The 70,519-nt window shown below is 42.6% G+C and overlaps 5 protein-coding genes across 7 annotated transcripts in view; 2 read left to right on the top strand and 3 right to left on the bottom strand.

Moving 5' to 3' along the window:
• The window catches only part of TMEM52B (transmembrane protein 52B), a 3,310-nt gene extending 1,467 nt beyond the window's left edge, over positions 1 to 1,843 (bottom strand). The window contains exons 1-3 of the mRNA XM_009965459.3: positions 1,796 to 1,843; positions 1,093 to 1,136; positions 351 to 389 (exon numbers count right to left, since the gene is read on the bottom strand). Of these exons, the coding sequence (XP_009963761.2) occupies positions 351 to 389; positions 1,093 to 1,136; positions 1,796 to 1,843 (131 nt within the window). The remainder of the gene's footprint in view (positions 1 to 350; positions 390 to 1,092; positions 1,137 to 1,795) is intronic.
• Positions 1,844 to 30,348: 28,505 nt separating this feature from the next.
• Positions 30,349 to 38,815, bottom strand: LOC104355687 (natural killer cells antigen CD94). Its single transcript, XM_032995615.2, has 6 exons — positions 38,627 to 38,815; positions 36,015 to 36,113; positions 34,698 to 34,784; positions 34,253 to 34,407; positions 30,815 to 30,927; positions 30,349 to 30,469 (listed from the first exon to the last, which is right to left on the bottom strand). Exons 1-6 carry the CDS (start codon positions 38,751 to 38,753, stop codon positions 30,349 to 30,351), a joined length of 702 nt encoding a protein of 233 aa, XP_032851506.1. The 5' UTR covers positions 38,754 to 38,815.
• A 2,414-nt stretch (positions 38,816 to 41,229) lies between these two features.
• On the bottom strand, positions 41,230 to 51,720 carry LOC104364417 (C-type lectin domain family 12 member A-like). Of its 3 annotated transcripts, XM_032995565.2 has the most exons (8): positions 51,638 to 51,720; positions 51,464 to 51,556; positions 48,030 to 48,128; positions 47,182 to 47,325; positions 45,917 to 46,071; positions 44,324 to 44,439; positions 43,299 to 43,493; positions 41,230 to 43,205 (listed from the first exon to the last, which is right to left on the bottom strand). In XM_032995565.2, the coding sequence occupies exons 2-7, from the start codon at positions 51,552 to 51,554 to the stop codon at positions 43,328 to 43,330; spliced, it is 771 nt and encodes a 256-aa protein (XP_032851456.2). In that variant the 5' UTR covers positions 51,555 to 51,556; positions 51,638 to 51,720; the 3' UTR covers positions 41,230 to 43,205; positions 43,299 to 43,327. The 3 variants fall into 3 exon arrangements, with proteins under 3 accessions (XP_032851456.2, XP_032851464.2, XP_009969334.3); XM_032995573.2 differs by having other exon boundaries at positions 41,230 to 43,201; positions 51,464 to 51,690; XM_009971032.3 differs by having other exon boundaries at positions 43,299 to 43,433; positions 51,464 to 51,690.
• An 11,422-nt stretch (positions 51,721 to 63,142) lies between these two features.
• Positions 63,143 to 63,649, top strand: LOC122153685 (histone H2A-beta, sperm-like). The gene has a single exon (XM_042795141.1). The coding sequence runs from the start codon at positions 63,143 to 63,145 to the stop codon at positions 63,647 to 63,649; it is 507 nt and encodes a 168-aa protein (XP_042651075.1).
• Positions 63,650 to 67,663: 4,014 nt separating this feature from the next.
• The window catches only part of LOC104368791 (olfactory receptor 2A12), a 9,277-nt gene continuing 6,421 nt past the window's right edge, over positions 67,664 to 70,519 (top strand). The window contains exon 1 of the mRNA XM_042795391.1: positions 67,664 to 67,675. Coding sequence (XP_042651325.1) covers positions 67,664 to 67,675 — 12 coding nt within the window. The remainder of the gene's footprint in view (positions 67,676 to 70,519) is intronic.

Genomic DNA, 70,519 nt, shown 5'->3' with positions numbered 1-70,519 from the left:
TAGACGTCCAGCAACTACCATCCTTTTTAATCTCATCCTGCTGAGAATTACTAAGGAATCAGACTGAAATTACTTTAAAAATGGGCCTTTTAAAAGGCGTATTGTGCCATGAATGCTGTATTAATACCGTTCATCCGACTAAATGAATATGTGGAAGAAAAAAGGAGGCTGGCAACTCAACATTTGTTAAAGACAATGTGATAACTAAGGGGCTGCCTTGCTATTGTAGAGCATTATAGTATCCCAAGGGAAAGTAGGGGGTGGCATCACACTTGAACACGTCACATTTAATCCCATTCTCAGCTACTGGAATTGTCTAGAGTATTTAGAATAAGTGTATGCCATCTTACCAGATATACCACAAACGGTCCCACTCTGTACCTGCACAGCTGAGGAGAAGACAGTACAAGAAATATTTAGCCACAGAATACCAAATAAATGGGAAGATTCCCACTGTACCCTCTTCCACCTCCCCTCACGCCTCTTACTTACTGTCCAGCTGCTAAATGGCACAACAATGAGAAACTCGCCGTGCTTCATGCAGGATACAGTTGACCAGCCTCATCAGTCTCCCTGTTAGGTGAGTTTCCATTTTGTTTGGCTTTATCTTTTTATTGTTCTCCTGATATTTGTGTCTGCCCAATTCTGTTTGCAAAGCTTAGGGATTTGCATTCACGTTTGTTTTGTCTTTTTTTGTCAGAAAATAATTTCTGTTATTCTTACAAATGATATCACCAAGAGTAATATTCCCCAAAGCAATTTCAAACTGATATTTCAAACCAATTTTTCAAGGAAAGGACAATTCTAAAGTCATAATCTCAGTCAATCAAAATTACACCAGAAAGCTCTTAACAATTGCAGTTATCCAAATAGGTAGCAGAAACAGTACCACAAGATCAGTATGTCGATCAATAAAAATAGTAACTAACACGCTTCACATTCAAAGCAACGGAAATTTTATGTGAGTTTTCAATAGTTGCAATTAAATAAGCTTTTCTGGAAATTGTCAGCTACCACATTGTAACACTGATAGCTACTACTGCTTTTGTCCTTCACTGTCCTGTTAAGAGCACAAGGTTGACAAATACTCACAGTTCAGCATTGAGGCAGGTTTCCTCACCTCTCACTTGGAGGAACTAGGAGCAAAAAAATGAAACAAGACACAGCTAGAGTGAATTAAGTCTTAATTAAGCTAGAGTGAAATAAGTCATATGCAACTTTTGTCTCTGTTACCTGGACTATTGACAGTCTGAACCTCCTACGGTAGGGACTTACTGTTACCTATCTTCTTTTGTTTCCATCATATATTCTGCTGCAGATTTGAAGTTACTGTGATATCAACTGCATTGTTTCATATCTTAACTTCCCACAGTCATTAAAATCCTACTTAGCATCACTGTTCCCATCACAGACCCTGATTTACTTTCAGCCTCACCACAGGTTTCCCTTTTCCCACCACGAGCTACAGATGTAGTTCCTTCTCCGTGCTCAAATATTAAGAAACCTTAAATATCCTGTTTCATATTATACCCACACTGACTTGAATTCTGCTCTGTCCCTCCAGCACTCCTACTCTTCTCATTCCTTTTCCTTGAGTACTCTGACCTCTGTGTTATCATCCCTGGAATAGCAGCAAATATTCTTCTCTTCTGCGTGTCTGCCTTTTATGTGTCCAGTTTTTTCTAATATCAGGGAAATTATTGTGACTATCAATTGCTAGTGCCCCAACAGCTTTCCAAGGTAACTCCTTAGCTGAACAGAAACCCCATAAAAAGGAACCTGAGATGTGACTTACCCATAAGAAACACACTAAACCACAGCAGATCATGACTGGGCTATGCATCCCCCTAGGGTGGTTCTGTGGCCTCTTGGTGTCTCAAGCTGCTCAATGTCTTCTTGTCCTTTTGAGATTCAGTTCATCCTCACCAGTACACTGACCAGAAGAAGGAGCAGATTCCTTGGGCGTTGAATCCAATTTCTTCTTCCTGCTCTACCTCTTTCTGTCCTCCTTTGGGTCTCTCCTTCTCTGCCCTTCAGGTTTTTGCTCTCTTTCCTTCTTTGTCACTGGAAATTCCTATTTGTTTCTGACTGTCTCCTTTTGTTATTCTCTTAGCCTGCTTCTCTTCCTCCTTTGAAGGGATTTCTAAAGCCTTCCAGTTAGATCAGGAGAAAAGCAGTGGCTACAGGTTCTTACTTCAGATATTTAACTAGTTCAGTGAAGGACATCATGACATCTCTGCAGACCTGACCCTTCCCTTTTGTGAGCAGAAAGGGTCTCTGAGTATGTTCATTACCAATTATTCCTCTCCCCGCCCCTACCCTGAGGGGGGTGGGTTGAAGGTCATGTTATTGACCTGCTTAAATGGAGTTCAGATTCCTCTCCCTCTTCCAGTACCTTTTCTGCCCCTGCACTCACATTGTCCTACCTCTGTGGAGCCAATCTATTGACTTTAGCTCTATGATCAACACCCAGAGTGTATGTTACAAGCAAGATGTTCCTGCTGAAGTGAAAGCATTTGCAATCTAAGAATTATATACAGCAATGTTTATATATATAGATAAATGTATATGTGTATATGTATATAAATGCAACATATATATAGACACATATATATGTATACGCAACACCTTTTGTATCTCCCATTTTAAGGCTCTGCCACCATCCCTTTTACCTGGAAGTCTCCTGCCATGTCAGTCCTGAAGCTGACAGTCTGCTCGCTTACAGGTCCTGCTCCTGAACTTCCTCCATGGCCAAACATGTCCCCCCAGATACTTTGCATCACGGGGAATACATGTTGATTCTTCTATTCTGGATACTTTTTGTTCTGCAGCTGGTAAAATTAGGAGGTTCCATTCAACAACACACTAATTTTTTTCCCCTTTGTAAAACTGCTTCAGATTTCTGTTACTGCTTGTGGCTATTCAGAATGTTATTACATGCATAAAATTGTGTTCAGATTCTCCTACTCTTTTGAATAGCTGAGATGATAGAAAAAAATACTCTGCAATAATGTGTTACTATTTGTGTTTGGGAACCACCTGGGACTGGTGCATAAATATATGTTAAGGGCAGGATAGCAATTAGAGAAACTTGTTGCCCCATGTTGCAATCACAATGCATTCACATTAAACTGGTCAATCATTAGCCTTGGTGATGCATATTAGAGTTGCAGAGCAGAACCAATGGATTCATGAACACAACGCATTCTCCCAAGGCAGGCTAAAAACCATTTAGCATTCTGTAACTCTAAAAGTAGTGGTTCAGAATAAACATGCCTTAGCATGAGTTTATGTATGTATGTATGTATCTGTCTATCCATCCACCTACTACTGGAAGAAGGCTTCTGAGTCTCAGTAGACAAATAAGAAATGTAGAAACATGAGCTATTGGCTTTGTATTTACATGGGAATTATCCAATATTTTTTTTCTCTTTCTCCTTAAATTCTTTTGTGTATTATAGGAGTTTTAGAAGAAAAGACCTCGCAGAACTGTAAGATAGCCTTTCTTGTATGCATGGCTTTTAAGACTGGTGGGATTCAATGTGGAAAAGAAGTGCAAATTACCAATGTTTTTAAGGGACTTTTTATTATGATCAGTGTGATAATTCAATAGATTATAACTTGATTTTTAACTGAAATTCAGTCTCATGAGAATTTCAAATTCTATAAGGATCAAACTGGAGAAATATCAGACAAACTGATAAAAATTTTCTCTAAAGAAAAAGCAGCAGTGTGACAGGAAACAGTGACCCCTCCAAAAGCATATCATAACTCATTCTTGCTGAAACTTATTGATCTGTCCTTTTCTATTTCTATGGCATTTCCATCAGTACTGTGTTTCCAGTAATCCACCTATGGCCCTGTCATTCAACAGTGGTTTAAATTTCTCCACATGCCCCTGCTATTTTTGATTCAGTTATCTCAGTTTTTTTTGTTTGTTTATGTTACACTGAAGTGACATTTCTCTTTCATATTTCCCCCTTGCCACCTTTTGAAAAGTTTTAAAAACGTGATCAGACTCTTACAGACCTATTAAAACAAACATATCCCATCATATCTTTTTTTCTGTTCTTTGTGATTGTTCAAAATCTAAGGGTCCTTTCCATACTAAGCAATGTGATTTGAGCATACCCTTCCTTAGATGCTAGAGAAAGCAGACTGTGGTATGGACAGAAAATACTTATGTCCTGTCTGCTTCCCTGTTCTGGTTGTATCAAGGGATGCATCTCAAGCTTGTTCAAACTTTTATTTCCTAGGTAGCATGATCTTAACTGGGAGTAAAACTTCTTAATGTGCTGCATAAATGCTGTTGTACTGCTCTTAGAAGTTGTTGAGAAATTGCTGCTTGTTGCCTGTTAGTCTTCAAAGGAGTATTCCACTAGAGCCAGCTTGATTAGTTATACCCAATACCTCTCTATGGGCATTTAGAAATATAAAATATGGGAACGCATTTGGATCCCTGGAACACAAGGACCTCTGATACTTTTGCAGGTGTAGTAAGACATTATCTAAGCTTTCATGTATTTTACACTGGATGATGATAATCCAAAAGGACCCCGTTGCTTGTAAAACAAAACCAGACCATTTTTTAAGGAACTGCACATAAAGAAGCAGAACAGTTCCATCCCACATTTCATCCTCTTTCCACTGAGGACATGAAGGCTGTTACCTCCCCTTCACAGAAAATGTGACAGAGAGTTCAAAAGCAGCAGCTCATTGGAGACAGGGTAGGGTACTCCTGGAAAGTAACATTTTTTTGTCTATATGTTTCTGCCCACTGCACTCAATTTTTTCACTCTAAGATAAAAATCTGGGAATGCCTTCTGCCCTGTGCCCAGGGAGCTTTGATCTCCAGCAGCCTGGTGTTGGCAAAGCCCCCAGTGAGACAGGGTGCTGGAGGATTGTAGTTTGTGCTACCTGGTGCTCATCCTTGTTCCTGAGTTAACAGCTGGTGAGATCAGGAGTTCTTGGCCTGCGTGCAGTAGAGCCATACGAAATAAAACTGAAAAATCAGATCTCATTCCTGTCACTTTGCCAGCAGACCTAGAAATACCAGGAAGTGTCGGACCAGTTAAGTTTCTCCATCTTATTCCTAGTGCCCAAAGTTTGAGAGAACATTTTCATAAGTGCTCAAGCTGACAGGTCACACCTCCTTGGATGCAGTGGTGTTCTCTGATAATCACTCTTGCTAAAAAAGCAGCGATTGTCACATGTGACTGTGCCGAGACTGCTTCCAGCCCAAAGCCTGTCCAGTAGCACAGCATCATACTCTGGTACATGAATTTTCTACCCAGACTCCCTGTTATTTCAGCAGGTTTATTTGGCTCATTGCCTTCTACGGTGCAGACATACCTGGAATGGCAGCTGGGAAACCTGGCTTCATTTCTTTGTGTCCTAGGAATGGGCAATGACTGTGACAACTCAGTGTGTTGCTCTGTCAGGACAAGCTCAGTGTGCTTACATGCAATAAGCAAAGGGGATCAGTATGTTTCTCACTTCATTTTACCTCCAGTCCTTCTGTACCACTTGAGAGACCGAAGAGCCTTTCTGGCTGAATTTGCTCAAGATTAATCACTGTATAAAAGCCAGGAAACAAACTCCCCTGCTGCTGAAAAACATCAAGAAATGGTTTAGACTTAATCCAAAATTAATGTAATTTCCTCTTCACCTTTCCCCTTCCTTCTTTTTCTTTCTACAGAAAGGATGTACCCCCAAACTGGGTAACTCTATGCATCTGTTCCAGGAACCAGGAATTGTGAGATTTCCATGACCCATTGTATTTTTGCACACATGGAGGAGATTTAAATACTGTTATGAGAGTCTGCTGCACGTAAACAACCCCCCAGTATTGCTGTGTCATGAAATCCTTTAGTATGAGCCAAAAATCCTTCTGACTTCTGACTGAATCACTCTGTTAACTCCCAATGACACTTGTTTGTTTGATCCCAGACAGAACCTTATCCCTGTTTCTCCTGTGGGAGGAACCAAACTTTTGAATTCTCCTGTAACCTTGCCAGAAATGACAAGTGAAGATGTGATATATGCAGACCTCAGGTTTGTGACCAGAAGCTCCAGACTACCAGAGAGAAAGGTAGTGGTGGTGTTGGGGGGCAGCTGTCTCCAAGGCAAACTTTTACCTTGGAGAACAATTTTATGTGACACTCAGAGGGGGATGTCACCTACCAAGAAGCATCTCAGCTTCTGGGAGCCCTTTGGACTCAAATCTTCTAAGAAATTGGAGGGAGAAAAGAAAAAAGGCAGGAGGTTAAAGAGAATGGAAGGGTAAAGAATGTGGAAAAACTGTCTTGATTTGAGAGGAGGGATACAATTAAAGTTGTGGGATGAAGTTAAGTAAAAATAAACATGTTCCAGTTAGGTGTTAAGTGTCAGCTTCTGGAATTTAGTGAATTAATTTGCCCTAAAGAACCTTACAAAAGTCTTTCTGCTTTACTCATTTAAGTATGACTAACTGAACGAAATAAATGATAGGGAAAAAGTGTGTTTTCTCTCAAGGAAATGAATAGATGGACAAATACCTTTTTGTACTTAAAACCCATAAAAATTATGCTACATAGCTTCACAGAGGAAGGGAAGAATGTGGCTGATCCCAAATCTGTATTGTTTAAGCTATGCATTTTTTAGTGCTTTAGAATCACGTTGTGTGAAAGGTAGTAGTAAAGCAAAGAGATGCTGTGTTCCAGCCTGACTAAAAGTGTGGAGATGAATTTGATAAATTTGATAATAATCTAATATATTGAAGAGCTCTTTCTGAAGGGGATTTCTCCTTATTGTCTAGCCAGTGATTATTTCATTCTCACTTTTAGAGGTGTCCTTGAGTTATATACTCAGAGCCTGAAGCTGAACTCCCAGTAATCTAGTAGAGTTCTTCTTAACTGTTTGGTTAAAGAGTTAGGGTTCACAGGGGAAAAGGCAAAAGGCAAAAATACCACAGGTTGGTATGACAGTTATTTCTGTTGGTGACTTCAACGTAAGTATTCCCATGGAAATTTCATGCTGGAGTCTAACAAAAGAACACAAAAGTCTTAAATTGGAAAGAATCCTGTCCTCTGTGTTTTGGAGCTCTGTGTGTATTTGCATGGGTGTTTGCATCTGCCAACATTGCAAGAATGGGTGTGTGAATTTCCAAGTGTGAGACTGTGCTTCTGTGCAACTGCAGGTCTGAGGTTTTATTCACATCTGTATGCCCTAATTTCAAATTATTTTACAGGGACTTGGCTTTCATTCATGGCTGTTTCTGAGGTTATTTTCTGAAAAGGTGAATTCATTTCCAGTTTGGCAGGTTAGGCGTTCAAAAGTGAAAATACCCCAATACCTGGCTGCATATGAAAGTTTCAGCCATGTTGTAAACACAAATAATTCCTTGATGTTCTTTCCCCACATGTGAAATTCTGTGCCATTCAGCTTTATTTGTCCCATTTGCTTTCTTTTACAAGCTCCTGGCTAAGCTAGTCTCCATGGCCTGCTCACTTCCCAGCCCCCAACTCCTAAGGAGGACTCACCATCGCCAAAGGATGGGACAATTTCCATAATGTAATACCACACACCGGTCTGAAACTCAGCAATTCACTGGGCAAACTGCTGGTCACGTTGTCTTGTACAACGTAGGAGCTGCAGACAAAAAGATGAGAGGTTCCTGTTCTTGCTGCGTTTCCTTCTTTTTGTCTGTCTCGGATTCCCCCAGTCCATCTTCCTGTTGCTGACTGGCTACAGTGGCGCTTGGGGTCTTCTGCTTAAGTTCTGTGGTGGCTGCAGGAGTCGTGACTGCCAAGTGTAAGTATAGTCACAGAAAGGGTGCTCAGAGTTCAATGAGCAATTAGAAGTCTAGCTAGGAAACTAGTTAACAGAAAGGATTAGCCTAGGGGATTAATGATGCAAAAAAGTGTCCCTTGCTGGAAGAGTTTACCCACTCAAGAGATTTCCCAGGCTTTGAAATTTGGATATATTATGTCTTGCTCATACGTGTGCACAATCTGTCTGTAGGTCAAGTATATTCAGTCATGGGGAGGTATGTGTGTCTCTGGTAAATTTATTCAGGTTGCATTGAGCAGATTAGCTTTAATGATAAAGGAACAATTTCATTCTTGTTTCGTTGTGATTCAAGTCATCCTGGTCTGCCACCTTGTGTGTGAAAGGGATGAAAACTTTACCCTGCAAAAGGCAGTTATGGAAAGCCTCAACCAGCAGCCGGAGCTCTCCAGGCTCAGAATTTGACCTTGACAGAGACTATAAAGCAACTTGCAATCTCCAGAGGTACATACTGGTGGGAAGATGGTGGTTCCATCGCATTGTGGTAGCCACTGATTGATTTTTCTATGAAGCACATTGGAAGTAAAATTCAAAATCCCTAAAATTGCCCTGAATTATTTAATTTAAAAAACAGTTTCAATTGAGTCCATCAAAAGGTTTCATTTCCATTTTGATAATTTTTTAAGTATCAGACTTTTTGAAGTATACTTATTGAATTTTTGTAATGGAGCTGTTTTATAACCTGAAACATACAAATTCAGAAAATACTATGATGACACCTTTTTTTTTTTTTTTTTTTTAAGAAAAATGTGTTTCTAAGAGGTAAATTAATTGATGCTACCATTCCCTCTTTCACAGTCAGTTTCAGTGACTCCTCAAGACAGCTTCATTCTGCTATACAGTAGTGGATGCAGCAGTGGAAAAACTGCTGCTCTCCACCCAGTGGGACTGTAATCACTGCAATCACTGACAATTTACAGATTATATGCTGAGGGTGGTTTTTTTTCTTGTGCAAAATGCTGGTGTGAAACTTTAATGCTAGGTAAACCGACTATGCTAGATTTTCATCCAGCAGAGGGAAGAAAATCATAATAAATTAATGTCATACAAGAGAGTGGCAAGGTTATTATCTCTGAAAATGTCTACATTTGAATTTAGCACAAACCAGAAGCTGCCTGTAAGAGTCAAATGCACTGTGCTGTGCTATCTATTGCTACCCAGCATTAAGTCCTAGCATTCCCAGCTGGCACTGGTTTGTTACAATATAAAATGGTCATGGGAACTATAGAACAGTGAACCTGATTTGCCCAATAGTTGGGATTCAGTTCCTAGAAATCTCCAAAATATTTTATCTGGCAGGTCTTTTCGCTGCTTGTGATTATTTCAGTTTCCAACTGAAAATGGAGTTCCCTGAATGTTGCAAGAGTGAAAGAAAAATCTAACATTTCAAATTCTTTCTGGCTTCAGTATTATTCAGGGTCCCAACAGGCAGCTAACAGAATAATATGGCAGAATAAAGTCAAAATGCAGCCATCAGAAAGGTATTTTCTCTAACAACAATGAGCTCATCTTTCACTTTGGCTGGCCATCACTATAGGATGTCTGCATACTGAATCCTCAGCAAGTATGGAATGATACCAGGAAAGTTAAAGTATAAATTGTATTGTAAAGCATATAGCAGGAAAGTGCTGGGCCCAATGTTAACAAGAAGTTAAAAGTAAGTTCACATGAATAGAGATATACCCATATGACTGAAAGTCAATGTTTCCTTTTACATCCACCTAGATCTGTGTCTCTGTGAACATACCTCAACCTGCCAAATTTTCCTCTATTTGTGTTTTACTAACACCTTCCAGTTTTGTTGGCCAGGTTAAAAAACTCTTTATTATTTGTTTTTCTGATTTTTGTTTAGAAATGTTTTTTTTCTGGTCTTCTGGCAACTGGATTTATTAAGTCTCCAATGAAGACACTAATTTAGCTGCAGAATGAAGGAGGAATTGTTGCTTCTCTGTGATAGACTGTGCGCTGCTCTGGAGATCCTGCAGGGATCCACTAGACCACTATACACTGCTGTCACTGACAGACCTGATCAGGAGCTCCTTTGTTTTCAAGGACATGAATGTATTCTGTCCTGACAACTGGCTACAGTATGGGGAGAACTGCTGACACTTTTCAAAGGAATGGAAAACTTGGCAAGAAAGCAAGTCTCAGTGCTCTGCTCTGGAGCCCAGACTTCTTAAGATAGAGAGTAAGGAAGAGCTGGTAAAGATGATTTTTTTTTTTCTCTCTCTCTCTAGTTATACACTCTGCATTTTACTGTGGGCTGAACAGTCACTTCATCCACCCAGCAGTGCAGTATGCTATGGTGTGCATGTGCTGGACTGAGTGGCAAAACCTGTTCATGCCCCTTTGGAGACCCTCTACCTGGGCTGTGGCTGCACCCTCCCTGGTGCATCCCTGCTGACTTCAGGGGGGGTTAACTGAGACACACCAGCTGGGCTCTATATCTAGGTCCTCATCCCACCTCAGGGCAAATATACCTGAGCTAGTACTGGTTGGCAACTCTTTTGTTGTCTTGCTGGAGCAAACTATCTAGCAAACATCGGGAGCCTAGCCTTCAGCTTCTTGCTCTCCACAACGAGAAATCTCGCTGTCCTGGCTTGCTTCCTGGCATTTTCTCCCACATGAGCAGAAGACGATCTGTATCTTTTTCTGACTCCAGAGCTGTAGATGAAGCAGGAGATAAAGCACAGACAGAAGAGCTCTTTGCTGTGAGGGAATTTCTAACCTCCTACCCTTAATGGCAATGGGAATATGTCTTGAACTCTGTGGTTCTGTTGCCTTTATTTTGAATTTCCTGTGTACAATGATAGCAAATGATGCAAAGGCCTTTTCCTGCCTGACTTATGCAAGCAGCGTGTTGGAAGAAGTCATTATCCTATGCCCATTTCCCAGATAATGTGCAGGCTTCAGTTATCTCAATTGTCATTTTAGATGAGAACTAAAGAAATCTCTCAGCAGGTTCATTTTCCCTATCTCCAAAACAGCACTGACTGCCAGGAGTAGGAGGCATTTCCCAGATTCACCTGCAAAACAAAGTCTGTTATGCACAGGTGTGAGCAGGCTGCTTTCATTTGCCTCTCTCCTTTTCCAAATTATAGGCCGTTATGAGTGAAGCAGGGATGTGATTCACAGGGTTTACATTTATTTCCATACAGGACTTTGTAATGTGATTGGCACAGTCTGACGGTTCTTACTCTTGTCTTGCAATGGAGCTGGGGGGCCCTGGGCACGGGAGGATGGATCAGCTTTCTCCCTTGATCTGAAAGTCACTGCACAGGTAGGAGCAGACCACATCCATACCTATTTGTTATGAGCCAGAAGCAGCAGCCTTTAACCGCCGCTCAGTAACCGCCTGTCCCACTGCCTGTTTGCCAGCAGACGGTTTACCCACCACTCGCTTGCTTATCAACCTAAGCAAGCCCCACCAGAGAGCTTGTATGCTACTGCGGGTCAAATGGGTAGCAGCAGTCAGGAATTTTTATACCAGCCTGTGACTTTTTCCATGAGGTGATGAATATCTCTACTATTTTTTTCACAGGTTTCAGATCCAACGAGCCAGCTCAAGTCCTCTCCTAGAGTGTGTGTGGCTTCAGGGTGCAAACATAGGCACTGCATGGCATGGCAAGTACAAGTTTTACATCTGTGAGAAATTGGTGGATCCTGTGGTGGTCGAGCAAGTGACCTACTCAGACAGACACTAGTGTGCAGAGCTCTGCAGAGAGCCCTGCCCTGGGTTACACCACTGTGGGAGCAAGTTCTGCCCCAGGACTTGTAATAGAAAAAACGAATCTGAGCTCAGGTTAATGTAACATCAGGGATAATCTAAGCTTAACTTGTCCTCTGCTGATGCACACCAGCCATACTCCTTCTTGGGCTTTTTTTTTTAAAAACGACTTCATTCCCTCTTTCAGCCCTTGCATTCTTGTGTAACCACTTCTATCCACTTCTCATAAATTCCTTTCTAAATTAAACAAAAATAAGTATATGATTCCAGAACTCTATTTTAAAGATTCATACCTATCTCCCAGAAACAGGAATCGATGACCATTTGTAAGAGCAATGCATCATGTTTCCCAAATCTATCCTTTGGGTATTCCCAGATGTGAGCTCCCAATTTACAATAAATTTCCAAATATTTGATTTAATTTTACTCCTCACCTGCTGATAACTAGAAAGTGTAACAGAATCAGAGTCTGCATTAAAAGACAAATAAAATGATTTCTAGTTCTCCTCATTAGAGAGAAGAGCTTTCAAATGGGATTGTGTGCCCTATGGGCTCAAAAACCGTAAGGCAAATACACAATGCATATATATTGAAGAAAGTCAGCAATATTTAATGCCCAAGAATGCCAGTCCAGCTACTAGTGTTCTTCTGCATTGGGCATTGTGGGAGGAAGGTGCATTCCTCTAAAAAATCTGTCTTGATAATGATCTCTGTCACACCTGATCCAGTTCTTTGATTTCTTACATTCATTTTCCATTCTGTTGCAGAATTTCACAACTGGAATAAACACTGTTGCTACTGACCTTTTCTGTAGTGTATCTTTTTAGTAAGTCACTGCACACAGTAGGCTCAAGAACCATCAAATGCAGGGCCTTTAATGATGCAAAGCCTCCTGCCATTTGGCTGCTGTTTACGAGGCAGTTCAAAGAGAAGACTGCACATCTCTTCTATGGTACTGTCAAACAACAGAGGTCTTTGAAATCTCGCACTATCAGTCAAGTTTATGGTTGGGGCTTCTGGTCCTATGTGTATTTTGTACTAATTTGAGCCACTCAATTAAAATTGAACTGTAAGTTGGGGAAGGTGGAGGTATTTAGGCAAGCTTCTAATTATGTTTATTTCAGACATAATGCCATGCATCAGAAGTCTGCAGTAGCAACAGCCAACAAGTGTGCTGCATCCCTCACTAAATGATTGTTTAGCAATATGGCAATTATCTTAATTATGGATATGAAGAAGTAATTTAGAGAAGCAGGGACAACAGAGAGTGTCTTGCCACACAGCTATCTCATAGTCGGGAAATGCTGCATTTTCTAAGTCTAAGCATGGGGCCTCAGCAGCCACGGAGGTACTACCTGGGCTCCCAGGCAGGTCAACAGGGAATGTGGGTACAACGTGGATGGTGGGAGGGGTAACCGTGCAGGGCTGTTGTTCTAACCCATCATATAACCCTTGATAATAGAAGAGGGTCTTAATGAGCACATCATGAGGAAGCAGGAGAGCCCTTACTGCAGGGGCTGGTATGAGGAGGAGCTGGTGAAGAGCTGAAGCAGGGAGCAAACTGATGTGAGCGAACTGGTGTGATGGCCGTGGGGTTGGTGGACCAGTGAAGGGAGCAATAGTTGATTGTCGGGGCCTGTCTGAGAGAAAACTGTTGCATGTGAAAAACACATTGGTATTATGGGCTATTGCTGGGAGCAAAATGCTGCAAAAAATGAAGGAAGGATATGTTGAATGGAAGTCTGCTGTTCTGTATTACATTTGGGAGGAGAATCCATTAACCTGTCTTGCCACCCCTGGCTGCTGAATATTCATAAGCTCAGGAACTTATAAAACAAGGGTTAAGTTCCTGATCCTCATTGCTGTCTGGATTTTTTCATTCTATACCACATCTTCATGTCTCAATGACTTGTAGTTAAAACTGCTGCATGGTGAGCCAACTTGCACAGAATAGAAGGGCACATGGCAGCCAGTAATTGCCCTGAGATGTGCAGTGTACAACCTGTTATTGTGTTTGAGTAACACCTAACCGTGAATCTCCTCGATACGTAGTGTAAATCTGTTCTTGTATTTTGGCTTAAACCAGGAGAGAAAAATATATTTTGTCATATGAGGTTAAAATGTTCAGAATAAAGCAATTCAGAACTAAGCAATTTCATGCACATATCTTCTGCACTTTACCCTTTCCCATAGCCACCTACACACACTAGATCATTTTCTGAATCAGTCTCTGTGTTCTTCATGAAATTCATCTTAACTCCCTTTGAAATGTCCTCTTTGGAAATCTTTCTCAGATTGCCCAGGGTCCATTAAACTAGTTGGCTCACAGGAGTCTGTTCTGTGCTGCTGAGTAAAGGGAATATTCTCAGTAAGCAATGAGTTAGAGAAAGTTTTTCCAAACAGCTTTGAAAATCATGCTAACCCTTGAATTTTGCACAGCTACCCATGAAGTCTGGTCCTTCAAAATTACCATAATTTCAATCTTAATTTATTTTAAGAGCGATGTCATGTCTGCTGTCTTTTGGCTGCCGAAAACATTTAAAACTGATACAGTTCAAAAGGCACCATGCAATCACACCTTTAATCAAATGAACCGAGTTATTTCAAGTCATATAATGCTCATAGGCAAAACTTTCGGTTTTGTGGCACACTGGAAAAGACAAAGGGTGAAAATCCTTTTTGATAGCCACCACTAGATTAGTAATTAGGTGCTGTCAGTTGTTGCCATAAGGATTTATTAGCACAGCCAGTTCTGTATTCTTGGTAGTATGCTGTTCACAGGGATAAAAAAGCCTTGAGTCTATAATTAGACTTTTCAGTTCAATACAATGTTATTTAAAATCAGAGTATAAGCATCGTACCCATGCCACATTGTTACAAAACAAGCCTTCAGCCCACAAGCTACCCCCAGTGCTTCTTGGCAAATAAGTTCCCTGCTGTTCCCAACATGAGCGTTCATCTCAATAGATCTACCAAACTCATAAACATTTTTCTTCATAGTGCCTATGTGTTTGAAAGACAAATTATTCTGTTTACTTAGTTTCCTTAGTGCTTTCAGTTGTGTCATATTAACATATAGCTGCACAAGTAACTAATTTCTTGGCAAAGCTCAGAGATGCAACCTTGGATGGAGTACATGGCTTTACTTTTTAATGACTTTTCTTCTCTGCATTTTCATGCTCTTTACCCTTGGTGGCAGACAGTCAGTAAACCACCTGTGTTATAAAAACTTAAATAAATCCAAGTGGGGCAAAATGTTCTTGCAGCAACATCCCAATACTCATAATTAGCAGAGAAAATACATGCATGTCTGATTCATGTGGAGGCAGAACCTGCTGCAAAATATGCTGTCATTTTTCAAGTTGCACAGCCACAGGATAGATAGAAAATACTGCCAAATCACATCTGTTAAAGACTGCTAAGAGAACAAGGAAGCAAGGAGAGAGGCACAATGATTTACTGAATGTCACAGTAAATGCAGCTGCATATTGGGTGCTTCGAGTGAAATATTTAATTTTTTTGAGGCTTCCAGTTTTGTTTAAAATGAGTGTTCATGTCCTATACCTAAAATCAAAGTTAAAGCTGGGAGAGGTGGTCAAAAGAGGGTTTTTTGGTGCACTTGGAAGTCTGCAGACAGAGTCAGGATTTCGGGAACCTACTTTTAAACCTATGCATTCAAGCTTGTTTAGTCTAATCTTTTGCCCTCTCTAATCTTTGATTCTCTTTACATCAGCATCTCATCTCTAACCCTTTTGGATAAAATAGCTAGTTTTTATACTAAAAAAAAAAAAAAAGAAGTAAAAAAGGAAATGTTAGTCATCCTCTATTTCTTTGGCTAGAGTCATGTGGGGATTTCTCCTTTTGCTAAATTAAGATTCCTATCCTGTAAATTTTGAAAAAAAAGAAACTTGTGATTTTACAGTTGAAAACTAAAATACAGAGTTTGTCTAAATGCTTCCAGAGAAGTCTATTTCTATTTCTGTTTCAGAAATTCAGAGTCAGTGGTTTGCAATTGCACATATACCTGCTCTCCTGAAAGCTTACCTATTCTCACTACTCCTCACCATTTTGGGGGCCCACCAGGAAACTGAGCAGGAAGAAATGCTCACTCCTTCTGTAGAATGGTTACCCTTTTGTTCCGATTTGAAACAAAAATATTCAGAGTTGTGAAATGCTCTTTGGCAGAGAAAGACCATATCAGTCCAATGAAACCATCAGCAACAAAGTCAGTATTTCCACCCTATTCCGTGTTTCCTGTATTTTATTCCTCTCATTCTCTAGATTTTTGGGGCTTTTTTCAGAAGAACATAGCTAGTAACAGTGGGCACATGAAACAAATGAACAGACTCAAGTGACATATGGAAATGGTGCACTCATTTGGAACAGACTTAAATGCACAAGATGCACAGGTGGCCTTTGTGGGTAAAACCTTTCCTGGAGATGGACAGTCAAGTGACCATGCTGAAGTCATATTTGTTTCTATTTATAATGTCAAATTAATCTGCAGGTTTGTCCTAGCACATATTGTGGTGCAGATATTTAATAAGAATTTTGTAGCTGGAAAACAGTATTTTGTAGTGGAAAGTAAATAAATATTTAACATCAACTTGCCCATGTTATGATGGCAAAAGTCGTATGCATTTAAAAAAATCTGCATTTTGAAGCACAATATTAAAACACAAGGAAAGGGAGCAATTTCTTCTGCTGTATAAGCAAAACTATATCACAAATATCACACTTGCCTAAAGCAAGACGTGCTGTTGATGAATGTGGTGGTCCCAGTTGCATCTCTATGCAAAATGCATAAAGAAATATGCATCAAATTTCTAGTGGACATAATTTATTAAGTGTCAGAAAAATACATAAAAATACCTTTTCCAATTTGTCCATTCAACTCACTTTTCTGACATGAAGTAAAGATCTTAGAGTCACTTTCAAACCTGGAACGATAACGGGGGGATTTTTGTAATCAGCGTTCCTACTAAAAAATGGCAAGTAGTATTAAATTGAGCACCTGATTTGAACATGGATACATCAGTATCACAAAGAGATTTTATTCACTAGTGCCTAAAATTTGAGTTCTTGAAAAAACACAGAATCACTGAATGATTGAGGTTGGAAGGCACCTCGGATCAGAGGGCTGGAACAGCTCTCCTGTGAAGACATTCAGGGTTCAGCCTGGAGAAGAGAAGGCTCTGGGGAGACCTTCTTGTGGCCTTTCAATATATAAAGGGAGTTTATAAGAAAGATGGAAAGAGACTTTTTACCAAGGCCTGCAGTGACAGGACAAGAGGCAACAGTTTTAAACCACAAGAGGGCAGATTTAGATTAGACATAAGAAATAAATTTTTTTTATGATGGGGGTGGTGAGACACTGGAACAGATTGTCCAGAGAAGCTGTGGCTGCCCCCTCCCTGGAAGGGTTCAAGGCCAGGTTGGACGGAGCTTTGATCAACCTGGTCTAGTGGAAGGTGTCCCTGCCCATGACAGGGGGGTTGGAACTAAATGATCTTTAAAATCCCTTCCAACCCAACCATTCTGTGATTCTATGACCTCTGGAGGTCATCTGCTTCAACCCCCCCTGCTCAAGCAGGGCTACCTAGAACCAGTTGTACAGAACTATGTCCAGATCACTTTTGAATATCTTAATTGCAGGAGACTCCACAACCTCTCTGGGCAACCAGTGCCAGTGTTTGGTCATCCCCACAGTAAAAGTGTCTCCTGATGTTCAGATGGAGCCTCCTCTGTTTCAGTTTGTGTCCTCTGGTCCTGCCACTGAGCACTACTGGAAAAAGCCTGGCTCCATCCTCTTTGAACTCTCTTTTCAGGTATTTATATCTATTAATAAATTACCCTCCAGACCTTCTCTTCTCCAGGCTAAACCATCCCAGCTCTCTCAGCCTTTCCTCATAGAAGAGATGCTCCGGTCCCTTCATCATCTTCGTGGCCATTCACTGGATACCCTTTGCAGTATGTCCATGTCTCTCTTGTACAAACGAGCCCAGCAAAGGACCCGCCACTCCAGGTGTGACCTCACCAGTGCTGAGCAGGGCAGGGGAAGGATCACCTCCCTCAGCCTGCTGCAAACACTCCTCCTAATGCAGCCCAGGATACCATAAGCCTTCTTTGCCATAAGGGCATACTGTTGACTCATGGTCAGTGTGGTGTCCAACAAAACCCCAGGTCCTTTTCTGCAAAGCTGCTTTCCAGCTGTGCAGCACCCAGCATGTGCTGGTGCATGGGGTTGTTCCTCTCCAGTTGTAGGACTTTGAACTTCTTATTGAACTTAATGAGGTTCCTCTCAGCCCATTTCTCCAGCCTGTTGAGGTCCCTCTGGACGGTAGCACAATCCTCTCGTGTATCAGCCACTCCTCCCAGTTTTGTGTCATCAGCAAACTCTGCCCTATCATTCAGATCATTAATAAAGGTGTTGAACCAGGTCAGATCGAGTGTTGACCCCTGGGGTACACCACTACTGACTGCCTTCCAGCTGTATACTTCATGCCAAAAATTACCACCCTCTGGGTCCATCAGTTTAGTCAGTTTTCAATCCACCTCATTGTCTGATCATCCAGCCTATACATCTAACAGCTTCTCTATGAGGATTTTATGGGAGAAAAGGTTGAAAGCCTTACTGAAGTCTAGGTAGATAAGATTTATGTTCTCTGTCTACTGAGCCAGTCATCTCATCAGAAAAGGTTATCAGGTTGGTCAAATATGACTTTGCCTTGGTGAGTCCATGCTGGCTACTCCCAATTATCATCTTCTCCTTCATGTGTCTTGAAATGATTTCCAGGATTAGCTGCTCCATCACTTTCCCATGGATCAAGGTGAGACTGATCAGCCTGTAATTTCGTGGGTCCTCCTTCCTCCCCTTATTGAAGATAGGAGCGACATTTGGTTTCTTCCAGTCCTTGGGCACTTCTCCCGGTTGCCATGATCAAAGAGTATCGGGAGTTGCCTTGCAGTGACATCTGCCAGCTCCCTCCACGCTCATGGGTGCATCCCATCAGGGCCCATAGATCTGGGCGTGTCCAGCTTGTTTATGTATTCCCTGACCTGATCCTCTTCCCTCAAGGATACATTCTCCTTGCTCCAACCTTTCCCTACGGTCTGTGGGATGAGGGGTTCCTGCAGGTAGGTCTTGCTAATAAAGACTGAGGCAAAGAAGGCATTCAGTACCTCAGCCTTTTCCTGTCCCTGGTCTCATTCAGCAGTGGGCCCATGTTTTCCCTAGTCTTCCTTTTGTCACCTATGCACTTGTAGAAGCCTCCCTTGTTGCCTTTGACACCCCTCCCCATATCCAAATCCTTTTGGGCTTTGACTTTCCTAACCTCAGCCCTGCATGCTCAGACAGTGTCTCTGTGTTCCTTCCAGTTTACCTGTCCCTGCTTCCACGCTCTGTATGATTCCTATTTGTGTTTTGTCAAGATCAGTGTGTTCATCCACATAGGCCTCCTGGCATTCCTGCCTGACTTCCTAGTCATTGGGATGGACTGCTCTTGAGGTTGGAGGAGGTGATCCTTGAATATTAACCAACTTTCTTGGGACCCTTTTTCTTCCAGGGCCTTATCCCATGGTGTGGAATCATTTTTGGGGGAAAATGGCCACATTGGACAGGAGCAAGACTTTGGCTACATTGCAGAGGGGATGCAAAAAGAGGAATAAGAACTGAGAGTGATGTACAGCTGGTGAATGATGAGAACATCTTGACCTTCGTTGTCCAGAAGCCTTGGGAGTAGCAAACAGGAATGTAGAAAAACAAGATAAGGATGCTGAGCTTTGCCTGAAGAAAACATGCCAGGCTACGGTTAATGGAAAACATCTGGCCGTTTCTTAAACCGTGGAAAGTTTTCTACCTTGATCTAAAAATGTATAGAACATTGTGTTTGTACTTGTAAGAATTAATTAACCAATAGTCTTCAGATAGCAGTAACTAACCTGTAGCCAATGAGTTGTCGGGTGTATTGTGGACAGGGGGTAATAACCAACCAAATGTTAGTCTTGAGCGTGTGAACAGTGTGTGAAGAATGCATGGAACCAAGCAAGCCTTTTGTTTATGTGTGATCAGTTGCTAGGAAGACATATAAGTGCACTTGTATCGGCAATAAATGATTTTGATTTCTGACTCATAGAGTTGCTGGAGTCCGTGATTCTCCTCACCGTGGGACTCTTCTGAGCAGATCTTCGAAAAGGCCAGTGTCTGATCTGAAACCAAGAGTTGTGAGCTTGCTTTTTACCCATCTCCTTTCCCTCAGGATCCCGAACAAGATACACCAGATATGGTTACTTAGATTTAGAAAATAATCCATTCCAAAAGACAATTAATATATAATATCAAAAATATGTGGTTTCCAATACATTGGAAAATTTAGTTTCCCGTTCAGCGATTCATTTTTTTCTTCATACTGTCACAGCATTCCAGCTATCAGTGCAGCCATTCATGCCACATATCCACCTTTTTGAATGATGAGATGCATTAAGTAAAGGGATAGACATATTTCATGTTAGCTGAAGACTAAAGGCCCTCAGATGGTATTCCTGGAAAAATCCAATCATTAGTCCCATTCTCACTGCATAACTGCAATGGTAATTATGACGATGGCATACTGTCTGTTAAAACTCATTTAACACTAACTTCTGGGCATTCTTGGAAGATCATATTATTGCATGTTTAGGGAAAACATCATTATCTGGAAGTAAAATCTGAACATATCTAAAATTCATATACTATACCCAGTCAAGAAGAGGATGAGGATGCCGAGTGATGCTTCACTGCCAAGCAGCATACAAGGGAGCCACATGTCTTCGAGGGATAAAGGAGAGGAGAGCTTGCCTTGGAGTTTTAGAGGAATATAGACTAATTGAAGTGAGTATGATGGAGAGAGGGCTGGAAATATTTAAGAATTATCAGAGGTTATCATATCTACAAATAGAAGTGAGATAAGACTCATCATCTGAGTGAGGTCAAATGGACTAAAGAGATCACCTTGATAGAAATGAATATACATGAAATTTCAGTCAAAGTGACATGAAGTGGTCCTACAGATCTTTACACTTCTGATTTATCTGGCTGTAAGTAATGCTTAAGAGTGTCACCATCTCTAAGGTAGAGGTATCTGAACTAGAGCAATGAGACTGATATCTCGTCTCTGATTTGTAGATATTTGTTACTACTTGTTCTTTTCATTGTGCAAAGACTTTCTGTGTCTTTTCTGTTTTTGTGTTTGTGTGAATACACGAGGAAGAAAGGATGGACTCTGCTCTGGATTTTTATTAAACATAATTTTACACCCCTTCTTTGAAAAAATCCGAACATCAAAATCTTCCTCTTATTCTTCCAGTTCTTTTCTGCTGATAATCTTTTTAGATCAACTGCACTCCTGCCTTCTCATAGATCCAGGAACATTTCTCATGACAATTCTCACTGTAAACTCTTTGACTTATGATAAAATAGGTATGCACAATTTTCCCTAGAGGACAAATCAATTCTAGGAAGAAAACCACCATCTTGTTAAAAACTCTGATGTACAGAGAGGGAGGGGGGTGTGTGTATGAGAATTTCACCACCACACTACTGCATACAGTGATCACTTCACACAGAACAGAATGGGAATTTGCGTTTTTCACCCCACATTTAGTAAAGGAGAGATACACTGAGTAGGCTGATGAGATTTTACAGAAAAAGTAAACAGGTTCCCTCCATCTGATGTTGACTATTTTTGTGTAATAAAGGTTTAAAAGAGAGAAGTGAATTTGGGAAAATTGTGTCTGAGTAGAAGAAGAAGGTGCAGGCAGGCTTTGCAGGAAGTAGTCTGTCTTGAGGGAAGTGTGGGTTGCTTCCTATAGAGTCCTGCGATATTACATGAAGTGAATAAGTTTAAATAGTGAGAGCAGTCACTGGTAGCACTGGTCTACTGACTCCTCCTGCTCACACTTCCAGTTTTCTGACACTCTTCTTCTATTTCAGGGACTCTACACCCAAAGGAGTATTTTAATTCCAAATACATCTGTGGCTGTATTCTGCACTGAAGCTTTGCCATTAATGAGATTTTTGGTTTCCTCCTTCTTCAGTGCACAGAGAGAATATTGTGCAAGAAGAGATTAAAACCCACCAACTGTTTAAATTCAGAAAACTTACCAGTCCATTCTCTTTGTAGAAATTTTGTATTGTTGGAAAATGGGTGAGGAAAAAAATTGTTTACGGTAGTATAAGAATTCAAGCAATCAGTCAAACACCTGCAACATGTTGTCCGTTGCCCAGATGTCCTGGAGCTAGGCAAGTATGATAAACACCTCCTGGGGAATGTGTCAATGGCTCCGTGCTCCATGCTTAAATTGGGAGACTCCTAATTAGAAGCCCTTGTCCTTGATGATTAAGGCCCTCTGAAAAGTAATGAACTAGCTGAAGCTAGGCAGGAGATAAGGAAGCGTGGACAAAAACCAAAGAAAGGTCAATTCCAAAGTATAGACAGAGTTCAAGAAGGGCTCCTCTCCAAAGATCACCAGAGACGGCTAGAGACCACCAACAACCATCATGGAAGCCCCTCAGAGACTTAAACTGCATGTGTAATAATTATGTAAATATAATAATGAGTTTTAGGAAATTTGATGAATATGTATGTAACAAAGTGATACAAGCTGTGGCTATTGTAACGTACGGTGGGCATGTTAGGTGGAATGATTCCCTCATGTCCCCAGCCAAATAAAGTAATGCCTGCTCATTAATGCTAAACCCAGTGTTAAGGACTTTTAATTCCTGATTTTGGTGGCAGTATCATCTACCCAAGTCCAGTCATCAACTCCATATGATAATCCAACCATTTTTGTGGTATTGGAGATAGGCTAATCTATAAAATATGCATAACATTTACCATGAAGGAGCCTGTGGGTATTTTTTTGCTGTACCTAAAAAACTACTGTTGAGAGAGGAGATGGTCAAGAAAGAACCAAAGGAGGTAATTTGATGATGACTCTCTGAATACTTCATCAGTCCCTTAGTTTCCAAGAGAAAACATCTCTATTTGGCATGCAAATAGGAATAGTTTGTGTCTGGCATCTCTACTAAGTGTAAGACCAGGACAACAATTCTCTTTAGAGCTGTATCGCTCAGAGTATTCAAAGAGATTTCCTGAATGAAATACTCACTGCTGCTAACTCTCACAGGATCCACGACATTCTTGTCCACTGTTTGGCTGAATAATATCCTGTGCTGCTAGCTACTTCATCATGGCACATTTTTGGTTAAATGTTCTGCAGTCTGTGTTGGGTCAGACCTTGGGGACAGTACCTCTATTACTATGTAACATCAAGAGGCACTTGCTGACTGTTAAGGAGTTTTGAATAGTTGATACCAGTGCAAAGAAATACCAGTGTGATTGGAAGCATACCAACTTGTTTTTCCTTTTCAGCATAAGGAGGGTGGCGTTCTGGGAGAAGAAAAAGTCTTCACTTTCCTGCCATGTGGCGTCTTTTTCTGAAAAGTAGAAACAGGTATTGCCTCCAGCCCATTTCCAGTTTACAGGGCAGAGTGAACACGAGGGTCCTAGCATGGAAGGAAACTGTCAGTCCCCAAAAGACAGCCGAAGGAAGAGTGGAGGAGTCTACACTCGTAGGCCTGAAAAGTCAAGGTTACACAGAGCTGAAATGTATGTGGCACTGTATGGGTCACATCTACACTAATTATTTTTTTAAAAAAAACCCAACTCACTATTTAATCTGATGTAGCACATAACAACCTTGTTTAACCTGATACAGGGCCTAACACATAGATTTCAAGCTGTGTGAGCGGTAGTTCTACTTACTATTGTTCTTACTGTTTGTGTCACCCATCAAGCACAATGTCTCCTTTAGTCCTTGCGAGCTTGCATTATGTCCTGCAGGTGCCTTAGAACCCCCGAGACCTGGAGTTTATAGATATTTTCTTCATGAGACAAAAAGCTATGATGATGCTACTGCATGATACATGCTTCACCATATATAGCGAATTCAGTTTTTCAACAGCGTGCTCACATGCAGCTCTGATGCTAGAGAGTCATATATTGTGAGGTGATTAGCAGATGAGAAAATGTTGGACAAAGAGATTGCCAAATTTTAAATGCAGTTTGATCACAGTGCCATTGCATGCCACTGGGTAATGTAATAAAAGACTAAGATAACACACAAAAAAAATGTGCTTAGGAGGGACTATCTTGAACTAATCATGTTGATCTTAAAGGTTTAATAAACCTTTGAAAAAACCTAAAATTCTAAACATACTTCAGATTGAAAAAAACTTTTATTTTTCAAAAGCAAAACCTTTTATTTTTCAAGGTTGGTAAAACTTCTCTGAAGAAAGTGGGGAGGTTTTTTTATATATATTCCTCAATATATTTTTATATATATTCCTCAATATTTAGATACTGGCTTTTGGTAGTGACAGCTCAGAATGACTGTGTCCAGGCTCTGTGATAGAAAGTATAGGTACAGTCAGGTCACACATGGTAAAGGCTAATACAAATATGAGAGTCTTCAGTTCTCTTGCACATCTCAGGTAAACTGGGATGACTGAGTGAAACAGACAAAAAAAGTGAGATTTTCTAATGAATCTGAGTGGTAGAAGTATGTCCATTTTTAGCGTACCAGTATGAACTAATTTAAGACAATAGTCTAAAACATGAAAAACTAGTTTGCAAACATGAAAGGTTTATCAAAGGAAACAAGAACTGTTATTCCGGTAGAGTAGAAAGACTTGAACAACTGAAGATAAGGGAAACAACAAACTGATTTATGAAAGTCAACATTAGAATTTTATAATTTAATTCAAATTAGCAAACAAATGAGTAGTAGCTGGGTAAGGACAGAATCCATTCCTCCCATTCTTTCCAAAATATATCATCTTGACTTCTGTATCCTTGGCCTGGGCACAGGTCCAGACTTAAAAAAATTGTTTCCCTCAAAGCCTTATGTGTACCAAGCTGCAGCGTGTTCGTTGCAGGCAATTAGGAGGTAAGGACTGTATATGTGTGGAGGATGACCTATGAATGTCCTTGTTGCAGTCAGTCTGACACCTTTCTTAAAAGCAGTTATTCTCAAGGTGTTAACATGAATTAAGGGACACAGTATATTTCAGCACTTACCTAGGACTATCATTCCTATGGTGAGAACCAGGCGTAGTGCAAACAAAGTGAAGATAGCTGGCCACCATACAGCAAAGGGAAGAGAGTGTCCTGGGAGAAACCAACAATTCATCTGACGGCAGGCACCCTGTTCAGCAGCACTCCCAACCCTCCACACCTCCATGAAGAGTCATCTGGTGACTCTTGAAAGAGTTCCCCTTCCAGGCTGTATTATATTTTAAGGATCAATCCAAAAGCAAGTTGAGCAGAAGATGTGGTACCTCTGTTAAAGAGGTTTGTTTGAAAAGAGACACTGGACGTGGTTTAGAATGAACAGGTGGGGGATTCCTTGCCTTTGACAAATAATGAAAATATGAAACATTATAGCGCTCCTTTGACTTAGAAGTAGGTGGTACTCTTGTTCTCCTTTGACAATACTGTATTAATCTGCTCTGTCAGAACAGAGTAAGGAAGTTTTGCATACCATCTTACACTTTGCACAAATCCTGGGGGCTCTCAGGCACAGTGCTCAGGCTGTGTGCCAGATCCATGCTGAAGTCCAGTTCAGGAAAATTCTGGAGTCCAAAATATCCACTGAGGTTTCCCTGGATTCAAAAGTTCCTGAGAGTTGCCATCACCAAACAGTCATGGCCATGCAGTATGGTGGACCTTTCAGATGAAGAAATATTTAACTCAAGACTAGATGCCCTCTTGAAGTACACAGTTTAGCCCAACCACAGCTATGGGACTTGAGGAAGGGAAATGACATGACCTATGCATTCAGGTCTGGTGCTGCCTCATCCCTTCTGGCCCTAAAGGCTCTGAATCTTAAGCATTTTCTGAAAAATTGAGGTCCAGAGAGCAACATGTAGAAGTTTTTTTCCTATTAAAGTCAGATTGTCCTGTCTCTATAGCCATTTCCTGTAATAATAAATAAACAATAAATAAAGCTAACCACATTAAAGCTGATTCCATCACTCCAGAGTTTGATCCGGAAGGCACCCGTCTTTTCCTACAGACACTTAGGGCAAGCAATGGCAGTAGATCTACTCTATGCATTTTTGCACTCATGCATGATGTTTTTTTGTCAGACAAAACAATACAAATAGTGCATTAAACCATTAACATTAAACCCATGAGTACATATTTTTCCTATTCACTGAGCTGGACAAGAGAGGCAGTTCCTATTGTCATTTACCATAGTGCAGAAAGTTCAAACAGCAAGTGTCTGTCGTACCTTGGTTGATGTTCAGGGACATGTAGTGCCTGGATGGATGCTGTGGCAGGTGATTTAAATTAAAGTATCTGTCCTCTTCCTCTGTATTTCAATGCATTATCTGAGAACTCATTTGTGACTCAGTAACGATCCTCTGAAAAGACAGACTGAATGATTTGTGATGGAGAAGTAAAAAAAACACAGAAAGAGGGAGGGGATAAGAGAATGAGTCACACTTCAAATGCACTAAGGCAAGATATTAATATTCAGGTGTTATGTGTGAATCCTTCTTTTCCTCCCTCAGGGGAAGAACTCCTCTCTTCCCACCCATCATGTCTCAGCCTGGGTCATGACATGAGTCCCAGTAAATGTATGACCTAGTAATTCCCCTCTTTTCCATTTAACCTTCCTATGTCATTCACTTCTTTTGAACTTTCCACATTTTAAAACAGAGCAAACACCTTTGCTTCATCTCAGAGGCAGACTAACTTCAGGTCCATGTCTTTTTTATTATTCAGTGTTAAGGGCTACAAATATAGATATCTGTATTCAACTGAGAGAAAAGTTCACAGCTGCATAGCTACTGTAGTTATTTAATCACACAGAGGAGGCAGAATTGCTGTCCAGAGCCTAATGTCATCTTCTCAGAGAGACAAGTGGTAAATCAGAGTGTGGGAAAAAAGGCAGAGGCAGGATTTAACAAATAAGAGAAGTGAGCCCTTGTGGCAAAGGCTAACCATATAGTAGACTGACCTAGCAAGGGTGTAGCTAACAGGGCAAAGAAGGTGATGGCTTTCTTTTCTCCATCACTTCTGAGTATGCAGCTGGGGTATTATGTCCAGCTTTGGGCTCCCCAGTAAAAACAAAACCAAAAACAACCCATAAAACACATAAATGCTAAAACTGGTCAAGGGGAGAGACACCAAGATGATTAGGAGCTGGAGCACTTGATTTACAGGAACAGACTCTGACAACTGGATTTGTTCAGCCTGGAGAGGAGAAAGCTAAGGAGAATCCAATTTCAATCTCTCACTGCATAAAGGGGCTATAGAGAAGACAGAACCATCCTCAGAGGTATACAGTGAAAGGACAATAAGCAATGGTCATAAGGTAGGGTGGTTAAATACTGGAAGAGGTGCCCAGAGAGGATGTGTCATCTCCATCCTAGGAGATTTTCTGAACTTGACTGCAGAGGGATGGGACTGATCTGATCTGGCTTTGAAATTAGACCTGCAGAGCAGGAGTTTGTACCAGATGGACTTCAGAGGTCCCTTCCAAATAGAATATTTTCATGAGTTTGTTATCTAGGAGTATGAAGGGGACAATAGTAGATCACCTGAAATAACATCATCTGTTCCCCTTCCTTATAACTTGGAGAGCAAAACTTAGAAAGTGAGAAACAGACTGGATAGTACTTTCTTTAGTAACTCAAATTCTCTGCACCACCCAACTATAGTAGGAGCCCCTTTTTCTTTTTGCAAAACTTGACTCACATCTTGCTGGCCTTTCTTCACAGTGCTGTGCACTCTTCCTCTGGAAGTTTTCCTGCCAGGAGAACATAGATTGTATTAAAGTCACAATGTCAAGAGAGAAGCTTCTGAAAGGTTGGCAGCTCACCTGCTGCCATGGCAGAGTGTAAGTATGTACATGGGGTAAGATACAGGGCTCCAAAGGAGTACTTGCTGGTAAAGAGATGGTCCCGTGTCTGCCATTGTAGCTGTGCTTCTGGGCACCTTCTTGTAGTCTTCTAGTCATCTGACACTGATTTGAAAGCATATCAGGGAAAGATATTATAATGGTTAAAGGTTTTAAGATTCTGATTTGAAATAGAAAGAACAGAGAAGGAAGATGCTGGGACAGATGAGAATCAGATTCTTTAGTGAATTAGCTGACCTTTACACGGAAGGGGTATTTTCCTTTGTTGCTTTCTACAGACAGTGTCTGTAAATGCAGATTTGCACCAAATTATTTAGTATCTTGCTGACTGCGTGTTTCAGTCTGTGAGCACATGATCTACTGGAAAGGCTGAACCCCCTCCAGGGCAGAAAATGTGCTCATGACATGGATGATCAAGGCCATTGGGAACTCAGTGCAGGGCCTGGTGCCAAGAGGGTATTGCGGGATGTGAAAAGGCACTGTCCAGCTACAGTGCTCAGCTCAACTCTTTCATTTCTGAGCCTGCCTTCTTGACATCCACGAACTCTACTTTTTCCTATCCAGCACCTGACATTTAGGCTGCTCCTATTTCACCATTCTGGTTATCTCGTAGATGGTCAAATGTGAAGCTGTCATGCTTCTTTCACTTCAGAACAGCACTGCAGGGCTCATTTCCCCAATGCACCCCTTTATTCACTCCACCCCTATCTTCTTTACTGCCCACATACACGTCCTGTTTGAAGGGGTGTTGAACTCAACAACTTCTCTTTAGTTCCCAGTTCTTTCAAGACTTATGATGAATCAGGCTCTACCAAGGGCCTTACTCTTACACTTGGTATACAGTAATGTGTTTTATTTTCCATACAAAATGTGTTTCAAATGAAGCTCTTCTCCGAACTACCCAGTGCCATGAAAAGATCGTGGACCTCCCTGAGCAGCCTGTGTTTTAGGCTCCATACATGTGTAGTCAGGAGGACTTCGACAGCCGTTGAGATTGAAAGCAGACTGGATAAAATAATGGATTTACTTGAATTTAAAATACTTGATACTACAAATTCTTCTCTCTGAAATATGCCACTATTAACAGGGGAAAAGCCCTTCACAAGATGCTGGGGCCAAGATTTGGCCTGAGACCATATGGAGATATGAAGATATAGAAATAGTATAAAAAGATCATCCAGCCATAGAAATGAAAGAAATGTACCCTGCAAGTTATCACCACTGACCTGACCTTCCTGCAGCAATAGCAAATGTTCACTAAAATGTCACGCCAGACAGACAGCAGGAAATCCAGAGGCTAACATTTATTTTCACAATGCAGTCATCAAACAAAAGCGTATAGCAGATTGCTGAAAAATAATCAAGTGTTAGTTTATGGGAAGCAAAATGGGTAAAATGTGGCAGATTAGATGACTGCTGTGAATTATTTTTTTAAAGTTGAATGGGTTGAAACAAGTGAAACACCGTACCTTCCTTGCATTGTACTTTGCACTTCCTACTGCAATAGTAAGGAATTCTAGATAGTTCAACGGGTACTTGGGCCCGCAAATTAGGACTTGGCTCTGGTGAGTATAGTGAATTTATTCAGTTCACAAACATCTTTTGGCACATTAGAAAAAGGGGTTCATTTTTTAACCACAGAGGTGCTTTCAGAATATTTTCCAAGGAAATATTGAATATTAAAGACATATTTTTTCATTTATTTTAATGAAAGTCTGCAAATACTAAGGCATATACACATAGATACAAGGTATATCTATACAAAGAGTATATGTACATGTAATATGAAACAGATTCTGACATACAAAACTTCAAAGAACTCATGCAATGAAACTCCACCCAGAAAAGTAGACACATCATTTTCCTTCAAGAAGTATGACAAGTAATAACACGTGATGCCTAGTGTGTACCTTTGGCTCCAGAGATCCCAAACAGTGCAGATATAATACAAGAACTCAAGTAAGATTTGTGACAATGGATTCTGCATCAGTTTCAGTACTGATTATGTGTAGGTCTGAACAGAGCATGTATTTATTATCCTCCTTGCTATTTACATAGCAATTAATATAATGGTAGCACTGAAGTTATTCAGGTAACATTTTAATCCAACCATAACCATTTGACTCTACTTTTCACAGAAATTGCTTCCAGGGATTCCCTGTAGTCTTCTAAAAAATGTCCTTTTGTTTCTATAAATATTAATGCATACGTGAAAAGAATTTTATGGATGAATAGAGCCTTGTGATCTTTCTCTATCCTTATATCTCAAACAGGGGAACAGCCAGAAGAACAGGTTTAGGAAAGAAGGTGTGCCTAGGCAAACTGGTCTAGAAGAGAATTATGGGTGGATGGTAGTAAGCATATACAGTAAGTAATTCCATGAGTAAAATCATCAAGGATGTAGTTGGACTGGTTTATGACTGGTAGGTGTTAGTGTAAAATGCTGACTAAAGCTCAAGAAATATAGAGATCTGCGAGAACATGTGGTTGTCAACATAGAGAGTCACACAGGAGTCATTGCTTGACTATAGCTAATTCTTTTTAAGTCATTTCCTAGACCTGTAGTTTTCAGCTTTGTAGTTTTTTTTTGTTTTGTTTTGGTTTTTTTTTTTTTGTTTTTTTTTTTTTTCTCTCTCATTTGTAAGCCTAGAAGGCAAAATGCAGGCAAGAAGGAATATTTAGTCTCTACTGATCTGTCATTTGAATTACCATTCTGACAAAACTACATGATAAACAAACAAAAATAAAAATATACTTAAAACTTCCAGTTCCTAAAGTTGGTAGCTCACAGTGTCAGATCCCACATCCCTTCTTGCAATGCTTCTTCAGGTGAAATGAACAGCCACTTTCTCACAGATCCAGAACTGCTTTGTTGAACAGGACTGGCTAGCATAAATAATCCATCCATAAAAGGAGGCACAGAAGATGTTGTCATACAACATAACCCTAGGAAATTAAAAGATATGGCTTAATAATGACCCAGTGACCTCATTTGATCTATATTTCGACCATCTGTAATCACACTGATTTGCCACTGGAATGTAGAATTATTTTCCCTTTGGAGCTATTTTATTTGTGCCGGGTGGTCCTTTTGAGTCTGGTGTATGTGCCACCCATTGTTCCTTATACAGGACATGAATTCTGAGCTTCACAGCAGATACTACCGTCTCCATGCTCCTTCAGCATTGCATATGTGACAAACATGGGAAAGTAAGAGGAAGCACAAGTTTCATATCATTTACTGGGGCTCATTGGATAGAACCACACTGGCCCTAAGTTATGCAGGCTTACCAGTTTGTTGCTTCTTTTGAAAAAGCTGTTCCATCCTCCCAGTACCAGCCGCCCCTTTCAGATACATATGATAATCCAACCCAGTAAAACTGTGAATCCTGTGGCAGAGAAACCTGTAGGTATGGGAAAATCATCACAACAATATTCCAAAAATAAGACCCAAGTTCCTGTATCTTCCATCTGTGAAGGTTCTGCAAACAAAGGAGATAGCTCTTTCCCAATAACAGAGTAACATGTTGTCCATGCTTGTTTTCCATGAGGCAGCGCTGACTGCTCTCATTATAGGATCATTCAAATACTGTTGTTTATTGATTTGCCTCAAGACAAATGTACCCTGGATCTGTAAAAATACTGTTTTTTTAAAGAAAAAAAAAATAAAGGCGGCTTTATCTGGTCTGCCTTAGTTATCTACACTGCCTTTAGATTGCTGCAGTTTAGATATCATAGAATCATAGAATCACAGAAGGGTTTGGTTTGGAAGGTACCTTAAAGATCATCCAGTTCCATCCCCCTCTGCCATGGTCAGGGACACCTCCCACTAAACCAGGTTGCTCAAAGCCCCGTCCAACCTGGCCTTGAACACTTTGAGGAAGGGGACATCCACAGTCTGTCTGGACAACCTGTTCCAATGTCTCATCACCCTCACAGTAAGGAATTTCTTCCTTATATTTAATGTAAATCTATCCTCTCTGTTTAAAACTGTTACCCCTTGTCCTATCACTATGTGCCCTTGTAAAATGTCCCTCTAAGACTTTCCTTTAGGCCCCCTTGAAGTACTGGAAGGCTGATACAAGGTTTCCCTGGAGCCTTCTCTTCCCCAACTCTCTCAGCCTGGCCTCCCAGGGGAGCGGCTCCAGCCCCCTGATCATCTTCGTGGCCTCCTCTGGACCCACTTGAGCAGCTCCGTGTCCTTCTTATGTTGGGGCCCCCTGAGCTGGACACAGCACTGCAGATGGGGTGTCATGAGAGTGGAGTAGAGGGGGAAAATCACCTCCCTCAACCTGCTAGACACACTTCTCTTGATGCAGCCCAGGATACGGTTGGCTTTCTGGCCTGTGAGTGCACATTACTGGGTCATGTTAAGCTTTTCAACAACCAACACTCCCTGGACCTTCTCCTCAGGGCTGATCTCAACCCACTCATCACCCAGCCTGTATTTGTGCTTGGGATTGCCCTGACCCATGTGCAAAGACCTTGCACTTGGCCTTGCTGAACTTCATGAGGTTGGCACAGGCCCACCTCTCAAGCCTGTCCAGGTCCCTTTGGATGGCATCCTGTCCCTCCAGCGTGCCAACCGCACCACACAGCTCGGGGTCGTTGGCAAACTTGCTGAAGGTGCACTCAATCCCACCATCCCTGTAGCTAATAAAGATGTTAAACAGTGCCTGTCCTGATAGCAACCCCTGAGGAGTTACACTCATCACTACTCTCCACTTGGACATTGAGCTGTTGACTGCATCTCTCTGACCATCCAGCCAATTCCTTATGTATTGAGTGGTCTATCCATCAAATCAGAGACAAGGATGTTGTGCAGGACAGTGTCAAATGCTTTGCATAAGTCCACAGAGATGATGTCAACTGCTATTCCGTTATCCACCAGTGCTGTAACCCCATCATAGAAGGCCACCAAATTAGTCAGACATGATTTGCTCTTAGTGAAGTCATGCTGGGTGTCACCAGTTGCCTCCTTATTTTCCATGTGCCTTAGCATAGTTTCTAGGATGATGCACTCCATGGTCTTGCTGGGGACGGAGGTGAGATGTAGATATAGGAGTGCTCCTTAAACCCCACTTAGAGTCTGAAGAGGCCCACAGGTCCAGAGCAGCCTGAGAAGTGGTTCACCTCACCCAGTGGATTGCTACTGAATAGTCACTGTATTGTCCAGATCTCCCACTAACTGTAATGGACCCTAAAAAAGTGGCTCTGAAGTTGCAGAGTGTAAGCAATGATAGATGCCTGAAGTTAGGTGAGATCAATCCCAGCCTAGAAGGCAGAGCCTGTTGCCTAAATACAGACCTCTAGCACCTTCTGAGATTCTCCAATTTATCCGAGGTCTTCACATATGGCTTACAAACACTACCCAGAACCTATGGGAAAACTGTGCCTTGCTGAGGCATTATTTGGAGGTCAAAGACAATACCCCCTGGCATCTCTGATTGCCTTATAAACCTATGTTTAGGCACCTGAATCATTCCCTAGGTGTCCAAGTGCTACCTAAGAGATTCCTCAGCATCTTAGCCTGCTCAGATCCCCTAGATACTCCACTGCTACTTAGTAGTATCTTTAGGGACTCATTCAAAATCTAAAATCCACAGCTGGCTTAAACTGGTCTGGCCTCAGTCTGACTGCAGCTGCATATACCAAACATGAAAGAAAAAGCAAGCACCCAGACACCTGGAATCAAACTTTCCAGGGTTTATATAACATACCAAAATAATCTCTGAAATTCATCACTGAAGGTGTCTTCCAACAGTGTGAACCACAATTCTGACCTCAGAATGCTGCTAAACTCAATAATAAACTGTTTCTCCACTTTCTATTTTGTCTCTACCCACTGGATTTTCACTTAAAAAAATAATCCAAACTGCCAGCCTTTACGTCTTAAAATAAAAGAGTTGAGAACCACTATATGAAGCTAACTCCATCTGGAAAAACAAAAGAGATTTCCAGCGAAGCTTGTTTCCTTTTAAATGTAGCAATAAGAAAATAAGGATATCTGGGCTTTGTTTAAGCTTAATAGCAGTTGAAAAAGAGGTTCCCAGATATATGTGTACAAAAAAGCAAAATATGGTCTTGATAGCAAATTACAGATTTTTCACTAGACAGCAAAAAAACCCCAAATTAGTAAAACTACTGAAAATTATTAATTCCCTAAAGCTCTTTCAGTCATCATAATATTATCCACTGCTGTCTAATCTTTGTGCCATCATTAACACCACTCTGTGAGGATATAACACAAGGTCAGAAAAAACCCTTTTATAGTCACTTTACAGTTCAGTGTACACATGACAGTACCACTTGCTAGATTTCACATAGGTGTGGGTTTGATGCTGGGAACCCTCAGTGATAAAACTTGTGGAAAGAGATAATAAAAACATGCATTCTGTGTGCTGGGCCTCTCCTCCCTGCTGATGATACGCAATTTGCTTTCTCTGTGGAAACCTAAGTGTTAGCTAAATACGGTATTTTATACACTTTTATACAATTTCATATAATTTATACAATTCTATTTCTCATAATACATAACTTCACTATTTTGTACAGCACATAATTTAGGAAGTGCTGCAAGTGGTGACAATCTTGTGACTTGCAGGAAGGCTACTTGACCCAGAGAAAATTAAATATATGCACTGTAAATGACCAAAGTATTTTCTCCCTGCAAGAGTGCTGGGAGTTAAAAAAAGTTACATAAAGGAAAGCATGAGTTTAAGAGTGTACCATCTTTGCTTTGTCTTTTATCACAAGAAGAGTGGAATTTCTTGAGGAACAGAACTCCTGGCTTTGCTTCCATGTTTTCTTCTGCTTTGAAATGTAGAAGCAGTTGTCAGCTCCACTACTTTGCCATCTTGCTGGACAGAGAGCACATTTTGTTTCTAGAAACCAGAGAGAGTATTATGCAGACCTGCGAGGAATAGAAGGGCTTTAGCTACTGACTCGACTGAGAAAAGGAGATTAAGGGTAGCCATGAATCAGCTGAGCTTTTGATGGGCGAGAAACAAGTTGTTTTGCATGTTAGTGTACACATATCCACATCTCAAATACTACCACAGTTAAAAACAGACACTATCTGATCAGGCTTTCTCCCTGTGCTTTTATAGTTTCTCAGTCAATGGGCTCTGAAAAGGGGGTGATCTGTGTTTATTTACGTAACAACCGCATTTACCATTTTTCTCCTTCCCTTCAAAACACAATGCTTCCCTCATTTCCTGCAGCTTCTTTCCTTCTTCGGGATCCTTAGAAGCCTGAAAAACTGAAGGTCATGAAAGTGTTTATCAAAGATGGTTTTAAAAAATTTGTAGCTTTAGTTGTAGCTTTAATTTGTAGCTTTTGGCATTCTTTCATTTTTTGTCTACTTCATTTGTATGTCCACCCTTGTGTGTATGTCAGCTGCATTTTCTTCACCAGGAGAAGGTGCAGCACTGGAAAGTCACCTGGGAAGGTGGGGGCACCTCTGCCCTTAAAGATTTTCAAAAGGCATCTGCGCAAACCTACAGATGAGTTTACCTGGGGTTGGTGATAGTGCAGCTTTGAATGGTGGGGAGGAAAGGGCGGGTGTCAGACTAGTAACCTGAAGAATTGCCTCTGTGATGCCAAAGACGACCCCGAGTGTTTGTCCTGGGCACTTGCAACTGCCTCCTTCCTGCCAAAAAAGAAGCTGGGGACTCTCTGTCTCTAGTTCCAAAAGTCATGTGGCATCACCTTTGGTTGTTAGTTGAAATGTTCCTATGGAAAATCTGCTGTAATCGTTGGGGAAATGCATCAGTCACAATGCTTTGATGCCAGGAGTGCCCTCCCTGCAAAAAGCTTACATGCCAAGGAGGGAACTGTGAAATATTCCGGTAACAGTCACAGGGGGGCACCATTATCCAGATATTGTGGCTAACGAAGAGAGTTTCCAGCTGTGAAAACGAAGCATCTCGGAAATGGGGTAGGGTCAGGATTAGGGGAACGGTTAGTATTAGGTTTAGGGGTATAGATCAGGGTTGCGGCTGGGGTCTGAATCATTATGATTAGGGCTAGGGTTAGGCATTAGGTGTTAGGGTTATATTTAGAATTATGGTTTAGGATTAGGTTTGAGGTTAAATTTAGGGGTTAGGTTTATGTTTAGAGATAGGGTTAGGGATTAGCTTTAGTGTTAGGGTCACAGAGGTTAGGATTAATGTTAGGGTTTTAACATTAGGGTTAGGGTTAAAGTTAGGAGTTAGTTTTAGTGTAAGGACTAGTTAGGTTTAAGTCTTGCATCAGGATTAATGTAACCCTTAGGGTTAAGGTAACTGTAAGTGCAGATATTAGAGATCCTGAGTGACCTGTGCTGAGAGGCAGCTACAGGGGTACTTCTGTAGGAGACCTGTACTGTTGCCCTCTTGCTGTATTATTTCCATTGCTGGAACAGGGTCAGAAGGTACAGTCTGCACGGGGGAGAAGAAGCAGCTGTACGTCTGGAATTCACTCCCACAGCTCAGGACACCACGCTACTTACGCAGGGCCAGCAGGGCTACCAGCCCCATCAGCAGCACCAGGCACAAAGCGAGGAAAGCAAAGGCCACTGGCCGCCATACGGAAGATGAGGCAGAGGCTCCTGGGACAAACAAAAAACCCACTCAGCAACAAAACCAGCAACTCTCTTCATCACACAGTGATACCGCCTCCTCTCTGATAATATCAGTTCACCTATATCCCTTCTGCAGAGCCTCTTCTTTCCTTACTGCAGTTGTTACCACTGTTCTGAATTTCCTGGAGTCAGTTTGAGAAAATATCTATTTACCCACTCTGAATATTTATTAACTATTTGTTAGGCTTTAGTGTTTTTGAGTAAAACATCTCATGAAACAGGTAGATTAGATTTTGCAGTTCCCACACTCCTGGAAATAATAAAACAACCGCTAAGACTTTTCCACCTTGAAAAGGAAAAACTATCGTCTACTTTTGGATAATTACTTCTGGAATCTGTGATCGGGGTGTCTAAATGATTGCAGTGTTTGAACATTAAACTGTATATCTTTCTTCAGGTTCTTTCTCCAAAGTTCCAAAGTTTCCAAAGTTTAATGTCTAATCGGAAATATAGTTCTTCAGAATTTTACAGCTAATTATCTCCTGATTAAAATACTTTATAATACTTTATATATATATATATATATATATATATGCATGTTTCCCTTTTGTGAAGAAATGCTCTGCAATTTTCTGTAATACGCTTTCATATCGTTACATCAAATATTTCACTGGAGTCCGGTGCATCAGAACAAGCACCTCCAGGGAACTAAGGTTTTGTTAGGTGAGAATAAAAGCCCTCCAGAGGTGCCCAGAAGTCCAGATAGACTTGGCAACTAAAACTTACAAAACCAAAGTTAAGGGAGATGACCCTAACCCTCACCAGGTAAGGTCATTTGAAGAGACTGAAGATGACAACACACTGGGGTGGTGACATATGCCAGAGGCTTAGGGCTTCCTTTTAAAGAGACCTAAAAATCCTCGGAGTGAGCTGTAAGTGCAGCTCAACAAAGGCAAATGTGAAGTCCAGCACCTGTAACGATACAACTTCATGCAGCAGTACAGGTAGGGAACTGACTGCCTAGAAAGCAGCTTCAGGGTCCTGGTGGACAAGTTGAATGTGAGTCCCCAGATGTGCCCTTGAGGCAGGGAAAGCTGGCTAGAAATGGGCTGCATTGGCAAGATTACAGCCAGCAGGTCGATGGGAGTGATTATTCATCTCTGACAGTCATGAAGCCACGCCTGGGGTATTGGGTACTGAGCTTCCCAGTTCAACAGAGAAGTCAGCTAACTGCAGAGGAATACTGCTGTTGGTCAGGGACCTATAGAGAGGCTGAAGAACCTGTTTAGCCTGGAGAAGAGGCTAAGTGAGGATCTAATTTCAGTCCTCCCTGACCGAAAAGATCTTTACAGATGGAGCCAGACTGTTTTCAGAGAGGCACAGTGAAAGGTTGCAATGTAAGAGTCACAGGGTGAACCAGGGAATCTTTCGATTGGATGTGAGGAAAAAGGATTCTTCCCCTTCAGCACTGGACAAAGTGCCCAGAGAGTCTGTGAGATCTCCATCCCTGGAGGTTTCCAAAATTCAAGTGACAAGGCCCTGAGAAACTTCATAAGACTTTTAGAGCTAGTCCTTTCGAGCAAAAGATTGGAAAAGATGAACTATAGATGTTCCTCCCAACCTAATTTGATCATAAATCTATCTACTTTACACATTCTCTGTGCATATCAAAAGACCATTTTAAGAGTTTTCTGAGCTTGCCAACCTGTTTCTTTTTGGGAAGCTCCACCCCTAGATCACATTCCCTAATATTTTATTCTTGGTTTTCTGGCTGCTTCTTAGCATCTTCTCCTCCATCCTCCTTGTCAAGAAGTCATTCTCAATGGATAGTTCTAGATCTTTTCTAGGCAGCACCAGGGTGATGTTAATTTAGTCTTTGTCTACTCTACCCAACCTGCAAATAGCAGCAATGATATTTATTTCACACATAAGCCGTGTGGTGAATTTATGAGTAGCAGCAACAGTACCCAAGACATCATTTTATGGTCTCAGGCATTCCACGGACACCTTAGTTAGCACTCTGCTTGTTTATAGAAAAACTCTGAGTATAAACAAATAAAAATATATACTTCTATCAGAGCTTACATTCACTATTTAGACTGATAAACAGGGCACCTTTCTGCTATCCATAGCTGAAGAAATTGCTTCCCTTTCCACGGCCTGTGCTATCTGTGAAACTGTAGTGCCTTCCTCCCTTGTAGTGCCATACTGTAATAAAAGAATTCTACCAAAATGAAGAAAAAAAAAAAGCAAAAGCAACATAGAACGGTGGCATTTGTCTTCTGTGTTGAAGTAAACAGAAAATATAATGGAATAAAGGTAAGCTTCAGAAAAAATATCATCTATGATCATAAATAATAGCACACAAGACACCATTATAATTTGTGCTGTTTCTATGAACATTTATTTAAGAATATACTATAAAGATTATCTAAGAATATACTATAAAGATTAGAAGGATTCTAAAGAACCAACATGTACATACAAATTTGAGTTATGCCCTCATTTAAACCAAAAAGCTAATTTCCATCTGTACTTACTGTCTACTGTAACACAAGTGGCTGGAGCCTTAAATGCAGAACATTTGTTTCTGCTCGGATATCCAGGAGTAATAACTGAAGCTGAGGGTTGTAAATTTAAAGCAGTGTAGCCTTCCTCATCCTCCATCTCTAGCTTGTCACCCTTCTTTCCTGCAGTAGGAGCACTTTGGGAGTAGGGGCACACTGCAGCGAGACCAATGCCGGGGTGATGAGAATGGCTCACGTTTCAGCATTTTCAGTGAAACCACAGAGGAAGTTGGTGCTGTTCTGATTACCATGTTATAGTAAAAGTGTAACATATTGGAAGCACATTAAGGAGTTAAGGTGGCACTGTCAAAGATGGGTGTTTTCTTCATGAATGTGAACATAGGTAGTCTTGGTTCCTGGCTGGAATATAAGTCTGTTTCACTTAACTATCCACCTGATCTGACCCCGTAAGCAAAGCAACCATCAGGATTTTCTACCTTCTTAAAATAAGATGCTCTAGAAATAGCTGCTATTTTGAGTTAAGCTATGAAATATATCTGCTCATGTATCAGGGCGCAAATTCAACACAACAGCTGAATGGAAAGCAATAGGCTGCATTTCCATACGCTGTTATGAAATGAATGAAGAATGAATTTATTTTACAAAAATTCACTGAAATAAATGCTAGAAGGGGAAAAGCTGAGCTGAAAGGATGGTGAAGCCAGGAGCTTGGTAGGATTCATGTGACCACTCAGCCTGTGTCAGAGAACGACCAGACTGCACTGAAGACCTCTCTGCTGTTGCACAAGTCACTGTGCAGAAGTGACTTGTCCATCCTCACTCTCCATGTCCAGCTCCCTGCAGTGCTTTACTTCAGTGCTGAGCTATAGTTCTGAAACATCTTCAGTGCCCAGCTCTCCTTAACTGAGCATTTGGTCAGACATGATGAGTCATGTTGTAGTGACAGGGTGAGTCAAAAGGAAATTTCAAGAGAGGAATTTCTGTGGCAGCTCTTTCTGCTCTTGTGTGTAAAGTTGAGAGTCTCCCATCTGCAAAATAATATCAACAGGCTGGAAATACACTCTGATGACTGGGCTATTCTTCCTGCCTTTGCTGTGCAGATAGATTTCTTCAGAGCAGAAATATCTCTGGCTGCATGTATTTCTTGCATTACCTGTATGCAAAGAGAAAGCATGATGGAAAAGTTGGGAGTTGCAGTTGGTTCTGTTAAACAGTGGCACACAAGGATTAGCAGTCATGGTGTATTCATGGTGTACCCATAATAGCCTCATAAAAACTTCATGCTAACTATGGTGCAAAAATACTTGTCTATTGGGCCTGAAAACTGTATGTTGGCACCTTAGTGTAAAAAGTGCTTTACTTCAGATAATTGGGACTGGAGTGTGTCTGTGCTACTGAATTTCATTGCAAGTTTTCATGACACTAACCTCTTCAGTCTTAGCAACAACTTCTCAAGCATGCAATGAATCGCCTTTGGGGAAACTTTTCCAACCTGATTTTACTTCTGGAGAAAAACAGGAGGTAATTTTTTTTGTATTATTTTGGTAGCTCTCAATTCAGTAAGCAGTCTGTTAATTATATCACCGTGTTTTGTTTTGTTTTGTTTTGTTTTTTTTTTCAGTCACCTTTTAAAACAGATCCTGCTGAAAGAACAGAAGTAACAAAAGCAGCAAGATGGGGCTTCGTCATCATGCTCTCTGTTATTGTAAGCACCCAGGGCAGGCAAAATTTCTTGTTTCCTCAGACTAAAATGAAATGGAAGGTAAACTAAGGCAGGAAGTTTGGGTCTACATTTGAACACAGACTATGTATAAATGTTGCTATCAAGCTGGACAAAACAACTGAGTTTATTAACAAGAATGTGACCTTGCAAATTGCATTAGCTGGAGTCTATGACTGGGGACAGGGGGGAGGTGAGGAGTGGAACTGAGACATGGGAAACACATTGTTGCCTGAAACTGTGATTCCAAAATGCCATCTCAACCAGTACACGAACAGTACATTTCTATGTCTTTTCCCCTGTAAGGAAAAAACTCTTTTCAATAGAAAAAGGGATGCAGTCAGATGGCTCAGCCTTAGCCCTATCTGGTTACCACCTGGGAATGTCCTTTGCCAGTTTGAACCTTGCTGGAGGAGGTCGTTTGCTGCAGCACTCCCAATGCCTGCAATGAATAGCAGGGCACTGCCTCCTGTTTTTCTTCCCTGAGGTGATTTTTTTATTTCCGTTTTGTTTGGTTTTGTTTTCTTTTTTTAATGTTGTAGTCATTGTTTTTTGAGGAGAAGCAGCTAGCTCCTGTTTGATAGCACGGCGCGCAGTGAAACTGTACTCTAACCCCAACTGCCTTTATGGTTACAAATTGCTGCACCAGATACTGCTTTCAGGCTGGCAGTAAATTGACCCAAAAGCTCAAGGCCACGGAAAGATCCGATGTAGTCCTGTGACTGCCTGTCAGAGTGGGAAGCTGTCAACCTCAAGTCATGTTTGTCTTCCACAACCTGCAGAAACTCCTAGGATTTTCCCATCTGCTCTTAGGCATGCCTCATTACTGAAATAACATCCTGGAAATATCTTTCCTGTTTTCTCACAGTCACTCTAAGAGAAAAAAAGATCAGACTTTTTTTTTTCTTTCTTTCTTTTTTTTAATCTTCGTGGCAAATTACAACAAAGCCCTTCATTATCACGAAAGGATGCACCATGAATGCAGTTCAGGATACCTTCCACATGAGATTTCTTATTTCAGTGTAGATGATGCAAATGCTGGGAGACATGCTGGGAAGTCACCTGGGCTGTGGCTGCACTGCAGGATAGAGACATTCTGCATTTTCACCTCCAAAGACAGAAACAGGGAGGAGGGGAACTGAGAGGAGTAGCTAGGAGAGGTTACATTAGAGATGCAGGTGGTGAGTGTTAATGGTAGACAGGAAAAGCAATCCAGTAAGGTTTCTGGAGTGTGAAATTGGTATTTGAAAATAACACCCTAAATGTTGATGTTGGTGATCAGAAACTGCTGCGTAGTGCTGAGATCAGTGAGACACTAGAACTAGAACTAGTCATTCCTGAAAGGGATTGACTAATGCCTTAGCAGCCCAGCTGCTACATCAGTGGTAAATGATCCACAATAAATAATCTGGGATGCAATCCACAAGGAATACACAAGTCTCCAGAGGGGACCACGCTAGGAATCTGTGGACTTTTTCTCAGATCAAAACACTGTTATGTGACTGAGATTTCTTATTTGAACCTTACTGTCATTGTTCTATGGAGATATGGAGGGAGGCATTTTGTTCATTAACACTGCCTGGGGTAGTTTCACTATGGTTGGGTTTGTAGACTCTTGCTCAGCGCATTAAGTTAGTAGTATGACATTACAGGAAATATACAAAAAATATATATAAAAGAAGTTTCTATTCTCTGTCTGAATCCTAGTGTAACGCCTGCAATAGATCAAAAAAGTAGAAAATTAGAAAAATAAAAAATTATTACTAGGGGGGGAAAAAAAGGAAAAGAAAAAAAAAAGAAAAAAGAAAAAGAAAAAAAAAAAAAAAAGAGAGAACTAACAGTGCCTGGAAGAAGTATAGAGCATGGAATAGATCTAGACATTCATAGCTGAAGGGTATTTTATCCTGTGATACATGCATAAGTCCCTATGAGGACTATGAATTCCTGTGTTTGTGAGTAAATATGATTGCTAATACAGTTCAGGAATACTTTGGCCCATGTTCTGAGGATAACTGTGTTTGTGTGTTGTATACTCCAGCCTACTAGTTTATTAAAGCAGTCAGATTGTATGAGGACTTCTGGGAAGAAGGACTGAGAGTGCTGTAAAGTTAGTGATTGATGAGGACATCTTGACCTTGGTGGGCCAGAAGCCTTGGGAGCAGCAAACGGGAATGTAGGAGGAAGAACAAGACAAGAATGCTGAGTTTTATCTAAAGGAAAACATGCAAGACTGCAGTTAACAGAAACATTTGGCCATTCCTTAAACAGTGGAAATTTTTTTGCCTTGAACTAAAAGTGTATAAGACGTTGTGCTTGTGCTTGTAAGATTTAATTAACCAATAGTCTTCAGATAGCAGTAACTAACTTGTAGCCAATGAGTTGTCTGGTGTATTATGGATAGAGAGTAATGACCAATCAAATGTTGACAAGTATTGTTAGAGACTGTATAATTGCAGAAGAGCTGCTGACAATAAATGACTTCGACTTCAACTTCTCGACTTCTTGTTTACACCCATCTAGAGTCCCATCCCTCAATCACCGTCATCAGATCAACAAGGTATCAGAAGCGTCTCCTGAATGGAAATGTTTAATCCTCGTGCCTTGTGTTATGTTACAGCTGCACAGTCATGAACTCACAAGTAGTATTAGGACTGTATCAGTGGATGTTGGAAGAGGAGCAGTAGCTTTATGTGCTTGCCTTGTCACTGCTTTTTTTCCTGGCCATCACTTTTGTCCATTTTGTCTATGACTTGTGTTGGTTAATACTGAGTAATCATTTGGCAGTTTTAGATCTGGAACAACAGACTTGGGTGGCTCCTGGAGCCTGTCACCATGCCCATTTCCATAGTATGAAGATATTTTTATATCTGGCTAAAAAAGAATGAAAACAGGGAAGTTTATTAGGTTCGATCCAACATAAGCTCTCATGTGATAGTTCTCAGAAACAAAATAAAAAATTCCAACCTTGCAGAATGTCTTATAGCTTCTCCTACTTATTTCAGTTTGACAAACCAGTCCTCCTGCCAATGGTTGTTACCTCGATGTAATTGGATGGCGGGCTTTTCACAGACATAGTAAAGCTTTTCTCTGCATGACATGCTATATACGAATTCATAATAAAAATATGCACAGGGTTGAAGGGAGTTTAGGTTATTTGCCCTAGGAAAGAAAAATCTTTATTGTTACATCTTACCTCATTCAGATGGCACATCCTTACCCCTTCCAAAAAGAGACATATTTGCAATAATTACTTATGTGGCTTTTGCGAAAAATATATACCCCCAACAAAGAAATAAAGCATTTAGTGACATCGTGCACCAATTCCTAGGAGGCTGACCCTCTCATGAATATGCCAACAAGAACCCCCATCAGTCTCTAAGTGTGGATCCTAAACCATTTCATGTACCTGACATTAAGAAACACTAACTCCTCGGTACTGCCTGGAGGATGTCAGTGGCTATTTCAACAGAAATTTTGAGAGGACATTGCCCAATAATTAAAGGAGAATTGGCAAAGAAGGTTTGAAATCAAGAAGGAAAATGTATTTATGAAATAACATGTTAAACTGAAGTGATATGATTCTAGAGAATAAATAGTGTCTTATATAAAAATAAAAAAGCATAAAAACAGAACCATGAAATGAAATACCTTGCCATTGCAGTTTTTTTCTTGTATCCTCACTGAAACAAGATGTCAAATACAACAGAAACAGATGATATTTATGGTCAATCTGAAACTAAATTGTGGAAATAAACTTTCCAGGTACATTTTTTTTTATTTTTTTTTTTTTTCCCCAGTGATAGTGCCTAGATCACCCTCCAAGCAGTTCTAGGTAGGCCAAGAAAAATCTGAGATGGAAAAATGAGACCCAGTATACAGAGGATGCTGCATAAGAGTTGGCTACTCACTGTGCCCTTTATGCCAGAGAAACTGGGAGTTGCCTGTGGGTGAGGACCAACTTTATGTACTGTGGGAAAGCTGCCACTTACCAAGACTTCTGTTCTTCTGTAAGAGCTGTGTTGTCTACCCAATACCATTCTTTCTGTTCAGCTCTAAATGTTAATCCAAGCCAGTATATTCGTCTGGGAAATTTTTTTACCAATTCCTATGCAGAGTAAGGATAATTCAGAACAGATACTCAGGAAGATATTAAAAATAAATATTTAGGCTCAGAAGTTGAAAGCATTGATGGAAATTGCTTAAAGAACATAAATACCACAAATTGTTAATCTGTCAGTAAGTTTTACACTTAAAGGAAAAGCCTAGTAGCAAAGAAGAAATGACAGTAGAGTTGTTTTTAATTGGAGAGAAGATACACTTCTATCTCTGAAGAGCAATGTCACCCTCATGACCCTGATTTAAACCCTCTGGGTGAAACACTGGATTGTTCTCCCCACTTTAGTCATGAATGATTCCTCCCCCTTTACTATGTCCTTAACATTTGTTAGCAGAGAAAGGAAGCCTCTGCAGGGAGATGGTGGGTTTGATTTGTTGAACCTTCAAATTTGGCTTTAGCATCATTAACTTATTGCCAGAAGCTGGACCATGACAAGTAGAAGGAATCTTAAAGTTAATTATTCAGAGATAAGCTGTTCTTAAAAAATGCTCTGAGTGGAACATGTAAGAATGTAAGCTTCTATAATGTTGCCTTTGTCACTGCTGCTTGAGGGAAATCTCTAAAGATTTGAATTCAATTTTTCTTGTTCTATTCTTTTTTTCACTTATCATTACCACTCCCAGTGCAGTTCTCCATTTTCTGTTTTGCCTCATACCTCTCAACGCTGTGATTAAGACAGCTAGAACAGTCTGCACCTCAAAATCTTTGCTGTCACCAATTTGGGAGGGTGAGAATAAAGCTTCTCCCCTTTACTTCTGGGAGAAACCTTATGGCCTGCAGCTCAGTGAGAGGGGAACAGTCATTTTTCCAAGTGCTGGGGAGCAGGCAGGCCCAGCCCTGGCTGCTAGATCTTGGGATAGCTTTTCTGCCTTTAGTCTTCCGATACGTCTGCTGGCATCCAGAGGCAAAAGCATTATTTCACTCTACACCTGGCGTTTTCTCTTCCCACCTCAATTTGTTTTCATTTACTAAAAGATTAGGCCACATTTCAGCAACTCTCTCCCACGTGTTTTAATTTTGATTGAAAAGATATGATCAACTTTTGTGGAAATAACTTCTATAAAATGGGGAGGACTATGGTTTGTGTATGGGGAGACCAGGTTAAAAGAAATTTTCACACTAATATCTTAACAAATCCCTGTATGGATATGTAGTACTAGTTAAATTAGTGAAATCATTGCCCACAACAAAACAGCCATGAACTTTCTTTCACCAGTCATCCCAATAAGCAGCCAGCCATGGCAAGGTGAGGCAAGATTGGCAGCCTCTGACCTCCAGCAACTCAAGGGGCCATGTTTTGTGTGGCAATGACCAGTCCTATGCCTTAGCACTGCCTGGAACAACATAATCACTGTAGAAGAACTCCTGCTTACAGTGCTATTTAAGAAAATTATATGTGTGGTGTGTAGCTGATAGAGTGCATGAACTTTCTCCATACTAAACAGCTTGAGAAACCAGTCCATACCAGCTTTGCGGCCTCTTTTATCAGAAGAAGAGTAGAGTTTTGTGAGGAACAAAACTGATGACTTTGTTCTGATGACTCTTTTTCCTCAGAGTGGTAGTAACACATATCATTACCTTCCCACTTCCAGTTTGCAGGGCAGAGTACACAGTTTTGGCCTGGAAAAGGAAAATCATCATGTCATTTCTGTTCCCAGGCTGTCCCTCACAGAACATCGCTGTTGGCCTGTGACGACAAGATCTGTAGGGATTGAGGATGTTTGAGACTGTCCTCATTCAGTGGAAATCCTGCTGTAGTCCCTGAAGGTTCAGGTAATGACACAGATGAAAACTGAATCACACCGCTATCTCTCCCATTTCTTTAGCACTGGGAGGAGGTTCAGGTGTTGCAAATGGGATTTATTTTGCCTGATTTTAGGAGTCTACAAAGGTGACATGAGTCTACCCGTCTGGATTTCCATTTTAGTGAATGGACAGAAGTGGGTGTGTCTCATGCATCTCTTTCTTGTGAGGAAACAGACTGTATCCTTGCACTACCAATTTCTCTTCATTGTCTAAAACGAAGACCTAGACAGTTAGCTGGTTTGTGGAACAATATCAGGACCAATGAAATCCCCTTTCCTGACAGTCACAATAGGATCCCTTTGCCCAATGCCCCTACTCCTCACAATAGCTCATTGTCAGATGCCACTTAAATAATCAAGCTGTGGCAAACTAATTTCAGAAACAGCCCTACACTGTACATAGTCAGGAGACAGGGACTGAATTCCCAGGCTATGCTTCACTGCCCATCACTGCTGACTTTAGGAGATTCCTGTTTTACCTGGAGTCAGTACTGGCACACTGGCCTGTGTGTGGACTGCTGTTCATATAGAGTGCAGTAAGTTGTTTAATTCTCAGGCACCACTGTAAAATTGTCTACTAGATGCAGATGAGCATCTTCTAGAGAACCTTGAACTAGTGCTGACAGGAACTGGCATGTCTGGAAGGCATCCCACAGAACCCTTTCCTTATGGAAACTAAATCCTGGAAGCCTGGGACTGGTGCCAGGTCCCATGCCAGTGCACATATGGACAGACTGGGTGCCTCTCTCCAGGCACTGCATGAGCTGGACATGCTCATTGCCTGATTTCTGGTGGTCACATCTGAGAAGACACAGGCTCACCTGAGTAGACAGACCTGAGTTAGACATAGAAGGCACATCTCATTTCCTTCCCTGCTATGTTGAAAGATAAGCCTTCATCCCTTCATCAAGACATGCTGATTTACCATTATTTTTAAGTTTGCTTTCCCCATCCAAGCACAGCTGATTTCCTATTGTTTGCAGCATATTTGAGAAATTTGCTTGCAGCTCATTCTTTGTCATGTTGAGGTCTCTAAGTTGTGTCCTGTAGTCCTTGTGAATCTGGAAAACTGAAATTCACAATGAGACATTTTCCAGTGCTGTCCTTCAGAAAGGGTGGGATGCAGCTAGGGAATCTCTTAGAAGTTCATTAGGGATAAATAAATCATTTGAGATAAACATTATTCCTCCTTGCACAGATGCATGTAAGGGCTGCTGAGATAGAGAACGTTTACATGTTTAGATTTCTTATTAATTGGCTGTGAGTGAACAACAAAATTAAAGTGCCATTTTTTACCATATATTTCCATTGTGTTTTTTTTTTCTTATACTGATTTCTAGGCTGGGCTTTTTTCCTAAAAATGTGAACTTCAGCTCTGGAAATTTTTGTGGATGGGAGGTGATAGGCACAACCTGTTTACTGTGACACAAAGGTTTTCCCTTCCCTTCAGATGCAGCATCATCACAGAGGAATTCACTCCATTGTTAATCAGCATAGCCGGATTGTGGATACAGTTCTTAGGAGAACAGGCAATGGCAGCCAGAGCAAGCAGTGAATCTCCTACTCCACCCCTTTCCAGCTCCCCTCCATATTGCTCATTTCTAGCCTCATCATGTTGGGAAGAGGACAAAGATGCTGCAGCAAGAAAAAATATCTGTTTTGCCTGGTTGTCTGTTCTCAGCTGAACCAGCAATTGCACCTGAAGGAGATGCCAGTCTGATGTTATTCAGAAGCTTGATCCTCTCTGATAAACAGAAATGCATTAATACTTACATAAAACTGCCAGGGCCACCAGCGCCGTCAATAATGTCAGACACAACGTGAACAAAATCAGGACTACTGGCCAGGAAGAGCGGGATGAAGTGGGAGGCCCTGGGAGAAATTGTCATGAAACAGAGGTGCAATACTAAGGGAATGGTGCACACATTAGCCTCATTAAATTTCAGCCATCTTTGTGGTGCATTTGTGGATAAATAATTGCTTTTACTTTACAGTTATATATTCCTGATGCACGGTCTCCGTACACAGCAAAAGACGCCCAAACAAAGTAAGAGAGTGAGAGATCATGACAGCTCATTGGCAAGAAAGGTATTCAGAAAGCAAGATATGGCAAAATCTAGGAAGTTGCTTGCTCAGAGCTGAAAACAAATATGCACTGTGTGGTTGTGGTAATTTGTGATGTGTGGCATGTATCTGTGATAATCTGGTTAATTTGAGTGCTACAGTAAACTCCTCTGATACTTGATGGTAGTTTGAGATTTCTAGCTAAGAATTCATAGGCATTTTTTCTGTAATAAGGGTTACAGCCTGTATATAGAAATGAGTGCTCAGTGAGGAGAAAAAGGAACAATCTTTTCCTGGGTGAAGGAAATTTTAAGCATGTGGGTCATTCAAAAAAGACCCTGTTTATAGGAACTGGAAGATTTGATGGGTTAAGATGCACTGCAGGAGGGAGAAAAAGCATTCAGTTTTTCAGGGAAACATTAGATTTAAGGCAGATATTAAACTTGCCACTCTATGGACTTCATAGAGAGATGCAACCAGCTTGACTTAATCCAATAAATGCAATAGAATGGGAATATGGAGAGGAAATTGCTAGTCTAGAAAATAAAAAAAGGTATTTAATATTAGGGTGTGAATTGCTGAAGGAGTAGGAACTGAAATATAGTGTATCAAGCTGAAGGAACATGAATGGAAACCATGCAGTGTGACTCTCCTACAAACAACCTGTGGTCAACTTCTGTGGTGAAGCAGTTCTGGGCAAAATGTACAAGATCTCACTCTACAGGAACTGAAGTTGATGAATATTCAGGTGAAAGAAGATTAAGCAATGGATGTTGTCTTAAACTGGGACACAGATCACCGCTGGCTTATATCCTACCTCCCATTCATCATAAACCCCAGGTCCTTCCCATCCTCTACAGCCAGCCTGCTCTCAGTCTGTATCACTGCCTGGGATTAGTCCAGATTCAGTGCACAACAACTTGTGCAGCTTCATGGGGTTTCTGCTCACTCAGTCCTCAAGTCTCTCAAGGTTCCCCTGTTTTGAAGCTCTACCATTTGGTAGCATCAGCCACCACCCCTAGTTTAACATCATTATAAAATTGCTGAAGACAGTCTGTGTCATTTTTCAGGTCTTCGGTGAAGATATTAAACAATATGGGCTCAGTATCAATCACCGAGGCACCCTTGAGGGACTCTGCCACCAAGCAGATGTTGAGCCATTAGTTAACTCCCCTTTAAGACTGGTAGTCCAGCCAATTTTCAATTCACCTAATGGTCCACCATCCAGCCCATAACTTCCTCAGCTTTAAAATGACAATATTATAAGACACATTGACAAAAGCCTTGCTGAATACGTGTTATGTCTGCCACACTTGAGCACTTGCATTTCATCACAGAATGCAACCCCAGGCTAAGGAAGTGCTCTAACTGCTTGGCGTTGAGTAAAAGAGAAATACCCAAGCACTTCACAAAGAGAAAGAATATCTCCTTTCTGCATTGTTTTCCAAAGTCTGATCTCACAGGCATACAACAGATGCACTCAGATAAAGCCTGCACAGGAGAATCACATACCTTATAGATCCTAACAGGACTTAAGGATGCGTTGACTTTTGGGACATATGAATTTTTTAAGGTCAAAATGTTTCCTTACATGCTCTGAAGATGAATATTAGGTGCCTGGAGAGCTTCAGTAATAGAAATTTGACTCCCTAAGGCAGGCTGCTAAATAAATACATATGAATTTGAGCTAAAGGGCAAAAATAAGTTGTTCCTACCCCTACAAAGTCACAGCCCCAAGCTGAATACTGAAAGCATTATAGTCCATGCTTCCTGGAGCTTTTAGGTAAGAAGACACAAAGACTTTGTAATTTGAAAGTGAGATTTCATAAACAAATACAAAATATTTTCTGGGCAGCATTATGAATCAAGACCAAGTAGAAGTTTTAGCTTTGGCTGTTTTAATTAAGGTACTGCCTCAAGAGTTTTTTGAGATTCCCTGTACTTTGTAACCTCACACTGCTTCTGCTACATCTAGCACAGCTGAAGGGGCCTTGGGCTGGGTCCTCCTTCCTGTACTGTACTCCCATTGTCCTAGGATGTATGTATTTATTCATTGTGGTTGTTTCAATTTGATGTTTGTGAACTAATGGGCATTCTGTGCTTGCCTTCTCAGAATGGTGCTTTCTCATCACAAAATAAGCATTGTCTACCCTGGGATGCAGGAGGAGGACATGTGGAGACGTATGAGGATATGGGTGTCATTTGATATTAAAGGAAAAGAAGTCCAGAGCTTAACACAAAGACAGTTCAGATTTTTAGGTTGGTTTTTTTTTTTTTTTTTTTTGTTATTTTGTTTTGTTTTGTTTTGTTTTGTTTTTTAAACTCATGTATTATACTTTGGCAATGCTCAAAACCATAACTAACATAACAATGTTCAAGAAACATAACATATGTTCAAGAAACATAACATATGTTCAAGAAACGTAACATATGTTCAAAAAGCATAACGTATATTCAAAAAACATAACAGTGTTCTAAACCACTGCTCTTTGACATGGAATTCCCCAGACAAGTCCTTATGAATCACAAGCAAGTTGTCCTCTTATTTGTAAACCTCTGCTTCGGAGCCTGACCTCACAAACAGCTAGTACTTTCTATGTCCTTTGTTCCCATGAGTTGCACCATTCAAATCTAGATCTCATCTTCGCAATTTAACACAAATTAAGCACAATTAATTTTAAATATAGTATTTAAAGTGCATCCAGCCCTTTAACAGATACAGCCATTTCAAAGACCAGTGCCTTAATTCAATTAGGACTTCAGAAGTGAAATAAAGTGAGTCAGTTAAAGCTGATTCAGTTCTAAGCTTGAATGCAAATGCATGTAAAAATCAAATGGAACTGATTCACTTTAAAAATTAGTTCAAGTTAACTAGACAATTAGGACTATTTGTGGATCTTAGTATAACACTCAGTAATATGCTTTTCCATTAAATATAAGATCACTATATCAGGCATACCTTCCAAACTCTAAAAACTTCAGGCAGAAATGAAAGCAACAAAAACCAAGATACATTTATAACTAGAATAACTTTTCTGATAGTAACAAAGTTAACAAAGGCCCCTTGGACATAAAATTAAAAGTATTTCCCATCCCATCTACTTTAGCAAGAATAAATCATAAAAGCTTCATAGATACTACACCTTTTTCCTTAGTATCTTCACGCTTTGTGATATTATCCAGCTCATGGCTGTTTTCAAATTTCAGATTAGCATATGTTACTTCTTCTGTCATAGCTGATAAAAAGAAAAATGTCAGAACAAAAAGATAGAAAAAGATCTAGCATTTGCAGGTAGTAAGCTAGGAAGAAAATCTACCCCTTCGTGGGGTTTCCTCATATTGCCAGACACAAACGAAGCAACAAAGACATCAAGATACATCTGAGCTTCCTCAATCACATTACTGCCGAGAAAATGTTCCTCTTTCTCTCACTGCTATGTTCTCTTTCTTCCTCTTTACTTCACTTCTACCCTCCCTTTCTGCCATTATGGAAGAAAACAGCCACTTTTGTAGAATTCTTCCGTTTTCTTTGGAACTCTTCTTTTGGATAGACAGCATTTAATTCCTGATTGCATCAGGTTCAGGTTCAGGCTTAAAACACAGAACTGGAAAAAATGTTTTATAGCTTTGAGGCTGTCTTAGTTTGGGCAACTGTGTTCAGCTGCAGATTTATGGTCACACTTTGGTTTCTGTTTCCTACCAGAATGTGCAGAAAGCAAAGCAGAAGGTGTACTTGCACCTTAAAGCTGTGCTTCTTAAATTGTGCTCTGATCCAAAAGAGGTAAGCACTTGTGCTTGAGGTTGACACCTTAGCTAGAATATGTCAGGGTGTTGTGTCTTGCCTTCCATGACATGCTCCTGAAGTGATTGTCTGGCCTGGGAGAACTAAGTAGCCAAACTAGAAAGACCTCTTCACAAAGGATACATCTCAGAAGAAATTTTCTTCCACTTAGTTTGCTGGCATTGTTTTGTGTCCATTTCTGGAATAATTTTCTTTATTCTTCATTTCTTCTCCAGATCTATGGCACGAGGGAAAGCATACAATAACACTCAGATTTTGAGACTGCACAGTAAGGTGAATCTTCAAGAAAATACATTTCATACATCTCCCTCACAGAGATGGACACAACTGTAGAAACTACCTTTCTCTGAGGGGAAGAAACGATCCTACAGAGGAAAAGAAATGACAGGAAGACCTGGTTAGCCAAGGAGGGAGTACATGTTTCATTGCATGAGAAATTGGCCACCTGCTCTGCTGCTGTGTGCCTCCGGTGAGTCACTGCATTTCTCTGGGGAGCAGCAATTCTTCGTTATCCTGGTAGGGCAGTACTTTGCTGGACTATTGCTATTATCCAAAGAATTGCCTAGGGCACTGTTTGTAACATGTAGCAATTTTTGTAAATGACATGATTGAGACCATGAGACAGGATCTTCTAGAGCAAGAACAAAATATTCAGTTAATGCTGAAATATCTACCTGGAGCAGAAAGGCAGACAGACACACTCCTTAATGAAAACAGAAGCAGGATAATAGATTATATGAGGAGTTTTATACCACTCATCGTGGTATTTTTTAACACTTCCAGAGTTATGAAACCTTAAATGTGCATGACGAAAGCAGGATGTCTGAAGTTTCCGGTACAATTTTTGCAGTTCATCAAAAATGATGAATGGAACAGAAAAAAGATTATGCATGCACATTACCACCTGAGTGATTAGCATGAGGCTTGTGTACACTATTCTACTCTGTGTTAGGAGTGTAAAGTGTTCTAAAAATGATCAAATGATCAGGAGTATAAACTTATCCTCCTTTGTACTTCTGGACCTGCGTAACTGAGACTTAGGCTTTCATTTTTTGCTTTACAGAGAAAATTAACCAAACTTTATTCTTTATATCAATGTTAAAATCAAAATGACTAGCCTAAATTAACAAAAGAAATTTAGATCTTTAAAATACTGAATCATCTCTGTAGGTAGAACATAAAAAACCCCAAACATTTAATACAAAATAACAGAAAAACAACCAAGGTTTCCAGAAACCAAACTCTACTAAAAATCAGCCTGACCTGTTTTTTTGGTGGTGTTTTTTTTGTTTTATTTTATTTTGTTTTGTTTTGTTTTTCTCCACAAGTGTGCTTGTTTAGGGAAAACTTGTTTATTTAGGGAAAACTTGTTTATTTGTAAATACTTAAAATGATCCATCAACTTTGTCCACAAAAATAATTCTGGAGCTTTTGAAAGTTCCACTCTACATCCTCTCTTAGGCACCAAATTGAAGGATTTCAACTTTCAGAAGTTCTTCACTGACTTAAAGGACACAAGCCAACACTCAGCACCTCTGAACACTATACTGTTTTCATGTAGGCATTAAGAAAAATAAGCATCTGTATAATTATATTATTTTTATTTATTTATTAGGTATTATAATTTAATATTTGACTATTGCTCCAGACAATCAGAAATTATAACCATTTAGGAGAAACCATACATAAAGTCTTCAATGAAGAAAGCAAGATAGGGCTCTAACAGAGAACCTGTATAGTCACCCTACTGTAGTATGTATATTTGTCAGTTGAGAAATGCTGTCTCTTCTCCATTTCTTCACTGACCCCTACACAGAGTGAGGAAACTTCTGGCTGTTTGAAGTATTAAAAAGTGGCATAGATGTGAGAATTTCAATATTTGTTTGATCTAGGCAGCTGACTCCAACAAGCTTCTAGGCTTGAAACCCTTATTGTTTATGTAGTCTATACATAATTTGTTCTGCTGCATCTCAAAATGCATTGTGAAGATGTGGAAGGCTGCAAATATTGCTTGTCAGTTGACAGTGTTGAAGGTAAATAGGAGACATTTCTTGACTGAATAAAAAACACAGAGTGTTTCTAATTTGTTGTAAGCAAATACAGATGCAGCTCATTCTCCTGAAATTCTTAAGACATGGAAAAATCAAAATTGGGTGAAATTCAATAATGGAAATGGAAAGGCCACATATATGAGAATTGGTAGCCAGAACTTTCCAGATCAGAAAGGGTTCAAAAAGAGAAAGTGCTGGGTATAATAATATTTTCTATGAGTGTGATTATGAACTAGGAATATACTGTGGCTGTGAAAATCTCATACCAGTTACACCAGAGGAAGTGTCTAGAGTAAAAGTAGTGGAATTTAAGTGCTGGCACATAAAGAAGTAGCGACACCACATCCAGAATACTCTGCAGCATTGTTCTGATCACCAAACGTTAAGAAGGATATAACCTGTTTAGAATAGGTGATGAGAAAGGCCATCTGTAAAAGCAGACAGATATAGTTTCTGTCATACTTCAGAAGACCAAATGATCTTGCATTTTTTATTCTTGCTAATTAAAGACAAGTAAGGTTGTTGTAGGAAAAAGCTGAAGAATATCAGTCCAAAGAGTAAAGGATTATAACCTAGTTTATGAATATTTTAAAGCTGTATATTAGAACAAAAATTTTTTACAAAGGATAAGTGAAATCCTGCAATAGCTTTCGGATGGGAGTACCCGTTATAATTCAACACTCTATTTAAGCTGACCTAACGCTTTCATCTTCTCTTTTGGAAGAATAGGCCTTTCCCAAAGTACAGGTTGATAGTCATACATAAGGTTCATGAATCTCTATTGTACTCATAAAAACCCATGCAAAGTCAGATATCACGGGACAGATCCATTCAATTATAAGGTGGGTTTTTTTTAAACTGAACAACAAACCCACTATTACAAAAGTAAAAACAAGCAAATGAGGGAACCAAAAGAATCTTCAAACCCAAATTCCTGTAGCAGAATTAGCTACAGCCCTATATCTCGCAGCTGCTCATCTAGGCATGTAATATACCACAACTGAGCCAACACGTGCCTTCAGAAGAGATAGGGAAGTGAAATAAATGTATGAGACCTGCTGGAATATACTCAGGCCAGCAAGCTGGAGTGAATGAGCTAGCTGACTGTGCATAATTAACATCTCCTAAAACTCAACAGAACAGAAAAATTCAATAGCACAAAATAGGTGTCCATGAGCTTGGAAGACTAATAGCTAAAAGAACTGCTTGGAACAATAATTTCATCTGCTGGAAATTACTATGAAAGATGGTCACAGGATGTATATGGACCATTTGCATCCTGTGAGCATGATAAACTGTGGGAAATGTGTTCCTAACAGAAAAAGAGACAAGCTGGTGCTCAGGCTCGGCTTCATCTGGAATCCTCTTGTGGTTAAAGCATCCCTGGTCAGAAAAGACAAACCAAGAGTGCAGAAAAAAGCTGTGCTGGTGACAGGAAGATGAGGCCTCTCTTACAGAAGAAAGACTGGAAATCTTGTCTCATTTAGTTTGGCAGAGTGTGGTCTGGAAAAGGAAATGGTTGGCCTCTTGTAGATAAAGAGGAGCTAAACATCAGTGGGAAATGAGTTATTTAGATCTGTGTGATCTGACAACTTCTACAAAGGGGGTGACCTCAGCTGGAGGAGCAGGAGAGGATGCCCTCGGATCTTCTGCTTCTCGGTCCCCATAAGGGCACCACGGTGTGACATGTGCAGTTTATTAGAGTAAGCAGAGCCACCATTATTTCTAGATTATTCCATCTCATGGAGGAGAACTAATAGTAGAAAGAGAGAGGTTCAGTCCTTTCTGCTAAGGCTGGCCCTGTATTTCTGAACACTGCTGAACAGCAAGAACATCCTTCCTGCTGCCCTTCAGTTCAAGAGGACAGTTCAGCTAGCATCAGACCCTGGTGCCACTTCAAGTAATCCTCTTGCAAATTATCAAATTGCATTATGACTTTCCAAGGTTCTAAAAGCTTGAAGCCACAGCTCTAATGATGCCCAAGTCTAAGAAACCAACACTAATGATCAAAGGTGGGGTCTTAATGGTTGGAGATTTTGAGGGCTTCCAGGTCTGGTGATCGACCTGTTGATGCACTAGTTCAGTTGCTATCTTCTCTTGTACACCTTCTCTATTAGATAGATAATGCTGGTCTGTCTAATTATATATATTTTTTTTTTCTTTCCCTTTCTCCTCTTGTTTTTTTCTTCTTTCATTTTCTTCTTCCTAGTCTGGAATTCTGATTCCCTTTGACCTCTCAAGCTTCTTTCTCCAAACAAGTTACCATACCTCCCAGTGTACAATCATTTATAATGTGTTGTATTTTGTCAGAAACCTCTTCTGTGTTATTCAGCTCAAAGAACAAAATAACTCCTGCAGTAGTATTTGGTGCACGTTTCAGAGCAGCAGGATAGGATAAATTTCTGCTTGTCTGAACACTGAGTCATTCAAGTCAAGAAACTCCTCAGAGGAACAATGAGTTTCTGCAGCCCCTAACAACTCTTCTTTGGTAAACTAGTTTTTCTGTTGTAAATTCCATTTTCCCTCATTAAAAAAAAAAAAAAAAAAAAAATGGGGGAGGCAAAAGATCACACCCAACATAAATTAGAACACCTTTTATTAATTAACAGTTATTATTGGTAGAGAAAAGCTGTTATTACTAAAAGCAAATGGGTAACACAAAATACATTCTCTTCCAACCTTTGTGATGAAGTTCTCAAGCTTGTTCATAGCTATCCGATGGGAACAGCAGTGGGGAGGCCAAGCACAACAGGACAGTCAGCAGCAAGAGGGTGTAAGGGCACTTTACAAGGTAAGGGCACTTTACAAACATAAATTGTGACGAGGTTTGTTCCTCAAAGCCATTGCTGTGGATACTGTTGTCCCATGCATATTTCAGACCACCCATAATGCTCTTCCCTTGTGACATCTGCAAACAGATTTTTAAGGCATGGTTTTTGTTTTGTTTTGTTTTGTTTTCAGAATGGTTAGTAAAATGGGAACTCTTAACCCTTGTGCCCCAGATTTGAAGGGATTTCACTCTCCCACATGGGGTGGTTGCATCCCAGCTTCCTTATACAGACAATTAGCACTCTTTCCCTACTGTACTTTCTACTTTGAAGAAGCTACTTTTTGATGAACAAAGGGACTCCGTTCTGTGAGAGCTGGGGCAAAAGCTAAGTTGCAGACCTTTCTCTTCCCAACAACTAGAAATTAGTGATACCTTTAATAGACAGGTGATCTTTATGAGCAGAACAACTCAAGAACAGAATTTTAATTTCTGTTGTGGCTTCATAAAAGTATTTGCATATGAAGTCTCCTACAATGTTTAGTATTTTACCCAAGCTCTTTGAATCATATGGCATTGGGAATATTGGCTATTAATTTTAAAGGTAGATTTCTGGTTTCCAGTACGCTAAAGAAAGCCAGGAAAACTGAATCCAATGGGTCTGTAAAATACTGACATCCAAGTATTTATTCTATTCAGAATTTTCTGCTTCCAGATTATATCAATGGTAAGACCTCTGCAGATATTGGAAAGCAACAAGGAATTACTGTTAATACCAGAAGCCAAATATAAAATTGAATTCATTCCTGCTAGTGGTAAAGGCATTTGAAAACACCCTACTTCAGAAATGACCTATGCACAAGGATATTCATCTTTCCATCAACCGAGAGAGTGGTTCCAAAACTCCACAGCTATTCCCAGAACATTACAAAAGGCACAGCTCTGGATCCAGGAGACAGTGCTCTTATATGAAGCAGCATGATTTATCTCCTCCACACCTCTGCTAGAGCTAACCTGAAAAAAAGGAAAGCAAGTCCAGCTGCCACCATTTGACAGGCACAACTTCTGCACGTCATCAGGCTGCCACATACACTTACAAAGGTGTCCCTGAATCAAGGCATATAAGAGCAAACAGTGGAAAATTTGAAAAGTGATGGACAACGGGGTCAAGGTGAAGCCCTGACTTTATTATTTGAGTTGAAAGTGTAAAACCCACTTTGGGAAGTGTGAAGAGGAAATGGGCTTCAAAGGACCTAAACAATATGTTGGAATGAATCTTAGTTAAAAAATAGTAGAAAAAAAAAACAATAAAAAAAAAATGCTTCTCTGTGGCATCTGAGAAACTACCCGTATTGCTACAAAAAGCCCAGAAGGCTGAATGTGCAGAGATCAAAAGTAAATGTCTCTAACACATTTATCTTGATGGAAGGCACGTGAAGAAAACTCAGGATACAAATCCAGAAAAAGCACATTACCTGCATTGCCTCTGAGGTGAAGTACAGAAGACACAGTCCCACAGGCAGGAAAATTCTGCAGTCCTTGGTTGGTTCTCAAGGCATTTCTCCTCTGCAGTCCTGCCCAGACACAGCTACCCCAGGCAGTCAAACCCCAGGTAACTGTGTTTTTGTTAACCACAGCAGATGTCAGGTCTAGTTTGGGATTCCATCTGCCTGGGTCACTCTCCATCCTGCCTTGAACAACAGGGGAGGATGGGGTAGGGAAGGAGACAATAGAAGAAGAAGAGGAAGAGTGAGAGGAAGAGGAAGAGGAAGAAGAAAGAGGGAAGAGGAAAGGGGAAGGGGAAGGGGAAGAGGAAGGGAAAGGGGAAGGGGAAGGGGAAAGGGAAGGGAAAGGGGACGGGGGAGCGGAAAGGGAAGGGGAAGGAGAAGGAGAAAGGGAAAGGGAAGGCTTGGGAAAATGTGGCCTTGATTCCAGCAGATGAAACTATTGTTCCAAGCAGGTATTTTAGCTATTAGTCTTCCAAGTTCATGGCTTTCATGTAGGATTCATTGGCACACTGGTGACTTCTAGGCAGGTGTTCAGGAGGTCCCTCAAGGGGCCCTGAGTGTCATCAGGTGTTTGCACAACCCCGTAGCCTTTGTTGCAACCAGCAGCCACTGCTCAGCAGTGGTCTGGGTTACTCTGCATGTTGTAGGTGCTGGTGGTATAGTTTCGGCAGGCTGAGCAGGTCTGGCAGCTCCAGCAGTACTCCTGGGCTCCAGAGTTTATCAGTCCTTGGGAGTCCTTGGAGTCCTTTGCACAGACCTCTCAGCACATACTCCCCTTCTTCTTGTCTCGCTGTTTTCTGGTAGCTTTTTCTCCATCAACAACCACCAGTACCTATGGGATCCATTCACACAAACTCCCACAAAAGGCCACTTACAGCCATCCATTGAATTTGTGTCTCTCGATTTATTCTTCCCCACTCTTTAAATGAAAAATTGTACTATGCAAGAACAGTGGGGGTTGCTGGGGAACACTCTTAGTAAACCTATAAGAGAATTTTACTTCCCTGAACCACGTGAATCAGAGAAGTACACGGCAGAGGGTGTGTCAATGCCAGTGACAAAATAAAAGGATGAGCTGCCTCCTGTGCTTGAGTAACAAAAGTCACAGCTTTCCATTGGGTCCTATCCACCCGGTCAGAAGGGGCATTTATTCCCTTATTTAAAGGGAATAAACAGACTTGCTAGCAAAAGAAGTCTCCAGTGCCCAGGAGTTGCTTACACCTCTTTTACAAAGCTGGGACAGAAAGTAAGCGAAGAAAGCAATTCACAGGTAGGTAAGAATGCCTGGTAGAGAGAACTGAGCTACCCTCTGAAAAGGAAAAGGTTTGAGCAAATCAGTCATGCCAGAAAAGAGATTCGGGAAAGACAAAAACCCACAAAGAAACGTCAATACAAGCTAAAGAAAGTATGATTACAGAATACTATCTTGCAACATGCCTGAGAAGGAGACAGGACATGAAACCGCCTTTTGCAGACAACGGGAAGAGAAAGAAGTGAAGACCACAGTGAAGTGCTTCTCCAGGGCTGGGCTGGCCTTCCCTGTGAGTCACACAGACAGCTAGCTGTGTGAAAGGAAACAGGCAGCATGGGTGGGTGCTGGAGCCCTCGTGTGTCTAGTTCCTGTGCTCCAGCATTTGACATAGGAGACTGTAGACACGGACAAGGAAATTTCAGAGCAGCACATTTCTCCATTGCATATTCTCCAGACTGTCAAGAGATGCTCTGAATAAACTTAAGAAACTCTGGGCAGGCATCACCATCTGCAAGGCAGGGGCACGCCAAAGAAAGGAGTCAGAGTCTCAAGAGGAGGAATATTCATGAATCAGCCACAAGAAGGATTGCACACACCTTCAAGTGCAAAGGAAGCAGAAACTCTTGCCCCACAGTGGCAAGGCAAGGCAAGGGCTGTCCCATGTGCAAAGCTCTTGCCAAATCCAGCGCTATGGCCTAAGAGTAAAATAAAAGCCCTTGCAATGCCATGCCATGCCTAGGGCATGCCTCGCAGGTTGTAGGCAGCAAAGCACGAAGCAGGAGGTCAGGAGACAGCAACTGCTGCTCACCGGGTGGGAGAGAGCACCCTGTGAGCCAAGTTGTGTTTAAACAGCAACGCCTGGCACAGCCCCAGCAGGGAGGAGCCTGCAGCAGGTCCGCTCAGGGTACCTGCCTGCCTTTCGGTATTGGAACACTGGAGCCCCAGAGCTGAAGCAAACTTCTTTTGCTCTTGGACTCCTGCCGCCTGCTCTTCCAGATGGAAGGTCGTCTTTTGGGTCCTCCAAGTTGCAGTCCCAGGTGCACCCCACAGCGAGCAGCTGCCCTGGGCCTTGGGGGACAGGCAGGAGGAGGGGTGGCAGGACGGGACATGTGGGCAGGACCAAAGATGGATGTCCCCATCAGCCAAGCTTGCCAGCCCTCCTTGGGCCCTGGCTAGAGAGTGCTCTAATGAGTCAGTGACATCTGATTGCTGGGGTCAGGACACGGGGCCTTTTGTGCTGCGTGTTGGACCAGCGTCTCCTGGCTGGCCAGAGGCACGCAGCTGGACGCAGGCCGAAAGCTCTGCAAAGGGAGGCTGTAGCACAGCCCGTGCTGAGGAGGAGAGGGCAGGAACCTGCCTGGGGGGCAAGTGGCCCTGGAGGGCAAGTGGCCCCGGAGGGCACCTGGCCCCAACAGGCAGCACCCGCCCCCGGCTCAGGTTCGCATTCGGCCTGAAAGAGGGGCAGAAGGGATCTGCCCGCAGAGGGTGGGCGCGGGCTGCGAGGGGTGGTGAGCGTGGATGCTTCTGGGGGAGCAAAGGGACCTTCATGTCCTTCTTGCACAGTCCCAAGGGGGACTGTGACACCATATCTGAAAGAAAAGTAGTTTTTTCTAATGTTTGTTGGTGCAGGCAGGCCCTGGCAGTCACTACCGTGTGGGTTTTACAATAAGGTGAAAGCAAGCGGGAGCACCTTGGAAAGAGTCAGCTCAAAGAAGGGACTCAAGATTTTATGTGTGAACTACTGCTATTTATACTATTTACATATTTTTGTATTTTCATATATATTCATATATACATGTTTTCATATATATGTGTGTATTTATATATATACGAAAATATGGATTCCCTTCAGTGGCTGATCTCAGTCAGTCAGTCTAATCCGTAGCTGGCCCTTGGACACCCTGGTCTCCCCAGTTTCTGATACCTGGATGGACGAGACCCCATGAGCCCCAGTCCCAGTTGCTGGCGCTCAGACCTACACACACGCATGCCCAGACACCCTGTGGATACCTCTAGTAACTGGCCTTAGATGATTAATCTCTTCAGTAACTGGCTCCTGGATTGCCTGGTCTCCTGGTTTCAGACACACACAAACAACAGGTCTCTCCATGAGCTGGTCCAGTCCTACTGGCCTTCCTAGTAGCTACCTAGTCTCTCCCCAGTAGCTCGCTTGGACCCCTTGGTTCCTCCAGTATCTGACTGTCAGACCCTTTGGCCTCTCCAATACCAGCCCAGACTTACTGCTGCTCCAATACCTGGATGCCAAGTCTCTTCTCCTGCTCTTGAGCTGGTCCAGCTCGATATTTGTTGTGACTGAAATACCCCGACGGCAACTTCTAGGGCTGCAGGCATGTGTAGACTGACGACTGTGGCCGGCCCTGAGGTTAGAATACCCAACTACAGCATAGGAAAGTACTGGCCATGGCATGAGAAGTTGCTCAACGTGGCAATTAACAGTGTGAGAGCCTGACAGGTGGTACAGACAGCACCATGGAGAATGGCTGGATTTCTCAGGTGGTTAAGGGGCAGTTTATGTGAGAAATCACTGCACTGCACAGAGAATAGGAACGAGGTTTTGGTGGCAACAATTTCGCAAGGCTAGCCGCAGATAGATTATATCAGTGATACCAAGTAGGGCCCAAATTGCCTAGATAAGAGTATCATAAACCTCAAAATAGGTCACAGATGTAGTAAAAACGGGATCGGTGAGAAAAAGGGGGCAGCTTGCTTACATGGGAGGAGATTGCACCGGAGGGACAAGGAATAGGAGAATAAAGTGTGCAAGTCATGACCTGGACTGTCCAAGAGCACCTGCTGGGCTTCTGTGCCATTGGTTAGCACAAGCTAAGCAGGACCATAAAGCAAACATGTCGTTCTGACCACAGAACACGTGTCAAAACAACTTGTTCAGTCAGGAAGCTATGGAGGGAGGAGAGGAGAAGAGAGGAGGTGGAGGGAGCACTTGGCCTTCGAGCAGCTTCCCCCCTGCCAAGCGCTGGCAAAGCCTCTGCCACGGAAAGCAGAAGCAGAGTTGGGGACCAGAGGTGCTCCCCGAGCTCACCCGCAAAGGGCAGAGCCGGTGGGGATGATGTCACAAGCAGGGAGGTGAGGTCACAGAGCAGGTCCTTTCCTACTGGTCCCCGCTAGCCAAGGAGAGCCCTTGCTGCCCCTGCCCCGGTGAGCAAAGGGCCAGAGCCTGCTCGGGAGAGAGCCTGAGCCTGAGCCCTTCTGCTGAGGGGCTCTGCCGGAGCAACGTCGCTCCTGGCCTCCCTGCTGCAGGCCACGTTTATCCAGGCCAGCAAGCAAAGGCCCAGGCGAGCCGAGCCCCGAGACAAGAATCCCCTGCAGAGGCCAGCAAGGAAAGCAGGGACAGGCGGGCGAGGCAGGCGGGGCACGGGAGGGCGCAGCGTGGCGAGACCTGCGGGAGCAAGCTGCCAGCAGCATGTCCGGAGCAGAGGAGGTCTGCGTGGTGCCTGAGCAGGAGCGGGAGCCTGAAGCGACACACCCTGGGGGCCCCTGCAGCGGCACTAAAGCCAAAGCCAAAAAGAGCCGCTTGTCCCGGTCCTCGCGGGCTGGGCTGCTCTTCCCTGTGAGCCGCGTAGACAGGCAGCTGCGCAGGGGCCAGTTTGCTGCGCGCTTTGGAGCCAGGGCCCCTGTCTACCTGGCTGCGGTGCTGCAGTGGGTGACACGCAAGACCATGGACGCGGCCGGCAAGATCTCCAAGAAGAGCAAGCAGCAGCGCATCTCTCCATCGCACTTGCAGACAGCCGTGCAGCGGAGCTCTGTGCTCAGGCAACTCCTGTTCGGCAGAGCGCCCAGGGGCCGCAGCAGGGCTGTTGCCCAAAGCCAGCGCGTGGCCTCGCGCGCAAAAAAGACCACGGCCAAGAGTAAGAAGAGATTCCCCAGGCAAAGGGGTTCGCCCCACCGAGCCGCTGCTGCTGCCAAGTGAGACAAAAGCAGAAGCTCTTGCCCCACACGAGTGAGGCGAGGGCTGCCGCGCGTGCGAGGCTCTTGCTGGCTCCAGCACTGCGGTCCAAGGGTACAATAAAAGCTTTTGCAATGCCGTGTGGGACACGGGGCCTTTTGTGCTGCGTGTTGGACCAGCGTCTCCTGGCTGGCCAGAGGCACGCAGCTGGACGCAGGCCGAAAGCTCTGCAAAGGGAGGCTGTAGCACAGCCCGTGCTGAGGAGGAGAGGGCAGGAACCTGCCTGGGGGGCAAGTGGCCCTGGAGGGCAAGTGGCCCCGGAGGGCACCTGGCCCCAACAGGCAGCACCCGCCCCCGGCTCAGGTTCGCACTCGGCCTGAAAGAGGGGCAGAAGGGATCTGCCCGCAGAGGGTGGGCGCGGGCTGCGAGGGGTGGTGAGCGTGGATGCTTCTGGGGGAGCAAAGGGACCTTCATGTCCTTCTTGCACCATCCCAGGGGGCAAAATGGGTGGGACAGCAAGTGCCCCGCAGTCCAGCCGTGTTTGCTCTTCCTGGGTGGGGAGGGCAGGAAGGCACTTGGGCTTATCGCAGCCAGCACCCCAATTCCCACAGCTGCCTGCCCATGCAGAGCCCGAGCGCCATTGTCTTCCACACCTTTCTGTCCGCGGCTCCCAGAGAGCCCTCAGGATCCTGATCCAGCCTGACCACCCTGCCTGCCTGCCTTCCCGGTGAAGCACGCAAGGACAGGCTCCCCTGTGAGATCCTCCCTCCCATCCAGCCTGTTGGCACTCCGGACCCTGGGAAGGCAGGAAACGCTGCTTTCTGACAGTGTCCCTTATGCATTTTTCACCACTTCACCTGGTTATCTCCACACTGCAAGGTCTTCTGGACGCCAAGTATATATCCCGTATGTCTAGGCTGAAGTTAGTTTTCTCTGGAGCTCCATGGAACTCCCTGGAACATGTGCCGTAAGGAAGTGTGTTGTCTGGTTTCCATGGGCAAATGCCTGCTACTCAAAACTGCTACAAAACTGCTACAAACAGGTGACACAGCTGATTGCAGGATTTCATAGAAACTCAGGGCATGAAGTGCTTGTGCTCACAAAACGGTTAAAACACACTCTTCTTTCCATCTTGTTCTACTAACCCATTCAGAAGTGTTTTCCAGTGGAGACAAGGAGAGAGACGCATCCAACTCCCATTGTCTTTAAGCCTCAGAGACAATACATAGCACATAAACACATTGCTAGGACACCTGGGAAATCACCTTAGTGTCAGCACAAACTTCTTGTCACGGATGTGAATGACGCTGATACTAATACTGATACCAGGGGGAATTTATAAAATAAGCAGGTGTTCCTGACTAGCAATCGGTGCCCCAAAGGCAAGAAAGTCACCTGCTGCAATGCCAGGAGAATTAGAGTACTTTCACTCTATTAAGGAAATCAAAGGTTAAAAAAAGCACTCCACACCTGGAAATCTGAAAATAAGCCAAGGGTAACCTCACAGTGTTTTGGTTCTCTCCCCACCCCTGTTTGAGGTGTGTGGCACATGATAACCTGGCATGAGCAAGAGATACCGGAGAGCGTGTCCTTAAATTTGACCCATACTGAGCTGTGTTAAACAACTGCACTAGAATTTCTGCCTATAAAATTAATTTTCAAATTTTTCAAGGGTGAGGATCTCTCTGACCGTTTATCCATTTATTTCCAACAAGGATTTGTGTTCTCCTTTTCTTCGTAGCCGTATTCCCTGTTTGTTTAATCACAAGGTATTTTTTTCTAGCTGTGGGGCAAGACTGCAGTGGAGGAGGGGAGGACGGATGCTGCCGCTGAGATTTCCCAAGTCCAGGCCTTGCCGCTGCTTACAACCTCTCTGCTTAGGGCCGTGTTGGCTCAGTGGCTTCCAGTCCTCTCCGCACGCTGGTCCCCACCCTACGTGACGTGAGAAGAGCAGCACTCTTTCTCACACGTGGTGGTGGCAGGAGGAAGCCGGCATCTCCAAACGAGAGGGGTGGTTTCCACGCTGCAGGGCACGGCGGGACCGGGCAGTGAACAACGGGGCTGCGGGCGCAGGCAAGCCTTGGCAGAGCAGAGGGACGCCGAGGGGGCACATCCAGACCTACTGTAAATGGCACCAGGCATTTTCAGAGACTTCAAGGCATGTGAAGGGAGAGAAAATGGATGCAAAGGCAGAAAGGAAAAGAATGCAGAGAGGGAAAGGGATCAGCAATGGCTCACAGTTGCAGATTCCATGTTTTGGACAAAAGGGGATCCTGCAGCTATGGAGAGAATTCTCAGGGGCGACATGGGAAAGTGGGAGAGGAGAAAGTCCCATATTTGCTGGGGCAAGACAGAGGAAGAGCTAGAGGTAGCGACTGGGAAAAGCCCTCTGTGTTACACCTTTTGCGTATAAAGAAATGAAATGGGGCGGTTTGGGTCTCTCTGAAAGGGGGACCCTTGTTTCTTGATCCTGATCGCAGGTTAGCAATCCCAGCCGCAGTGACACGTTTTCAGAATCAGCGTAACACCAGCACGAGCTGAGGTTTCATTCCTGACAAGCTGCCGTCGAGGTAGATTTGTAGAAGCCTTTGTGCGTGTGCCTGCCAACGGGAGAAGGGCTACATTGATTATGGACGTGAGAGTGGACAAGGCAAGAGATGCGGTGTGTTCCCCCTACGCGCGGGCGGTGCGAGCCTGCTGAGGGTCCTTGGCTGGACAGGGCGGGTGGGGGTCACAGGTGAAGGCTGGAGCCTTCTTCTGCTGTGGCCGAAGGGGAGAGCTGCAGGCCGGGTGGTGACGGCTGCCCGTGGCCAGCGAAGGCAGAGGAGCAGAGGTCGTCATCTGTCCTCGTCTTGGGGGAGGAACTGTCTGTTGTTGTGCTGCCTTTGCTCACAGCCCGGGGGGCTTCACCAAGTACCGACTGCTGGCCCTGCACAGCCAGACCCTGACATCATTGCCAGCAGACGTGTAAATGCCTTGCAGAAGAGGAACTCTTAACTGCTAACAACCCCCGCTGTGGCCTGTGCCGCAGCACAACAGCAGCACTGGGGAGTCACTTGGGCCACTTGCAGAAGCCCCATCAGGCTCGTTATCACTGAACCAGGGACTCCTTAACGATGCCTCGCGCGGTTCCCCTCTGGGTGCCACAGGAGCGTCCCCTGTGCCGTTTGGGCAGGCAGAGCCTCAGCCCACAGCTCTGTTACCCACAGCCCTGAGTAGGGCTGTGTGACCCTCGTACTCGGTTCAGGCTCGCGTCCGTGGGAGGTCGTGCGCAGCCACTGCTGCTGCTGCTGCTGCTGCTGCTGCTGCTGCAGCACTTGTTGCCCGATCTCCGTCAGATGAGTTTGGGATTTCACTCTTTACTTCGCCCAGGCTCAGTTCCCTTCTCAGCCACTTCCTCCTGCAGTCTTCTGTCCACTTCTCAGCGTACAGCTGCTCTTCCCTTTCCTGTTGTGCTCTTCAGCTGTGCTTCCCTTGCTCTCTTAGGGAAGAAGTGACTCCTGTCAGATACCCACTGCAAAATCCCTCCCAGAACCCTCAACAACAAACCCCAAACCCTAGAGGTTGTCCCCAAAGACCAAAACAAGCAGATATTGCTGCTCACAAAAATGCGGTCAACTATGGGGAGGTGCGGACGGGGAAAAAGCACCTGGTTGCGCAGCATACCAAAAGTTAGCTGCCATTTAGATGCTTAGATGCCCTTGTGGACCCGTCCTTTCCTGCGCTGTGGAAGGTGGAGCTCCTCCAGTCCTGGCCTCTGATGGCAATCATACCCTGTGATTTGAAGGAAGGTCTGGAAAGAAAGGCACCCATACCTTATGCGCTTGGCTTGGGTCAGCCATCGCGAGTCCAGGGGAACCTAGCAGTGGGTAGAGCACATTTTCTGGCCAAATGGGAGACCTATTGTCACGGACTCAAGCTCAGGAGGGCTTAAGCTCACAGATAATTTCAAAAGCAAAATGCCATGAAAGATAAACTTCCTGGTGGAGATCCCTGTCGTTTACGCTAATTGGAAAGAAATGGGTAAAATCTTGAGGGATGCTTGGAGTTGTTGGTAAAAGTGCATGCTCAGAGCAAGTTATTCTAACGTGGTTTGGGATGCGTTCAGAAAGGGTGATTTTAACAGGGCTTAGATTGCGTACATACAGGAAGGGCGAACATGAGATTCAAACAGCACCATTCTCAGATGGGAAAGAGGTACTTACACAAGCACCGTGTGACTTGGTCTTTGCTTTTAATGTTGCTGAATACGACCACGGAAGAAGCTCTTGAGGGAGGGAAGTGGAAGTAAGTCTTGGGCACGAGCAGAAAAAGCCCCAGCTCCTGCGCAAGATGTTGGATCCTCTTCCTGCAGCTATATACTGCTCCCTCAAGCTCTAATAGGGGTGTGTGCAGCCAGCCCAACCTTCAGCTGTGATGGTGTTTTGCTGGGGGGGTGTAACTAGGGCGTATGTTTTCACATAGAGGGAAATCAGCGACACATCACCTCCCTGGCTGCACTTAACTACAGCTTTGTCTCTCTCCCACCAAGGCAATTGGCTCAAGTCACAACAGCAAGTCACAGTCACTGTTGTCCTTTACTCTGGCCATGCTTCAGGTTTATTGACTGTAACCCACCGAAACAGACTGTAGAGAAGGGTATAAGAGAGCCCGTCTGTTTCCCTGCCTCCAGAGAACCAGTACTCTCCAGACAGACAAGGTGTTCCTCCATCTCGCACCAACTGGCCAAGAGGAGGAGAGTCACAAGCCCAGCTGTGCTCTCCAACAGTCTCAACTTGAATGGAGCATAAATGGACCCGGAGCTAACAGCCACCAGCTCGAGGACCCAGGGGCATGCCACGTCATGGGTCTGATGAAACTCCAGGAGCTTTGTTCCCAGAGGAGAGGCCGTCGTCAGCTCACGCTTCATTGAATGGCTCTGCACCCACCTGGGTCGTAAAGACAAGACCCTTCCTCTTCTTCCCTCTGCGGGGTGGTATAAAGTGAGGAACCGGATAATGTTCTTCTGGATCGCACTGGTAGTCCCAGGGCCTGGCAAGAACGATGCAGCCGTGCGTCAGGAGGCACCCTGCTTCAGAAATGGGGTGCTGGGCCGGGAGACCCCAGAGGTCTCTTCCAATCTAACTTCTTCTATGAGGCTGTGTGTGCAAGAATTATCTCTGACTCTGAACTGAAAGCCAACATGGGGGTATGAAAGGATAATGAAGGCAGTGAAGCTCTCTTACAGACCCAGTTATCCAAATGTTGTAGGTACCGTGCTTTTCATGCTGAAATCAGGAATGATATCCTTCAGGGGATGGATATCTTTTAGGGAATGGATACTTCTTCATTCCCACCTCTTTTTCACTTTTAAAACTCTGTCAGAATTTTATAGATTATAGTTTTGTTTATGGCATGGGTGCCTTGGAAAAGGAAATTTGGGCCCTTCAGTCATCTCAGTGTTCCAGAAACAGCAACAATCATAGAATCACAGAATCCCAGGTTAGAAGGGACCTCGGGAGTCATCTTGGTCCAATCTTTCTTGGCAAAACCACGGTGTAGACAAGATGGCCCAGCACCGTGGCCAGCTGAATCTTCACAGTTTCCAACATCGGGGAATCCTCCACTTCCCTGAGGAGATTATTCTGGTGGCTGATTGTTCTCATTGTGGCAAATTTTCCTCTTGTGTTCAACTGGAACGTCAGCAGGAGTAGCTTGTACCCATTACCTCTCGTCTTTTTCGTGTGACTCTTTGTAAAAAGGGTGTCTCTATCTCTTTTTTTAGCCACCCTTTAAATACTGGTACACGGTGATAAGGTCTCCCCTAATCCTTCTTTTCTCAAGGCTGAATAAACCCAATTTCAGCTTTTCCTCACATGTCAGGTTTTCCAGTGCCTTGACATCTTCCTGGTCTTTCTCTGGACCCTCTCCAGCCTGTCCACATCTTTTTTGTATAACAGGGAGTAGAACTGAACACAGTATTCCTGGTGCGACCTGACAAGCACTGAGTAGATTTTGATAATGCATTATTTATCTCTGCTGGTGATCCCCTTGGTCATGTAACCCAGCACCCTGTTGACTTTCTTTGCTGCTGCAGCACATTGTTCACTTATATGAAGGTTGTTGTCCACCAGGACCCCCAGATCCCTTTCCACAGAGCTGATCCCCATCCAGGTAGATCCCAGTCTGTGCTGCACTCCTGGATTATGTTTTCCCAGGTGAAGGACCTTACACTTTTCCTTGTTGACTTCATAACGTTCTTGCTAGCCCATTTTCCAGCCTACCCTGTTCTTCCTGCAGGGTGGTTCTCCCTTCCGAAGCATCCACTTACCCACTCAGTTTGGTACCATCAGCAAACTTCATCAGGGTACACTTGATCCCATCATCTAGATCACTTATGTAGATATTAAACAGCATTGGGCTCAAGATTGATCCCTGGGGACCCCACTTGTGACAGGTTGCCAGTTTGAAAAGGACCTCTTTACCTCTACCCTCTGCAGCTGGCCCATCAGCCAGTTCCCCACCCATCACAATGACCACCTGTCTAGACCATAATGTACCAGTTTTTCTGGGAAGAGGCTGTGGGGAACTGTATTGAAAGCCTTGGAGAAATCCAGGTAGAAAATATCTACCACTCACCCCACATCAACCAAGCAGCTTACTTTGTTGTTGAAGATGGTGAGTTTTGTCAGGCATGATTTGCTCTTGGTGGCTGGATTTTCACAATCACATGCTTCATTTGACTTGTGACAGCCCTCAGGAGGAGTCGTTCCCTAACTTTTCCAGGGATTGAAGTAAGACTGATCGGTCTATTATTTGCTGGATCCTCCCTTAAGCCCTTCTTGTAGATGGGGGTGATGTTAGCCTTTTTCTAGACTTCTGGGAGTCCCCGATCTCCACAATTTCTAAAAGATT

The sequence above is a fragment of the Tyto alba genome, unplaced genomic scaffold (assembly GCF_018691265.1).
Source record: "Tyto alba isolate M040663 unplaced genomic scaffold, T.alba_DEE_v4.0 Super-Scaffold_21, whole genome shotgun sequence".
NCBI classification, from domain to species: Eukaryota; Metazoa; Chordata; class Aves; order Strigiformes; family Tytonidae; genus Tyto; species Tyto alba.
The sequence above is the reverse complement of the archived record's forward strand: the minus strand, read 5'-3'. Positions and strand labels throughout refer to the sequence as shown.

Coding starts and splice junctions, on each gene's coding strand:
- LOC104355687 (XM_032995615.2), bottom strand. CDS start 38,753: ATGGAGGATGAGGAAGGCTACACTGCTTTAAATTTACAACCCTCAGCT. Junction 36,114..38,626: donor CACTTGTGTTACAGTAGACA/GTAAGTACAGAT, acceptor TGTTTGTCCCAG/GAGCCTCTGCCTCATCTTCC. Junction 34,785..36,014: donor GGTAGCCCTGCTGGCCCTGC/GTAAGTAGCGTG, acceptor CATGACCTTCAG/TTTTTCAGGCTTCTAAGGAT.
- LOC104364417 (XM_032995565.2), bottom strand. CDS start 51,554: ATGACAGAAGAAGTAACATATGCTAATCTGAAATTTGAAAACAGCCAT. Junction 47,326..48,029: donor GGTGGCCCTGGCAGTTTTAT/GTAAGTATTAAT, acceptor TGTGAATTTCAG/TTTTCCAGATTCACAAGGAC. Junction 43,494..44,323: donor ACAGAAGAACAGAAGTCTTG/GTAAGTGGCAGC, acceptor TTTCTTTCCTAG/GGCAAATAACCTAAACTCCC.
- LOC122153685 (XM_042795141.1), top strand. CDS start 63,143: ATGTCCGGAGCAGAGGAGGTCTGCGTGGTGCCTGAGCAGGAGCGGGAG.